The sequence below is a fragment of the Danio rerio genome, chromosome 2, assembly GCF_052040795.2.
Source record: "Danio rerio strain M-AB ecotype USA chromosome 2, GRCz13ab, whole genome shotgun sequence".
NCBI classification, from domain to species: domain Eukaryota; kingdom Metazoa; phylum Chordata; class Actinopteri; order Cypriniformes; family Danionidae; genus Danio; species Danio rerio.
This window is the reverse complement of record NC_141022.1, coordinates 15,864,706-15,936,794: the sequence shown is the minus strand read 5'-3', so window position 1 is coordinate 15,936,794 and position 72,089 is coordinate 15,864,706. Positions and strand designations below refer to the sequence as shown.

General features: G+C 34.9%; 1 long non-coding RNA gene across 1 annotated transcript; it reads left to right on the top strand.

Moving 5' to 3' along the window:
• The first annotated feature begins 34,216 nt into the window (after positions 1-34,216).
• On the top strand, positions 34,217-50,778 carry LOC147846248 (uncharacterized). The gene is made up of 3 exons (XR_015478359.1): positions 34,217-35,168; positions 48,716-49,768; positions 49,956-50,778. It is a non-coding gene; the product is annotated as an uncharacterized LOC147846248 (long non-coding RNA).
• The last annotated feature ends 21,311 nt before the right edge of the window (positions 50,779-72,089 follow it).

Sequence of the window (72,089 nt, the reverse complement as noted above, 5' to 3'; positions counted from 1 at the left end):
TTGCAACTTGCTTTAACATGTTTAACAGTGCATGAAATGTTGTCTAAAACAAAAAAGAATGATGCATTTTATAGCTGGATCTGGTTTTATTACATTCTGAATTGGACGTTGAAAATGAGCTTATCTCAGCCAGCAGAGAGGTCAAATCACAGTAATGCAAACTCAGTCAGAGACATAGATTTTCACTTGCAACTTGCTTTAACATGTTTAACAGTGCATGAAATGTTGTCTAAAACAAGAAAGAATGATGCATTTTATGTCTGGATCTGGTTTATTACATTCTAAACTGGACGTTGAAAATGAGCTTATCTCAGCCAGCAGAGAGGTCAAATCACAGTAATGCAAACTCAGTCAGAGACATAGATTTTCACTTGCAACTTGCTTTAACATGTTTAACAGTGCATGAAATATTGTCTAAAACAAAATAGAATGATGCATTTTATGTCTGGATCTGGTTTTATTACATTCTGAATTGGACGTTGAAAATGAGCTTATCTCAGCCAGCAGAGAGGTCAAATCACAGTAATGCAAACTCAGTCAGAGACATAGATTTTCACTTGCAACTTGCTTTAACATGTTTAACAGTGCATGAAATGTTGTCTAAAACAAAAAAGAATGATGCATTTTATAGCTGGATCTGGTTTTATTACATTCTGAATTGGACGTTGAAAATGAGCTTATCTCAGCCAGCAGAAAGGTCAAATCACAGTAATGCAAACTCAGTCAGAGACATAGATTTTCACTTGCAACTTGCTTTAACATGTTTAACAGTGCATGAAATGATGTCTAAAACAAAAAAGAATGATGCATTTTATGGCTGGATCTGGTTTTATTACATTCTGAATTGGACGTTGAAAATGAGCTTATCTTAGCCAGCAGAGAGGTCAAATCACAGTAATGCAAACTCAGTCAGAGACATAGATTTTTACTTGTAACTTGCTTTAACATGTTTAACAGTGCATGAAATGTTGTCTAAAACAAAAAAGAATGATGCATTTTATGTCTGGATCTGGTTTTATTACATTCTGAATTGGACGTTGAAAATGAGCTTATCTCAGCCAGCAGAGAGGTCAAATCACAGTAATGCAAACTCAGTCAGAGACATAGATTTTCACTTGCAACTTGCTTTAACATGTTTAACAGTGCATGAAATGTTGTCTAAAACAAAAAAGAATGATGCATTTTATAGCTGGATCTGGTTTTATTACATTCTGAATTGGACGTTGAAAATGAGCTTATCTCAGCCAGCAGAGAGGTCAAATCACAGTAATGCAAACTCAGTCAGAGACATAGATTTTCACTTGCAACTTGCTTTAACATGTTTAACAGTGCATGAAATGTTGTCTAAAACAAAAAAGAATGATGCATTTTATAGCTGGATCTGGTTTTATTACATTCTGAATTGGACGTTGAAAATGAGCTTATCTCAGCCAGCAGAGAGGTCAAATCACAGTAATGCAAACTCAGTCAGAGACATAGATTTTCACTTGCAACTTGCTTTAACATGTTTAACAGTGCATGAAATGTTGTCTAAAACAAAAAAGAATGATCCATGTTATGGCTGGATCTGTTTTTATCATTTTCTGAAATGGACGTTGAAAATGAGCTTATCTCAGCCAGCAGAGAAGTCAAATCACAGTAATGCAAACTCAGTCAGGGACATAGATTTTCTCTTGCAACTTGCTTTAACATGTTTAACAGTGCATGAAATGTTGTCTAAAACAAAAATGAATGATGCATTTTATAGCTGGATCTGTTTTTATCACTTTTTGAAATGGACGTTGAAAATGAGCTTATCTCAGCCAGCAGAGAGGTCAAACACAGTAATGCAAACTCAGTCAGAGACATAGATTTTCACTTGCAACTTGCTTTAACATGTTTAACAGTGCATGAAATGTTGTCTAAAACAAAAAAGAATGATGCATTTTATAGCTGGATCTGGTTTTATTACATTCTGAATTGGACGTTGAAAATGAGCTTATCTCAGCCAGCAGAGAGGTCAAATCACAGTAATGCAAACTCAGTCAGAGACATAGATTTTCACTTGCAACTTGCTTTAACATGTTTAACAGTGCATGAAATGTTGTCTAAAACAAAAAAGAATGATGCATTTTATAGCTGGATCTGGTTTTATTACATTCTGAATTGGACGTTGAAAATGAGCTTATCTCAGCCAGCAGAGAGGTCAAATCACAGTAATGCAAACTCAGTCAGAGACATAGATTTTCACTTGCAACTTGCTTTAACATGTTTAACAGTGCATGAAATGTTGTCTAAAACAAAAAAGAATGATCCATGTTATGGCTGGATCTGTTTTTATCATTTTCTGAAATGGACGTTGAAAATGAGCTTATCTCAGCCAGCAGAGAGGTCAAATCACAGTAATGCAAACTCAGTCAGGGACATAGATTTTCTCTTGCAACTTGCTTTAACATGTTTAACAGTGCATGAAATGTTGTCTAAAACAAAAAAGAATGATGCATTTTATAGCTGGATCTGTTTTTATCACTTTTTGAAATGGACGTTGAAAATGAGCTTATCTCAGCCAGCAGAGAGGTCAAATCACAGTAATGCAAACTCAGTCAGAGACATAGATTTTCACTTGCAACTTGCTTTAACATGTTTAACAGTGCATGAAATGTTGTCTAAAACAAAAAAGAATGATGCATTTTATGGCTGGATCTGGTTTTATTACATTCTAAATTGGACGTTGAAAATGAGCTTATCTCAGCCAGCAGAGAGGTCAAATCACAGTAATGCAAACTCAGTCAGAGACATAGATTTTCACTTGCAACTTGCTTTAACATGTTTAACAGTGCATGAAATGTTGTCTAAAACAAAAAAGAATGATGCATTTTATGTCTGGATCTGGTTTTATTACATTCTGAATTGGACGTTGAAAATGAGCTTATCTCAGCCAGCAGAGAGGTCAAATCACAGTAATGCAAACTCAGTCAGGAACATAGATTTTCTCTTGCAACTTGCTTTAACATGTTTAACAGTGCATGAAATGTTGTCTAAAACAAAAAAGAATGATGCAATTTATAGCTGAATCTGGTTTTATTACATTCTGAATTGGACGTTGAAAATGAGCTTATCTCAGCCAGCAGAGAGGTCAAATCACAGTAATGCAAACTCAGTCAGAGACATAGATTTTCACTTGCAACTTGCTTTAACATGTTTAACAGTGCATGAAATGTTGTCTAAAACAAAAAAGAATGATGCATTTTATGGCTGGATCTGTTTTTATCACTTTCTGAACTGGACGTTGAAAATGAGCTTATCTCAGCCAGCAGAGAGGTCAAATCACAGTAATGCAAACTCAGTCAGAGACATATATTTTCACTTGCAACTTGCTTTAACATGTTTAACAGTGCATGAAATGTTGTCTAAAACAAAAAAGAATGATGCATTTTATGGCTGGATCTGGTTTTATTACATTCTGAATTGGACGTTGAAAATGAGCTTATCTCAGCCAGCAGAGAGGTCAAATCACAGTAATGCAAACTCAGTCAGAGACATATGTTTTCTCTTGCAACTTGCTTTAACATGTTTAACAGTGCATGAAATGTTGTCTAAAACAAAAAAGAATGATGCATTTTATGTCCGGATCTTTTTTTATCACTTTCTGAATTGGACGTTGAAAATGAGCTTATCTCAGCCAGCAGAGAGGTCAAATCACAGTAATGCAAACTCAGTCAGAGACATAGATTTTCACTTGCAACTTGCTTTAACATGTTTAACAGTGCATGAAATGTTGTCTAAAACAAAAAAGAATGATGCATTTTATAGCTGGATCTGGTTTTATTACATTCTGAATTGGACGTTGAAAATGAGCTTATCTCAGCCAGCAGAGAGGTCAAATCACAGTAATGCAAACTCAGTCAGAGACATAGATTTTCACTTGCAACTTGCTTTAACATGTTTAACAGTGCATGAAATGTTGTCTAAAACAAAAAAGAATGATGCATTTTATGTCCGGATCTATTTTTATCACTTTCTGAATTGGACGTTGAAAATGAGCTTATCTCAGCCAGCAGAGAGGTCAAATCACAGTAATGCAAACTCAGTCAGAGACATAGATTTTCACTTGCAACTTGCTTTAACATGTTTAACAGTGCATGAAATGTTGTCTAAAACAAAAAAGAATGATGCATTTTATAGCTGGATCTGGTTTTATTACATTCTGAATTGGACGTTGAAAATGAGCTTATCTCAGCCAGCAGAGAGGTCAAATCACAGTAATGCAAACTCAGTCAGAGACATATATTTTCACTTGCAACTTGCTTTAACATGTTTAACAGTGCATGAAATGTTGTCTAAAACAAAAAAGAATGATGCATTTTATGGCTGGATCTGGTTTTATTACATTCTGAATTGGACGTTGAAAATGAGCTTATCTCAGCCAGCAGAGAGGTCAAATCACAGTAATGCAAAGTCAGTCAGAGACAGATTTTCACTTGCAACTTGCTTTAACATGTTTAACAGTGCATGAAATGTTGTCTAAAACAAAAAAGAATGATGCATTTTATAGCTGGATCTGGTTTTATTACATTCTGAATTGGACGTTGAAAATGAGCTTATCTCAGCCAGCAGAGAGGTCAAATCACAGTAATGCAAACTCAGTCAGAGACATAGATTTTCACTTGCAACTTGCTTTAACATGTTTAACAGTGCATGAAATGTTGTCTAAAACAAAAAAGAATGATGCATTTTATAGCTGGATCTGGTTTTATTACATTCTGAATTGGACGTTGAAATTGAGCTTATCTCAGCCAGCAGAGAGGTCAAATCACAGTAATGCAAACTCAGTCAGAGACATAGATTTTCACTTGCAACTTGCTTTAACATGTTTAACATTGCATGAAATGTTGTCTAAAACAAAAAAGAATGATGCATTTTATGTCTGGATCTGGTTTTATTACATTCTGAATTGGACGTTGAAAATGAGCTTATCTCAGCCAGCAGAGAGGTCAAATCACAGTAATGCAAACTCAGTCAGAGACATAGATTTTCACTTGCAACTTGCTTTAACATGTTTAACAGTGCATGAAATGTTGTCTAAAACAAAAAAGAATGATGCATTTTATAGCTGGATCTGGTTTTATTACATTTTGAATTGGACGTTGAAAAGGAGCTTATCTTAGCCAGCAGAGAGGTCAAATCACAGTAATGCAAACTCAGTCAGAGACATAGATTTTCACTTGCAACTTGCTTTAACATGTTTAACAGTGCATGAAATGTTGTCTAAAACAAAAAAGAATGATCCATGTTATGGCTGGATCTGTTTTTATCATTTTCTGAAATGGACGTTGAAAATGAGCTTATCTCAGCCAGCAGAGAGGTCAAATCACAGTAATGCAAACTCAGTCAGGGACATAGATTTTCTCTTGCAACTTGCTTTAACATGTTTAACAGTGCATGAAATGTTGTCTAAAACAAAAAAGAATGATGCATTTTATGGCTGGATCTGTTTTTATCACTTTTGAATTGGACGATGAAAATGAGCTTATCTCAGCCAGCAGAGAGGTCAAATCACAGTAATGCAAACTCAGTCAGAGACATAGATTTTCACTTGCAACTTGCTTTAACATGTTTAACAGTGCATGAAATGTTGTCTAAAACAAAAAAAGAATGATGCATTTTATGGCTGGATCTGGTTTTATTACATTCTGAATTGGACGTTGAAAATGAGCTTATCTTAGCCAGCAGAGAGGTCAAATCACAGTAATGCAAACTCAGTCAGAGACATAGATTTTCACTTGCAACTTGCTTTAACATGTTTAACAGTGCATGAAATGTTGTCTAAAACAAAAAAGAATGATGCATTTTATAGCTGGATCTGGTTTTATTACATTCTGAATTGGACGTTGAAAATGAGCTTATCTCAGCCAGCAGAGAGGTCAAATCACAGTAATGCAAACTCAGTCAGAGACATAGATTTTCACTTGCAACTTGCTTTAACATGTTTAACAGTGCATGAAATGTTGTCTAAAACAAAAAAGAATGATGCATTTTATAGCTGGATCTGGTTTTATTACATTCTGAATTGGACGTTGAAAATGAGCTTATCTCAGCCAGCAGAGAGGTCAAATCACAGTAATGCAAACTCAGTCAGAGACATAGATTTTCACTTGCAACTTGCTTTAACATGTTTAACAGTGCATGAAATGTTGTCTAAAACAAAAAAGAATGATGCATTTTATGGCTGGATCTGGTTTTATTACATTCTGAATTGGACGTTGAAAATGAGCTTTTCTTAGCCAGCAGAGAGGTCAAATCACAGTAATGCAAACTCAGTCAGAGACATAGATTTTCACTTGCAACTTGCTTTAACATGTTTAACAGTGCATGAAATGTTGTCTAAAACAAAAAAGAATGATGCATTTTATAGCTGGATCTGGTTTTATTACCTTCTGAATTGGACGTTGAAAATGAGCTTATCTCAGCCAGCAGAGAGGTCAAATCACAGTAATGCAAACTCAGTCAGAGACATAGATTTTCACTTGCAACTTGCTTTAACATGTTTAACAGTGCATGAAATGTTGTCTAAAACAAAAAAGAATGATGCATTTTATGGCTGGATCTGTTTTTATCACTTTCTGAACTGGACGTTGAAAATGAGCTTATCTCAGCCAGCAGAGAGGTCAAATCACAGTAATGCAAACTCAGTCAGAGACATATAATTTCACTTGCAACTTGCTTTAACATGTTTAACAGTGCATGAAATGTTGTCTAAAACAAAAAAGAATGATGCATTTTATGGCTGGATCTGGTTTTATTACATTCTGAATTGGACGTTGAAAATGAGCTTATCTCAGCCAGCAGAGAGGTCAAATCACAGTAATGCAAACTCAGTCAGAGACATATGTTTTCTCTTGCAACTTGCTTTAACATGTTTAACAGTGCATGAAATGTTGTCTAAAACAAAAAAGAATGATGCATTTTATGTCCGGATCTATTTTCATCATTTTCTGAATTGGACGTTGAAAATGAGCTTATCTCAGCCAGCAGAGAGGTCAAATCATAGTAATGCAAACTCAGTCAGAGACATAGATTTTCACTTGCAACTTGCTTTAACATGTTTAACAGTGCATGAAATGTTGTCTAAAACAAAAAGGAATGATGCATTTTATGTCTGGATCTATTTTTATCACTTTCTGAATTGGACGTTGAAAATGAGCTTATCTCAGCCAGCAGAGAGGTCAAATCACAGTAATGCAAACTCAGTCAGAGACATAGATTTTCACTTGCAACTTGCTTTAACATGTTTAACAGTGCATGAAATGTTGTCTAAAACAAAAAAGAATGATGCATTTTATAGCTGGATCTGGTTTTATTACATTCTGAATTGGACGTTGAAAATGAGCTTATCTCAGCCAGCAGAGAGGTCAAATCACAGTAATGCAAACTCAGTCAGAGACATAGATTTTCACTTGCAACTTGCTTTAACATGTTTAACAGTGCATGAAATGTTGTCTAAAACAAAAAAGAATGATGCATTTTATAGCTGGATCTGGTTTTATTACATTCTGAATTGGACGTTGAAATTGAGCTTATCTCAGCCAGCAGAGAGGTCAAATCACAGTAATGCAAACTCAGTCAGAGACATAGATTTTCACTTGCAACTTGCTTTAACATGTTTAACAGTGCATGAAATGTTGTCTAAAACAAAAAAGAATGATGCATTTTATGTCTGGATCTGGTTTTATTACATTCTGAATTGGACGTTGAAAATGAGCTTATCTCAGCCAGCAGAGAGGTCAAATCACAGTAATGCAAACTCAGTCAGAGACATAGATTTTCACTTGCAACTTGCTTTAACATGTTTAACAGTGCATGAAATGTTGTCTAAAACAAAAAAGAAGGATCCATGTTATGGCTGGATCTGTTTTTATCATTTTCTGAAATGGACGTTGAAAATGAGCTTATCTCAGCCAGCAGAGAGGTCAAATCACAGTAATGCAAACTCAGTCAGGGACATAGATTTTCTCTTGCAACTTGCTTTAACATGTTTAACAGTGCATGAAATGTTGTCTAAAACAAAAAAGAATGATGCATTTTATGGCTGGATCTGTTTTTATCACTTTTGAATTGGACGATGAAAATGAGCTTATCTCAGCCAGCAGAGAGGTCAAATCACAGTAATGCAAACTCAGTCAGAGACATAGATTTTCACTTGCAACTTGCTTTAACATGTTTAACAGTGCATGAAATGTTGTCTAAAACAAAAAAAGAATGATGCATTTTATGGCTGGATCTGGTTTTATTACATTCTGAATTGGACGTTGAAAATGAGCTTATCTCAGCCAGCAGAGAGGTCAAATCACAGTAATGCAAACTCAGTCAGAGACATAGATTTTCACTTGCAACTTGCTTTAACATGTTTAACAGTGCATGAAATGTTGTCTAAAACAAAAAAGAATGATGCATTTTATAGCTGGATCTGGTTTTATTACATTCTGAATTGGACGTTGAAAATGAGCTTATCTCAGCCAGCAGAGAGGTCAAATCACAGTAATGCAAACTCAGTCAGAGACATAGATTTTCACTTGCAACTTGCTTTAACATGTTTAACAGTGCATGAAATGTTGTCTAAAACAAAAAAGAATGATGCATTTTATAGCTGGATCTGGTTTTATTACATTCTGAATTGGACGTTGAAAATGAGCTTATCTCAGCCAGCAGAGAGGTCAAATCACAGTAATGCAAACTCAGTCAGAGACATAGATTTTCACTTGCAACTTGCTTTAACATGTTTAACAGTGCAAGAAATGTTGTCTAAAACAAAAAAAAATGATGCATTTTATGGCTGGATCTGGTTTTATTACATTCTGAATTGGACGTTGAAAATGAGCTTTTCTTAGCCAGCAGAGAGGTCAAATCACAGTAATGCAAACTCAGTCAGAGACATAGATTTTCACTTGCAACTTGCTTTAACATGTTTAACAGTGCATGAAATGTTGTCTAAAACAAAAAAGAATGATGCATTTTATAGCTGGATCTGGTTTTATTACATTCTGAATTGGACGTTGAAAATGAGCTTATCTCAGCCAGCAGAGAGGTCAAATCACAGTAATGCAAACTCAGTCAGAGACATAGATTTTCACTTGCAACTTGCTTTAACATGTTTAACAGTGCATGAAATGTTGTCTAAAACAAAAAAGAATGATGCATTTTATGGCTGGATCTGTTTTTATCACTTTCTGAACTGGACGTTGAAAATGAGCTTATCTCAGCCAGCAGAGAGGTCAAATCACAGTAATGCAAACTCAGTCAGAGACATATATTTTCACTTGCAACTTGCTTTAACATGTTTAACAGTGCATGAAATGTTGTCTAAAACAAAAAAGAATGATGCATTTTATGGCTGGATCTGGTTTTATTACATTCTGAATTGGACGTTGAAAATGAGCTTATCTCAGCCAGCAGAGAGGTCAAATCACAGTAATGCAAACTCAGTCAGAGACATAGATTTTCACTTGCAACTTGCTTTAACATGTTTAACAGTGCATGAAATGTTGTCTAAAACAAAAAAGAATGATCCATTTTATGGCTGGATCTGTTTTTATCACTTTTGAAATGGACGTTGAAAATGAGCTTATCTCAGCCAGCAGAGAGGTCAAATCACAGTAATGCAAACTCAGTCAGAGACATAGATTTTCACTTGCAACTTGCTTTAACATGTTTAACAGTGCATGAAATGTTGTCTAAAACAAAAAAAGAATGATGCATTTTATGGCTGGATCTGTTTTTATCACTTTTGAATTGGACGATGAAAATGAGCTTATCTCAGCCAGCAGAGAGGTCAAATCACAGTAATGCAAACTCAGTCAGAGACATAGATTTTCACTTGCAACTTGCTTTAACATGTTTAACAGTGCATGAAATGTTGTCTAAAACAAAAAAGAATGATGCATTTTATGGCTGGATCTGTTTTTATCACTTTCTGAACTGTACAATGAAAATGAGCTTATCTCAGCCAGCAGAGAGGTCAAATCACAGTAATGCAAACTCAGTCAGAGACATATATTTTCACTTGCAACTTGCTTTAACATGTTTAACAGTGCATGAAATGTTGTCTAAAACAAAAAAGAATGATGCATTTTATGGCTGGATCTGTTTTTATCACTTTCTGAATTGGACGTTGAAAATGAGCTTATCTCAGCCAGCAGAGAGGTCAAATCACAGTAATGCAAACTCAGTCAGAGACATAGATTTTCACTTGCAACTTGCTTTAACATGTTTAACAGTGCATGAAATGTTGTCTAAAACAAAAAAGAATGATGCATTTTATGTCTGGATCTGGTTTTATTACATTCTAAATTGGACGTTGAAAATGAGCTTATCTCAGCCAGCAGAGAGGTCAAATCACAGTAATGCAAACTCAGTCAGAGACATAGATTTTCACTTGCAACTTGCTTTAACATGTTTAACAGTGCATGAAATGTTGTCTAAAACAAAAAAGAATGATGCATTTTATAGCTGGATCTGGTTTTATTACATTCTGAATTGGACGTTGAAAATGAGCTTATCTCAGCCAGCAGAGAGGTCAAATCACAGTAATGCAAACTCAGTCAGAGACATAGATTTTCACTTGCAACTTGCTTTAACATGTTTAACAGTGCATGAAATGTTGTCTAAAACAAAAAAGAATGATGCATTTTATGTCTGGATCTGGTTTTATTACATTCTAAATTGGACGTTGAAAATGAGCTTATCTCAGCCAGCAGAGAGGTCAAATCACAGTAATGCAAACTCAGTCAGAGACATAGATTTTCACTTGCAACTTGCTTTAACATGTTTAACAGTGCATGAAATGTTGTCTAAAACAAAAAAGAATGATGCATTTTATAGCTGGATCTGGTTTTATTACATTCTGAATTGGACGTTGAAAATAAGCTTATCTCAGCCAGCAGAGAGGTCAAATCACAGTAATGCAAACTCAGTCAGAGACAGATTTTCACTTGCAACTTGCTTTAACATGTTTAACAGTGCATGAAATGTTGTCTAAAACAAAAAAGAATGATGCATTTTATAGCTGGATCTGGTTTTATTACATTCTGAATTGGACGTTGAAAATGAGCTTATCTCAGCCAGCAGAGAGGTCAAATCACAGTAATGCAAACTCAGTCAGAGACATAGATTTTCACTTGCAACTTCCTTTAACATGTTTAACAGTGCATGAAATGTTGTCTAAAACAAAAAAAGAATGATCCATTTTATGGCTGGATCTGTTTTTATCACTTTTTAAAATGGACGTTGAAAATGAGCTTATCTCAGCCAGCAGAGAGGTCAAATCACAGTAATGCAAACTCAGTCAGAGACATAGATTTTCACTTGCAACTTGCTTTAACATGTTTAACAGTGCATGAAATGTTGTCTAAAACAAAAAAGAATGATGCATTTTATAGCTGGATCTGGTTTTATTACATTCTGAATTGGACGTTGAAAATGAGCTTATCTCAGCCAGCAGAGAGGTCAAATCACAGTAATGCAAACTCAGTCAGAGACATAGATTTTCACTTGCAACTTGCTTTAACATGTTTAACAGTGCATGAAATGTTGTCTAAAACAAAAAAGAATGATGCATTTTATGTCTGGATCTGGTTTTATTACATTCTAAATTGGACGTTGAAAATGAGCTTATCTCAGCCAGCAGAGAGGTCAAATCACAGTAATGCAAACTCAGTCAGAGACATAGATTTTCACTTGCAACTTGCTTTAACATGTTTAACAGTGCATGAAATGTTGTCTAAAACAAAAAAGAATGATGCATTTTATGTCCGGATCTATTTTTATCACTTTCTGAATTGGACGTTGAAAATGAGCTTATCTCAGCCAGCAGAGAGGTCAAATCACAGTAATGCAAACTCAGTCAGAGACATAGATTTTCACTTGCAACTTGCTTTAACATGTTTAACAGTGCATGAAATGTTGTCTAAAACAAAAAAGAATGATGCATTTTATAGCTGGATCTGGTTTTATTACATTCTGAATTGGACGTTGAAAATGAGCTTATCTCAGCCAGCAGAGAGGTCAAATCACAGTAATGCAAACTCAGTCAGAGACATAGATTTTCACTTGCAACTTGCTTTAACATGTTTAACAGTGCATGAAATGTTGTCTAAAACAAAAAAGAATGATCCATTTTATGGCTGGATCTGTTTTTATCACTTTTTGAAATGGACGTTGAAAATGAGCTTATCTCAGCCAGCAGAGAGGTCAAATCACAGTAATGCAAACTCAGTCAGAGACATAGATTTTCACTTGCAACTTGCTTTAACATGTTTAACAGTGCATGAAATGTTGTCTAAAACAAAAAAGAATGATGCATTTTATAGCTGGATCTGGTTTTATTACATTCTGAATTGGACGTTGAAAATGAGCTTATCTCAGCCAGCAGAGAGGTCAAATCACAGTAATGCAAACTCAGTCAGAGACATAGATTTTCACTTGCAACTTGCTTTAACATGTTTAACAGTGCATGAAATGTTGTCTAAAACAAAAAAGAATGATGCATTTTATAGCTGGATCTGGTTTTATTACATTCTGAATTGGACGTTGAAAATGAGCTTATCTCAGCCAGCAGAGAGGTCAAATCACAGTAATGCAAACTCAGTCAGAGACATAGATTTTCACTTGCAACTTGCTTTAACATGTTTAACAGTGCATGAAATGTTGTCTAAAACAAGAAAGAATGATGCATTTTATGTCTGGATCTGGTTTTATTACATTCTAAATTGGACGTTGAAAATGAGCTTATCTCAGCCAGCAGAGAGGTCAAATCACAGTAATGCAAACTCAGTCAGAGACATAGATTTTCACTTGCAACTTGCTTTAACATGTTTAACAGTGCATGAAATGTTGTCTAAAACAAAAAAGAATTATCCATGTTATGGCTGGATCTGTTTTTATCATTTTCTGAAATCGACGTTGAAAATGAGCTTATCTCAGCCAGCAGAGAGGTCAAATCACAGTAATGCAAACTCAGTCAGGGACATAGATTTTCTCTTGCAACTTGCTTTAACATGTTTAACAGTGCATGAAATGTTGTCTAAAACAAAAAAGAATGATGCATTTTATGGCTGGATCTGTTTTTATCACTTTTGAATTGGACGATGAAAATGAGCTTATCTCAGCCAGCAGAGAGGTCAAATCACAGTAATGCAAACTCAGTCAGAGACATAGATTTTCACTTGCAACTTGCTTTAACATGTTTAACAGTGCATGAAATGTTGTCTAAAACAAAAAAGAATGATGCATTTTATGGCTGGATCTGTTTTTATCACTTTCTGAATTGGACGTTGAAAATGAGCTTATCTCAGCCAGCAGAGAGGTCAAATCACAGTAATGCAAACTCAGTCAGAGACATAGATTTTCACTTGCAACTTGCTTTAACATGTTTAACAGTGCATGAAATGTTGTCTAAAACAAAAAAGAATGATGCATTTTATGGCTGGATCTGGTTTTATTACATTCTGAATTGGACGTTGAAAATGAGCTTATCTCAGCCAGCAGAGACGTCAAATCACAGTAATGCAAACTCAGTCAGAGACACAGATTTTCACTTGCAACTTGCTTTAACATGTTTAACAGTGCATGAAATGTTGTCTAAAACAAAAAAGAATTATCCATGTTATGGCTGGATCTGTTTTTATCATTTTCTGAAATCGACGTTGAAAATGAGCTTATCTCAGCCAGCAGAGAGGTCAAATCACAGTAATGCAAACTCAGTCAGGGACATAGATTTTCTCTTGCAACTTGCTTTAACATGTTTAACAGTGCATGAAATGTTGTCTAAAACAAAAAAGAATGATGCATTTTATGGCTGGATCTGTTTTTATCACTTTTGAATTGGACGATGAAAATGAGCTTATCTCAGCCAGCAGAGAGGTCAAATCACAGTAATGCAAACTCAGTCAGAGACATAGATTTTCACTTGCAACTTGCTTTAACATGTTTAACAGTGCATGAAATGTTGTCTAAAACAAAAAAGAATGATGCATTTTATGGCTGGATCTGGTTTTATTACATTCTGAATTGGACGTTGAAAATGAGCTTATCTTAGCCAGCAGAGAGGTCAAATCACAGTAATGCAAACTCAGTCAGAGACATAGATTTTCACTTGCAACTTGCTTTAACATGTTTAACAGTGCATGAAATGTTGTCTAAAACAAAAAAGAATGATGCATTTTATAGCTGGATCTGGTTTTATTACATTCTGAATTGGACGTTGAAAATGAGCTTATCTCAGCCAGCAGAGAGGTCAAATCACAGTAATGCAAACTCAGTCAGAGACATAGATTTTCACTTGCAACTTGCTTTAACATGTTTAACAGTGCATGAAATGTTGTCTAAAACAAAAAAGAATGATCCATTTTATGGCTGGATCTGTTTTTATCACTTTTTGAAATGGACGTTGAAAATGAGCTTATCTCAGCCAGCAGAGAGGTCAAATCACAGTAATGCAAACTCAGTCAGAGACATAGATTTTCACTTGCAACTTGCTTTAACATGTTTAACAGTGCATGAAATGTTGTCTAAAACAAAAAAGAATGATGCATTTTATGTCTGGATCTGGTTTTATTACATTCTGAATTGGACGTTGAAAATGAGCTTATCTCAGCCAGCAGAGAGGTCAAATCACAGTAATGCAAACTCAGTCAGAGACATAGATTTTCACTTGCAACTTGCTTTAACATGTTTAACAGTGCATGAAATGTTGTCTAAAACAAAAAAGAATGATGCATTTTATAGCTGGATCTGGTTTTATTACATTCTGAATTGGACGTTGAAATTGAGCTTATCTCAGCCAGCAGAGAGGTCAAATCACAGTAATGCAAACTCAGTCAGAGACATAGATTTTCACTTGCAACTTGCTTTAACATGTTTAACAGTGCATGAAATGTTGTCTAAAACAAAAAAGAATGATGCATTTTATGTCTGGATCTGGTTTTATTACATTCTGAATTGGACGTTGAAAATGAGCTTATCTCAGCCAGCAGAGAGGTCAAATCACAGTAATGCAAACTCAGTCAGAGACATAGATTTTCACTTGCAACTTGCTTTAACATGTTTAACAGTGCATGAAATGTTGTCTAAAACAAAAAAGAAGGATCCATGTTATGGCTGGATCTGTTTTTATCATTTTCTGAAATGGACGTTGAAAATGAGCTTATCTCAGCCAGCAGAGAGGTCAAATCACAGTAATGCAAACTCAGTCAGGGACATAGATTTTCTCTTGCAACTTGCTTTAACATGTTTAACAGTGCATGAAATGTTGTCTAAAACAAAAAAGAATGATGCATTTTATGGCTGGATCTGGTTTTATTACATTCTAAATTGGACGTTGAAAATGAGCTTATCTCAGCCAGCAGAGAGGTCAAATCACAGTAATGCAAACTCAGTCAGAGACATAGATTTTCACTTGCAACTTGCTTTAACATGTTTAACAGTGCATGAAATGTTGTCTAAAACAAAAAAAGAATGATGCATTTTATGGCTGGATCTGGTTTTATTACATTCTGAATTGGACGTTGAAAATGAGCTTATCTTAGCCAGCAGAGAGGTCAAATCACAGTAATGCAAACTCAGTCAGAGACATATATTTTCACTTGCAACTTGCTTTAACATGTTTAACAGTGCATGAAATGTTGTCTAAAACAAGAAAGAATGATGCATTTTATAGCTGGATCTGGTTTTATTACATTCTGAATTGGACGTTGAAAATGAGCTTATCTCAGCCAGCAGAGAGGTCAAATCACAGTAATGCAAACTCAGTCAGAGACATAGATTTTCACTTGCAACTTGCTTTAACATGTTTAACAGTGCATGAAATGTTGTCTAAAACAAAAAAGAATGATGCATTTTATAGCTGGATCTGGTTTTATTACATTCTGAATTGGACGTTGAAAATGAGCTTATCTCAGCCAGCAGAGAGGTCAAATCACAGTAATGCAAACTCAGTCAGAGACATAGATTTTCACTTGCAACTTGCTTTAACATGTTTAACAGTGCATGAAATGTTGTCTAAAACAAAAAAGAATGATGCATTTTATGGCTGGATCTGGTTTTATTACATTCTGAATTGGACGTTGAAAATGAGCTTTTCTTAGCCAGCAGAGAGGTCAAATCACAGTAATGCAAACTCAGTCAGAGACATAGATTTTCACTTGCAACTTGCTTTAACATGTTTAACAGTGCATGAAATGTTGTCTAAAACAAAAAAGAATGATGCATTTTATAGCTGGATCTGGTTTTATTACATTCTGAATTGGACGTTGAAAATGAGCTTATCTCAGCCAGCAGAGAGGTCAAATCACAGTAATGCAAACTCAGTCAGAGACATAGATTTTCACTTGCAACTTGCTTTAACATGTTTAACAGTGCATGAAATGTTGTCTAAAACAAAAAAGAATGATGCATTTTATGGCTGGATCTGTTTTTATCACTTTCTGAACTGGACGTTGAAAATGAGCTTATCTCAGCCAGCAGAGAGGTCAAATCACAGTAATGCAAACTCAGTCAGAGACATATATTTTCACTTGCAACTTGCTTTAACATGTTTAACAGTGCATGAAATGTTGTCTAAAACAAAAAAGAATGATGCATTTTATGGCTGGATCTGGTTTTATTACATTCTGAATTGGACGTTGAAAATGAGCTTATCTCAGCCAGCAGAGAGGTCAAATCACAGTAATGCAAACTCAGTCAGAGACATAGATTTTCACTTGCAACTTGCTTTAACATGTTTAACAGTGCATGAAATGTTGTCTAAAACAAAAAAGAATGATCCATTTTATGGCTGGATCTGTTTTTATCACTTTTGAAATGGACGTTGAAAATGAGCTTATCTCAGCCAGCAGAGAGGTCAAATCACAGTAATGCAAACTCAGTCAGAGACATAGATTTTCACTTGCAACTTGCTTTAACATGTTTAACAGTGCATGAAATGTTGTCTAAAACAAAAAAAGAATGATGCATTTTATGGCTGGATCTGTTTTTATCACTTTTGAATTGGACGATGAAAATGAGCTTATCTCAGCCAGCAGAGAGGTCAAATCACAGTAATGCAAACTCAGTCAGAGACATAGATTTTCACTTGCAACTTGCTTTAACATGTTTAACAGTGCATGAAATGTTGTCTAAAACAAAAAAGAATGATGCATTTTATGGCTGGATCTGTTTTTATCACTTTCTGAACTGTACAATGAAAATGAGCTTATCTCAGCCAGCAGAGAGGTCAAATCACAGTAATGCAAACTCAGTCAGAGACATATATTTTCACTTGCAACTTGCTTTAACATGTTTAACAGTGCATGAAATGTTGTCTAAAACAAAAAAGAATGATGCATTTTATGGCTGGATCTGTTTTTATCACTTTCTGAACTGTACAATGAAAATGAGCTTATCTCAGCCAGCAGAGAGGTCAAATCACAGTAATGCAAACTCAGTCAGAGACATATATTTTCACTTGCAACTTGCTTTAACATGTTTAACAGTGCATGAAATGTTGTCTAAAACAAAAAAGAATGATGCATTTTATGGCTGGATCTGTTTTTATCACTTTCTGAATTGGACGTTGAAAATGAGCTTATCTCAGCCAGCAGAGAGGTCAAATCACAGTAATGCAAACTCAGTCAGAGACATAGATTTTCACTTGCAACTTGCTTTAACATGTTTAACAGTGCATGAAATGTTGTCTAAAACAAAAAAGAATGATGCATTTTATAGCTGGATCTGGTTTTATTACATTCTGAATTGGACGTTGAAAATGAGCTTATCTCAGCCAGCAGAGAGGTCAAATCACAGTAATGCAAACTCAGTCAGAGACATAGATTTTCACTTGCAACTTGCTTTAACATGTTTAACAGTGCATGAAATGTTGTCTAAAACAAAAAAGAATGATGCATTTTATGTCTGGATCTGGTTTTATTACATTCTAAATTGGACGTTGAAAATGAGCTTATCTCAGCCAGCAGAGAGGTCAAATCACAGTAATGCAAACTCAGTCAGAGACATAGATTTTCACTTGCAACTTGCTTTAACATGTTTAACAGTGCATGAAATGTTGTCTAAAACAAAAAAGAATGATGCATTTTATAGCTGGATCTGGTTTTATTACATTCTGAATTGGACGTTGAAAATAAGCTTATCTCAGCCAGCAGAGAGGTCAAATCACAGTAATGCAAACTCAGTCAGAGACAGATTTTCACTTGCAACTTGCTTTAACATGTTTAACAGTGCATGAAATGTTGTCTAAAACAAAAAAGAATGATGCATTTTATAGCTGGATCTGGTTTTATTACATTCTGAATTGGACGTTGAAAATGAGCTTATCTCAGCCAGCAGAGAGGTCAAATCACAGTAATGCAAACTCAGTCAGAGACATAGATTTTCACTTGCAACTTCCTTTAACATGTTTAACAGTGCATGAAATGTTGTCTAAAACAAAAAAAGAATGATCCATTTTATGGCTGGATCTGTTTTTATCACTTTTTAAAATGGACGTTGAAAATGAGCTTATCTCAGCCAGCAGAGAGGTCAAATCACAGTAATGCAAACTCAGTCAGAGACATAGATTTTCACTTGCAACTTGCTTTAACATGTTTAACAGTGCATGAAATGTTGTCTAAAACAAAAAAGAATGATGCATTTTATAGCTGGATCTGGTTTTATTACATTCTGAATTGGACGTTGAAAATGAGCTTATCTCAGCCAGCAGAGAGGTCAAATCACAGTAATGCAAACTCAGTCAGAGACATAGATTTTCACTTGCAACTTGCTTTAACATGTTTAACAGTGCATGAAATGTTGTCTAAAACAAAAAAGAATGATGCATTTTATGTCTGGATCTGGTTTTATTACATTCTAAATTGGACGTTGAAAATGAGCTTATCTCAGCCAGCAGAGAGGTCAAATCACAGTAATGCAAACTCAGTCAGAGACATAGATTTTCACTTGCAACTTGCTTTAACATGTTTAACAGTGCATGAAATGTTGTCTAAAACAAAAAAGAATGATGCATTTTATGTCCGGATCTATTTTTATCACTTTCTGAATTGGACGTTGAAAATGAGCTTATCTCAGCCAGCAGAGAGGTCAAATCACAGTAATGCAAACTCAGTCAGAGACATAGATTTTCACTTGCAACTTGCTTTAACATGTTTAACAGTGCATGAAATGTTGTCTAAAACAAAAAAGAATGATGCATTTTATAGCTGGATCTGGTTTTATTACATTCTGAATTGGACGTTGAAAATGAGCTTATCTCAGCCAGCAGAGAGGTCAAATCACAGTAATGCAAACTCAGTCAGAGACATAGATTTTCACTTGCAACTTGCTTTAACATGTTTAACAGTGCATGAAATGTTGTCTAAAACAAAAAAGAATGATCCATTTTATGGCTGGATCTGTTTTTATCACTTTTTGAAATGGACGTTGAAAATGAGCTTATCTCAGCCAGCAGAGAGGTCAAATCACAGTAATGCAAACTCAGTCAGAGACATAGATTTTCACTTGCAACTTGCTTTAACATGTTTAACAGTGCATGAAATGTTGTCTAAAACAAAAAAGAATGATGCATTTTATAGCTGGATCTGGTTTTATTACATTCTGAATTGGACGTTGAAAATGAGCTTATCTCAGCCAGCAGAGAGGTCAAATCACAGTAATGCAAACTCAGTCAGAGACATAGATTTTCACTTGCAACTTGCTTTAACATGTTTAACAGTGCATGAAATGTTGTCTAAAACAAAAAAGAATGATGCATTTTATAGCTGGATCTGGTTTTATTACATTCTGAATTGGACGTTGAAAATGAGCTTATCTCAGCCAGCAGAGAGGTCAAATCACAGTAATGCAAACTCAGTCAGAGACATAGATTTTCACTTGCAACTTGCTTTAACATGTTTAACAGTGCATGAAATGTTGTCTAAAACAAGAAAGAATGATGCATTTTATGTCTGGATCTGGTTTTATTACATTCTAAATTGGACGTTGAAAATGAGCTTATCTCAGCCAGCAGAGAGGTCAAATCACAGTAATGCAAACTCAGTCAGAGACATAGATTTTCACTTGCAACTTGCTTTAACATGTTTAACAGTGCATGAAATGTTGTCTAAAACAAAAAAGAATTATCCATGTTATGGCTGGATCTGTTTTTATCATTTTCTGAAATCGACGTTGAAAATGAGCTTATCTCAGCCAGCAGAGAGGTCAAATCACAGTAATGCAAACTCAGTCAGGGACATAGATTTTCTCTTGCAACTTGCTTTAACATGTTTAACAGTGCATGAAATGTTGTCTAAAACAAAAAAGAATGATGCATTTTATGGCTGGATCTGTTTTTATCACTTTTGAATTGGACGATGAAAATGAGCTTATCTCAGCCAGCAGAGAGGTCAAATCACAGTAATGCAAACTCAGTCAGAGACATAGATTTTCACTTGCAACTTGCTTTAACATGTTTAACAGTGCATGAAATGTTGTCTAAAACAAAAAAGAATGATGCATTTTATGGCTGGATCTGTTTTTATCACTTTCTGAATTGGACGTTGAAAATGAGCTTATCTCAGCCAGCAGAGAGGTCAAATCACAGTAATGCAAACTCAGTCAGAGACATAGATTTTCACTTGCAACTTGCTTTAACATGTTTAACAGTGCATGAAATGTTGTCTAAAACAAAAAAGAATGATGCATTTTATGGCTGGATCTGGTTTTATTACATTCTGAATTGGACGTTGAAAATGAGCTTATCTCAGCCAGCAGAGACGTCAAATCACAGTAATGCAAACTCAGTCAGAGACACAGATTTTCACTTGCAACTTGCTTTAACATGTTTAACAGTGCATGAAATGTTGTCTAAAACAAAAAAGAATTATCCATGTTATGGCTGGATCTGTTTTTATCATTTTCTGAAATCGACGTTGAAAATGAGCTTATCTCAGCCAGCAGAGAGGTCAAATCACAGTAATGCAAACTCAGTCAGGGACATAGATTTTCTCTTGCAACTTGCTTTAACATGTTTAACAGTGCATGAAATGTTGTCTAAAACAAAAAAGAATGATGCATTTTATGGCTGGATCTGTTTTTATCACTTTTGAATTGGACGATGAAAATGAGCTTATCTCAGCCAGCAGAGAGGTCAAATCACAGTAATGCAAACTCAGTCAGAGACATAGATTTTCACTTGCAACTTGCTTTAACATGTTTAACAGTGCATGAAATGTTGTCTAAAACAAAAAAGAATGATGCATTTTATGGCTGGATCTGGTTTTATTACATTCTGAATTGGACGTTGAAAATGAGCTTATCTTAGCCAGCAGAGAGGTCAAATCACAGTAATGCAAACTCAGTCAGAGACATAGATTTTCACTTGCAACTTGCTTTAACATGTTTAACAGTGCATGAAATGTTGTCTAAAACAAAAAAGAATGATGCATTTTATAGCTGGATCTGGTTTTATTACATTCTGAATTGGACGTTGAAAATGAGCTTATCTCAGCCAGCAGAGAGGTCAAATCACAGTAATGCAAACTCAGTCAGAGACATAGATTTTCACTTGCAACTTGCTTTAACATGTTTAACAGTGCATGAAATGTTGTCTAAAACAAAAAAGAATGATCCATTTTATGGCTGGATCTGTTTTTATCACTTTTTGAAATGGACGTTGAAAATGAGCTTATCTCAGCCAGCAGAGAGGTCAAATCACAGTAATGCAAACTCAGTCAGAGACATAGATTTTCACTTGCAACTTGCTTTAACATGTTTAACAGTGCATGAAATGTTGTCTAAAACAAAAAAGAATGATGCATTTTATGTCTGGATCTGGTTTTATTACTTTCTGAATTGGACGTTGAAAATGAGCTTATCTCAGCCAGCAGAGAGGTCAAATCACAGTAATGCAAACTCAGTCAGAGACATAGATTTTCACTTGCAACTTGCTTTAACATGTTTAACAGTGCATGAAATGTTGTCTAAAACAAAAAAGAATGATGCATTTTATAGCTGGATCTGGTTTTATTACATTCTGAATTGGACGTTGAAATTGAGCTTATCTCAGCCAGCAGAGAGGTCAAATCACAGTAATGCAAACTCAGTCAGAGACATAGATTTTCACTTGCAACTTGCTTTAACATGTTTAACAGTGCATGAAATGTTGTCTAAAACAAAAAAGAATGATGCATTTTATGTCTGGATCTGGTTTTATTACATTCTGAATTGGACGTTGAAAATGAGCTTATCTCAGCCAGCAGAGAGGTCAAATCACAGTAATGCAAACTCAGTCAGAGACATAGATTTTCACTTGCAACTTGCTTTAACATGTTTAACAGTGCATGAAATGTTGTCTAAAACAAAAAAGAAGGATCCATGTTATGGCTGGATCTGTTTTTATCATTTTCTGAAATGGACGTTGAAAATGAGCTTATCTCAGCCAGCAGAGAGGTCAAATCACAGTAATGCAAACTCAGTCAGGGACATAGATTTTCTCTTGCAACTTGCTTTAACATGTTTAACAGTGCATGAAATGTTGTCTAAAACAAAAAAGAATGATGCATTTTATGGCTGGATCTGGTTTTATTACATTCTAAATTGGACGTTGAAAATGAGCTTATCTCAGCCAGCAGAGAGGTCAAATCACAGTAATGCAAACTCAGTCAGAGACATAGATTTTCACTTGCAACTTGCTTTAACATGTTTAACAGTGCATGAAATGTTGTCTAAAACAAAAAAAGAATGATGCATTTTATGGCTGGATCTGGTTTTATTACATTCTGAATTGGACGTTGAAAATGAGCTTATCTTAGCCAGCAGAGAGGTCAAATCACAGTAATGCAAACTCAGTCAGAGACATATATTTTCACTTGCAACTTGCTTTAACATGTTTAACAGTGCATGAAATGTTGTCTAAAACAAGAAAGAATGATGCATTTTATAGCTGGATCTGGTTTTATTACATTCTGAATTGGACGTTGAAAATGAGCTTATCTCAGCCAGCAGAGAGGTCAAATCACAGTAATGCAAACTCAGTCAGAGACATAGATTTTCACTTGCAACTTGCTTTAACATGTTTAACAGTGCATGAAATGTTGTCTAAAACAAAAAAGAATGATGCATTTTATAGCTGGATCTGGTTTTATTACATTCTGAATTGGACGTTGAAAATGAGCTTATCTCAGCCAGCAGAGAGGTCAAATCACAGTAATGCAAACTCAGTCAGAGACATAGATTTTCACTTGCAACTTGCTTTAACATGTTTAACAGTGCATGAAATGTTGTCTAAAACAAAAAAGAATGATGCATTTTATGGCTGGATCTGGTTTTATTACATTCTGAATTGGACGTTGAAAATGAGCTTTTCTTAGCCAGCAGAGAGGTCAAATCACAGTAATGCAAACTCAGTCAGAGACATAGATTTTCACTTGCAACTTGCTTTAACATGTTTAACAGTGCATGAAATGTTGTCTAAAACAAAAAAGAATGATGCATTTTATAGCTGGATCTGGTTTTATTACATTCTGAATTGGACGTTGAAAATGAGCTTATCTCAGCCAGCAGAGAGGTCAAATCACAGTAATGCAAACTCAGTCAGAGACATAGATTTTCACTTGCAACTTGCTTTAACATGTTTAACAGTGCATGAAATGTTGTCTAAAACAAAAAAGAATGATGCATTTTATGGCTGGATCTGTTTTTATCACTTTCTGAACTGGACGTTGAAAATGAGCTTATCTCAGCCAGCAGAGAGGTCAAATCACAGTAATGCAAACTCAGTCAGAGACATATATTTTCACTTGCAACTTGCTTTAACATGTTTAACAGTGCATGAAATGTTGTCTAAAACAAAAAAGAATGATGCATTTTATGGCTGGATCTGGTTTTATTACATTCTGAATTGGACGTTGAAAATGAGCTTATCTCAGCCAGCAGAGAGGTCAAATCACAGTAATGCAAACTCAGTCAGAGACATAGATTTTCACTTGCAACTTGCTTTAACATGTTTAACAGTGCATGAAATGTTGTCTAAAACAAAAAAGAATGATCCATTTTATGGCTGGATCTGTTTTTATCACTTTTGAAATGGACGTTGAAAATGAGCTTATCTCAGCCAGCAGAGAGGTCAAATCACAGTAATGCAAACTCAGTCAGAGACATAGATTTTCACTTGCAACTTGCTTTAACATGTTTAACAGTGCATGAAATGTTGTCTAAAACAAAAAAAGAATGATGCATTTTATGGCTGGATCTGTTTTTATCACTTTTGAATTGGACGATGAAAATGAGCTTATCTCAGCCAGCAGAGAGGTCAAATCACAGTAATGCAAACTCAGTCAGAGACATAGATTTTCACTTGCAACTTGCTTTAACATGTTTAACAGTGCATGAAATGTTGTCTAAAACAAAAAAGAATGATGCATTTTATGGCTGGATCTGTTTTTATCACTTTCTGAACTGTACAATGAAAATGAGCTTATCTCAGCCAGCAGAGAGGTCAAATCACAGTAATGCAAACTCAGTCAGAGACATATATTTTCACTTGCAACTTGCTTTAACATGTTTAACAGTGCATGAAATGTTGTCTAAAACAAAAAAGAATGATGCATTTTATGGCTGGATCTGTTTTTATCACTTTCTGAACTGTACAATGAAAATGAGCTTATCTCAGCCAGCAGAGAGGTCAAATCACAGTAATGCAAACTCAGTCAGAGACATATATTTTCACTTGCAACTTGCTTTAACATGTTTAACAGTGCATGAAATGTTGTCTAAAACAAAAAAGAATGATGCATTTTATGGCTGGATCTGTTTTTATCACTTTCTGAATTGGACGTTGAAAATGAGCTTATCTCAGCCAGCAGAGAGGTCAAATCACAGTAATGCAAACTCAGTCAGAGACATAGATTTTTACTTGCAACTTGCTTTAACATGTTTAACAGTGCATGAAATGTTGTCTAAAACAAAAAAGAATGATGCATTTTATGTCTGGATCTGGTTTTATTACATTCTAAATTGGACGTTGAAAATGAGCTTATCTCAGCCAGCAGAGAGGTCAAATCACAGTAATGCAAACTCAGTCAGAGACATAGATTTTCACTTGCAACTTGCTTTAACATGTTTAACAGTGCATGAAATGTTGTCTAAAACAAAAAAGAATGATGCATTTTATAGCTGGATCTGGTTTTATTACATTCTGAATTGGACGTTGAAAATGAGCTTATCTCAGCCAGCAGAGAGGTCAAATCACAGTAATGCAAACTCAGTCAGAGACATAGATTTTCACTTGCAACTTGCTTTAACATGTTTAACAGTGCATGAAATGTTGTCTAAAACAAAAAAGAATGATGCATTTTATGTCTGGATCTGGTTTTATTACATTCTAAATTGGACGTTGAAAATGAGCTTATCTCAGCCAGCAGAGAGGTCAAATCACAGTAATGCAAACTCAGTCAGAGACATAGATTTTCACTTGCAACTTGCTTTAACATGTTTAACAGTGCATGAAATGTTGTCTAAAACAAAAAAGAATGATGCATTTTATAGCTGGATCTGGTTTTATTACATTCTGAATTGGACGTTGAAAATAAGCTTATCTCAGCCAGCAGAGAGGTCAAATCACAGTAATGCAAACTCAGTCAGAGACAGATTTTCACTTGCAACTTGCTTTAACATGTTTAACAGTGCATGAAATGTTGTCTAAAACAAAAAAGAATGATGCATTTTATAGCTGGATCTGGTTTTATTACATTCTGAATTGGACGTTGAAAATGAGCTTATCTCAGCCAGCAGAGAGGTCAAATCACAGTAATGCAAACTCAGTCAGAGACATAGATTTTCACTTGCAACTTCCTTTAACATGTTTAACAGTGCATGAAATGTTGTCTAAAACAAAAAAAGAATGATCCATTTTATGGCTGGATCTGTTTTTATCACTTTTTAAAATGGACGTTGAAAATGAGCTTATCTCAGCCAGCAGAGAGGTCAAATCACAGTAATGCAAACTCAGTCAGAGACATAGATTTTCACTTGCAACTTGCTTTAACATGTTTAACAGTGCATGAAATGTTGTCTAAAACAAAAAAGAATGATGCATTTTATAGCTGGATCTGGTTTTATTACATTCTGAATTGGACGTTGAAAATGAGCTTATCTCAGCCAGCAGAGAGGTCAAATCACAGTAATGCAAACTCAGTCAGAGACATAGATTTTCACTTGCAACTTGCTTTAACATGTTTAACAGTGCATGAAATGTTGTCTAAAACAAAAAAGAATGATGCATTTTATGTCTGGATCTGGTTTTATTACATTCTAAATTGGACGTTGAAAATGAGCTTATCTCAGCCAGCAGAGAGGTCAAATCACAGTAATGCAAACTCAGTCAGAGACATAGATTTTCACTTGCAACTTGCTTTAACATGTTTAACAGTGCATGAAATGTTGTCTAAAACAAAAAAGAATGATGCATTTTATGTCCGGATCTATTTTTATCACTTTCTGAATTGGACGTTGAAAATGAGCTTATCTCAGCCAGCAGAGAGGTCAAATCACAGTAATGCAAACTCAGTCAGAGACATAGATTTTCACTTGCAACTTGCTTTAACATGTTTAACAGTGCATGAAATGTTGTCTAAAACAAAAAAGAATGATGCATTTTATGGCTGGATCTGTTTTTATCACTTTCTGAATTGGACGTTGAAAATGAGCTTATCTCAGCCAGCAGAGAGGTCAAATCACAGTAATGCAAACTCAGTCAGAGACATAGATTTTCACTTGCAACTTGCTTTAACATGTTTAACAGTGCATGAAATGTTGTCTAAAACAAAAAAGAATGATGCATTTTATGGCTGGATCTGGTTTTATTACATTCTGAATTGGACGTTGAAAATGAGCTTATCTCAGCCAGCAGAGACGTCAAATCACAGTAATGCAAACTCAGTCAGAGACACAGATTTTCACTTGCAACTTGCTTTAACATGTTTAACAGTGCATGAAATGTTGTCTAAAACAAAAAAGAATTATCCATGTTATGGCTGGATCTGTTTTTATCATTTTCTGAAATCGACGTTGAAAATGAGCTTATCTCAGCCAGCAGAGAGGTCAAATCACAGTAATGCAAACTCAGTCAGGGACATAGATTTTCTCTTGCAACTTGCTTTAACATGTTTAACAGTGCATGAAATGTTGTCTAAAACAAAAAAGAATGATGCATTTTATGGCTGGATCTGTTTTTATCACTTTTGAATTGGACGATGAAAATGAGCTTATCTCAGCCAGCAGAGAGGTCAAATCACAGTAATGCAAACTCAGTCAGAGACATAGATTTTCACTTGCAACTTGCTTTAACATGTTTAACAGTGCATGAAATGTTGTCTAAAACAAAAAAGAATGATGCATTTTATGGCTGGATCTGGTTTTATTACATTCTGAATTGGACGTTGAAAATGAGCTTATCTTAGCCAGCAGAGAGGTCAAATCACAGTAATGCAAACTCAGTCAGAGACATAGATTTTCACTTGCAACTTGCTTTAACATGTTTAACAGTGCATGAAATGTTGTCTAAAACAAAAAAGAATGATGCATTTTATAGCTGGATCTGGTTTTATTACATTCTGAATTGGACGTTGAAAATGAGCTTATCTCAGCCAGCAGAGAGGTCAAATCACAGTAATGCAAACTCAGTCAGAGACATAGATTTTCACTTGCAACTTGCTTTAACATGTTTAACAGTGCATGAAATGTTGTCTAAAACAAAAAAGAATGATCCATTTTATGGCTGGATCTGTTTTTATCACTTTTTGAAATGGACGTTGAAAATGAGCTTATCTCAGCCAGCAGAGAGGTCAAATCACAGTAATGCAAACTCAGTCAGAGACATAGATTTTCACTTGCAACTTGCTTTAACATGTTTAACAGTGCATGAAATGTTGTCTAAAACAAAAAAGAATGATGCATTTTATGTCTGGATCTGGTTTTATTACATTCTGAATTGGACGTTGAAAATGAGCTTATCTCAGCCAGCAGAGAGGTCAAATCACAGTAATGCAAACTCAGTCAGAGACATAGATTTTCACTTGCAACTTGCTTTAACATGTTTAACAGTGCATGAAATGTTGTCTAAAACAAAAAAGAATGATGCATTTTATAGCTGGATCTGGTTTTATTACATTCTGAATTGGACGTTGAAAATAAGCTTATCTCAGCCAGCAGAGAGGTCAAATCACAGTAATGCAAACTCAGTCAGAGACAGATTTTCACTTGCAACTTGCTTTAACATGTTTAACAGTGCATGAAATGTTGTCTAAAACAAAAAAGAATGATGCATTTTATAGCTGGATCTGGTTTTATTACATTCTGAATTGGACGTTGAAAATGAGCTTATCTCAGCCAGCAGAGAGGTCAAATCACAGTAATGCAAACTCAGTCAGAGACATAGATTTTCACTTGCAACTTCCTTTAACATGTTTAACAGTGCATGAAATGTTGTCTAAAACAAAAAAAGAATGATCCATTTTATGGCTGGATCTGTTTTTATCACTTTTTAAAATGGACGTTGAAAATGAGCTTATCTCAGCCAGCAGAGAGGTCAAATCACAGTAATGCAAACTCAGTCAGAGACATAGATTTTCACTTGCAACTTGCTTTAACATGTTTAACAGTGCATGAAATGTTGTCTAAAACAAAAAAGAATGATGCATTTTATAGCTGGATCTGGTTTTATTACATTCTGAATTGGACGTTGAAAATGAGCTTATCTCAGCCAGCAGAGAGGTCAAATCACAGTAATGCAAACTCAGTCAGAGACATAGATTTTCACTTGCAACTTGCTTTAACATGTTTAACAGTGCATGAAATGTTGTCTAAAACAAAAAAGAATGATGCATTTTATGTCTGGATCTGGTTTTATTACATTCTAAATTGGACGTTGAAAATGAGCTTATCTCAGCCAGCAGAGAGGTCAAATCACAGTAATGCAAACTCAGTCAGAGACATAGATTTTCACTTGCAACTTGCTTTAACATGTTTAACAGTGCATGAAATGTTGTCTAAAACAAAAAAGAATGATGCATTTTATGTCCGGATCTATTTTTATCACTTTCTGAATTGGACGTTGAAAATGAGCTTATCTCAGCCAGCAGAGAGGTCAAATCACAGTAATGCAAACTCAGTCAGAGACATAGATTTTCACTTGCAACTTGCTTTAACATGTTTAACAGTGCATGAAATGTTGTCTAAAACAAAAAAGAATGATGCATTTTATAGCTGGATCTGGTTTTATTACATTCTGAATTGGACGTTGAAAATGAGCTTATCTCAGCCAGCAGAGAGGTCAAATCACAGTAATGCAAACTCAGTCAGAGACATAGATTTTCACTTGCAACTTGCTTTAACATGTTTAACAGTGCATGAAATGTTGTCTAAAACAAAAAAGAATGATCCATTTTATGGCTGGATCTGTTTTTATCACTTTTTGAAATGGACGTTGAAAATGAGCTTATCTCAGCCAGCAGAGAGGTCAAATCACAGTAATGCAAACTCAGTCAGAGACATAGATTTTCACTTGCAACTTGCTTTAACATGTTTAACAGTGCATGAAATGTTGTCTAAAACAAAAAAGAATGATGCATTTTATAGCTGGATCTGGTTTTATTACATTCTGAATTGGACGTTGAAAATGAGCTTATCTCAGCCAGCAGAGAGGTCAAATCACAGTAATGCAAACTCAGTCAGAGACATAGATTTTCACTTGCAACTTGCTTTAACATGTTTAACAGTGCATGAAATGTTGTCTAAAACAAAAAAGAATGATGCATTTTATAGCTGGATCTGGTTTTATTACATTCTGAATTGGACGTTGAAAATGAGCTTATCTCAGCCAGCAGAGAGGTCAAATCACAGTAATGCAAACTCAGTCAGAGACATAGATTTTCACTTGCAACTTGCTTTAACATGTTTAACAGTGCATGAAATGTTGTCTAAAACAAGAAAGAATGATGCATTTTATGTCTGGATCTGGTTTTATTACATTCTAAATTGGACGTTGAAAATGAGCTTATCTCAGCCAGCAGAGAGGTCAAATCACAGTAATGCAAACTCAGTCAGAGACATAGATTTTTACTTGCAACTTGCTTTAACATGTTTAACAGTGCATGAAATGTTGTCTAAAACAAAAAAGAATTATCCATGTTATGGCTGGATCTGTTTTTATCATTTTCTGAAATCGACGTTGAAAATGAGCTTATCTCAGCCAGCAGAGAGGTCAAATCACAGTAATGCAAACTCAGTCAGGGACATAGATTTTCTCTTGCAACTTGCTTTAACATGTTTAACAGTGCATGAAATGTTGTCTAAAACAAAAAAGAATGATGCATTTTATGGCTGGATCTGTTTTTATCACTTTTGAATTGGACGATGAAAATGAGCTTGTCTCAGCCAGCAGAGAGGTCAAATCACAGTAATGCAAACTCAGTCAGAGACATAGATTTTCACTTGCAACTTGCTTTAACATGTTTAACAGTGCATGAAATGTTGTCTAAAACAAAAAAGAATGATGCATTTTATGGCTGGATCTGGTTTTATTACATTCTGAATTGGACGTTGAAAATGAGCTTATCTTAGCCAGCAGAGAGGTCAAATCACAGTAATGCAAACTCAGTCAGAGACATATATTTTCACTTGCAACTTGCTTTAACATGTTTAACAGTGCATGAAATGTTGTCTAAAACAAAAAAGAATGATGCATTTTATAGCTGGATCTGGTTTTATTACATTCTGAATTGGACGTTGAAAATGAGCTTATCTCAGCCAGCAGAGAGGTCAAATCACAGTAATGCAAACTCAGTCAGAGACATAGATTTTCACTTGCAACTTGCTTTAACATGTTTAACAGTGCATGAAATGTTGTCTAAAACAAAAAAGAATGATCCATTTTATGGCTGGATCTGTTTTTATCACTTTTTGAAATGGACGTTGAAAATGAGCTTATCTCAGCCAGCAGAGAGGTCAAATCACAGTAATGCAAACTCAGTCAGAGACATAGATTTTCACTTGCAACTTGCTTTAACATGTTTAACAGTGCATGAAATGTTGTCTAAAACAAAAAAGAATGATGCATTTTATGTCTGGATCTGGTTTTATTACATTCTGAATTGGACGTTGAAAATGAGCTTATCTCAGCCAGCAGAGAGGTCAAATCACAGTAATGCAAACTCAGTCAGAGACATAGATTTTCACTTGCAACTTGCTTTAACATGTTTAACAGTGCATGAAATGTTGTCTAAAACAAAAAAGAATGATGCATTTTATAGCTGGATCTGGTTTTATTACATTCTGAATTGGACGTTGAAAATGAGCTTATCTCAGCCAGCAGAGAGGTCAAATCACAGTAATGCAAACTCAGTCAGAGACATAGATTTTCACTTGCAACTTGCTTTAACATGTTTAACAGTGCATGAAATGTTGTCTAAAACAAAAAAGAATGATGCATTTTATGGCTGGATCTGGTTTTATTACATTCTGAATTGGACGTTGAAAATGAGCTTATCTTAGCCAGCAGAGAGGTCAAATCACAGTAATGCAAACTCAGTCAGAGACATAGATTTTCACTTGTAACTTGCTTTAACATGTTTAACAGTGCATGAAATGTTGTCTTAAACAAAAAAGAATGATGCATTTTATGTCCGGATCTATTTTTATCACTTTCTGAATTCGACGTTGAAAATGAGCTTATCTCAGCCAGCAGAGAGGTCAAATCATAGTAATGCAAACTCAGTCAGAGACATAGATTTTCACTTGCAACTTGCTTTAACATGTTTAACAGTGCATGAAATGTTGTCTAAAACAAAAAGGAATGATGCATTTTATGTCTGGATCTATTTTTATCACTTTCTGAATTGGACGTTGAAAATGAGCTTATCTCAGCCAGCAGAGAGGTCAAATCACAGTAATGCAAACTCAGTCAGAGACATAGATTTTCACTTGCAACTTGCTTTAACATGTTTAACAGTGCATGAAATGTTGTCTAAAACAAAAAAGAATGATGCATTTTATAGCTGGATCTGGTTTTATTACATTCTGAATTGGACGTTGAAAATGAGCTTATCTCAGCCAGCAGAGAGGTCAAATCACAGTAATGCAAACTCAGTCAGAGACATAGATTTTCACTTGCAACTTGCTTTAACATGTTTAACAGTGCATGAAATGTTGTCTAAAACAAAAAAAGAATGATCCATTTTATGGCTGGATCTGTTTTTATCACTTTTTGAAATGGACGTTGAAAATGAGCTTATCTCAGCCAGCAGAGAGGTCAAATCACAGTAATGCAAACTCAGTCAGAGACATAGATTTTCACTTGCAACTTGCTTTAACATGTTTAACAGTGCATGAAATGTTGTCTAAAACAAAAAAGAATGATGCATTTTATAGCTGGATCTGGTTTTATTACATTCTGAATTGGACGTTGAAAATGAGCTTATCTCAGCCAGCAGAGAGGTCAAATCACAGTAATGCAAACTCAGTCAGAGACATAGATTTTCACTTGCAACTTGCTTTAACATGTTTAACAGTGCATGAAATGTTGTCTAAAACAAAAAAGAATGATGCATTTTATGTCTGGATCTGGTTTTATTACATTCTGAATTCGACGTTGAAAATGAGCTTATCTCAGCCAGCAGAGAGGTCAAATCATAGTAATGCAAACTCAGTCAGAGACATAGATTTTCACTTGCAACTTGCTTTAACATGTTTAACAGTGCATGAAATGTTGTCTAAAACAAAAAGGAATGATGCATTTTATGTCTGGATCTATTTTTATCACTTTCTGAATTGGACGTTGAAAATGAGCTTATCTCAGCCAGCAGAGAGGTCAAATCACAGTAATGCAAACTCAGTCAGAGACATAGATTTTCACTTGCAACTTGCTTTAACATGTTTAACAGTGCATGAAATGTTGTCTAAAACAAAAAAGAATGATGCATTTTATAGCTGGATCTGGTTTTATTACATTCTGAATTGGACGTTGAAAATGAGCTTATCTCAGCCAGCAGAGAGGTCAAATCACAGTAATGCAAACTCAGTCAGAGACATAGATTTTCACTTGCAACTTGCTTTAACATGTTTAACAGTGCATGAAATGTTGTCTAAAACAAAAAAAGAATGATCCATTTTATGGCTGGATCTGTTTTTATCACTTTTTGAAATGGACGTTGAAAATGAGCTTATCTCAGCCAGCAGAGAGGTCAAATCACAGTAATGCAAACTCAGTCAGAGACATAGATTTTCACTTGCAACTTGCTTTAACATGTTTAACAGTGCATGAAATGTTGTCTAAAACAAAAAAGAATGATGCATTTTATAGCTGGATCTGGTTTTATTACATTCTGAATTGGACGTTGAAAATGAGCTTATCTCAGCCAGCAGAGAGGTCAAATCACAGTAATGCAAACTCAGTCAGAGACATAGATTTTCACTTGCAACTTGCTTTAACATGTTTAACAGTGCATGAAATGTTGTCTAAAACAAAAAAGAATGATGCATTTTATGTCCGGATCTATTTTTATCACTTTCTGAATTGGACGTTGAAAATGAGCTTATCTCAGCCAGCAGAGAGGTCAAATCACAGTAATGCAAACTCAGTCAGAGACATAGATTTTCACTTGCAACTTGCTTTAACATGTTTAACAGTGCATGAAATGTTGTCTAAAACAAAAAAGAATGATGCATTTTATAGCTGGATCTGGTTTTATTACATTCTGAATTGGACGTTGAAAATGAGCTTATCTCAGCCAGCAGAGAGGTCAAATCACAGTAATGCAAACTCAGTCAGAGACATAGATTTTCACTTGCAACTTGCTTTAACATGTTTAACAGTGCATGAAATGTTGTCTAAAACAAAAAAGAATGATCCATTTTATGGCTGGATCTGTTTTTATCACTTTTTGAAATGGACGTTGAAAATGAGCTTATCTCAGCCAGCAGAGAGGTCAAATCACAGTAATGCAAACTCAGTCAGAGACATAGATTTTCACTTGCAACTTGCTTTAACATGTTTAACAGTGCATGAAATGTTGTCTAAAACAAAAAAGAATGATGCATTTTATAGCTGGATCTGGTTTTATTACATTCTGAATTGGACGTTGAAAATGAGCTTATCTCAGCCAGCAGAGAGGTCAAATCACAGTAATGCAAACTCAGTCAGAGACATAGATTTTCACTTGCAACTTGCTTTAACATGTTTAACAGTGCATGAAATGTTGTCTAAAACAAAAAAGAATGATGCATTTTATAGCTGGATCTGGTTTTATTACATTCTGAATTGGACGTTGAAAATGAGCTTATCTCAGCCAGCAGAGAGGTCAAATCACAGTAATGCAAACTCAGTCAGAGACATAGATTTTCACTTGCAACTTGCTTTAACATGTTTAACAGTGCATGAAATGTTGTCTAAAACAAGAAAGAATGATGCATTTTATGTCTGGATCTGGTTTTATTACATTCTGAATTGGACGTTGAAAATGAGCTTATCTCAGCCAGCAGAGAGGTCAAATCACAGTAATGCAAACTCAGTCAGAGACATAGATTTTCACTTGCAACTTGCTTTAACATGTTTAACAGTGCATGAAATGTTGTCTAAAACAAAAAAGAATGATGCATTTTATGTCTGGATCTGGTTTTATTACATTCTGAATTGGACGTTGAAAATGAGCTTATCTCAGCCAGCAGAGAGGTCAAATCACAGTAATGCAAACTCAGTCAGAGACATAGATTTTCACTTGCAACTTGCTTTAACATGTTTAACAGTGCATGAAATGTTGTCTAAAACAAAAAAGAATGATGCATTTTATAGCTGGATCTGGTTTTATTACATTCTGAATTGGACGTTGAAAATGAGCTTATCTCAGCCAGCAGAGAGGTCAAATCACAGTAATGCAAACTCAGTCAGAGACATAGATTTTCACTTGCAACTTGCTTTAACATGTTTAACAGTGCATGAAATGTTGTCTAAAACAAAAAAGAATGATGCATTTTATGGCTGGATCTGGTTTTATTACATTCTGAATTGGACGTTGAAAATGAGCTTATCTTAGCCAGCAGAGAGGTCAAATCACAGTAATGCAAACTCAGTCAGAGACATAGATTTTCACTTGTAACTTGCTTTAACATGTTTAACAGTGCATGAAATGTTGTCTAAAACAAAAAAGAATGATGCATTTTATGTCCGGATCTATTTTTATCACTTTCTGAATTGGACGTTGAAAATGAGCTTATCTCAGCCAGCAGAGAGGTCAAATCATAGTAATGCAAACTCAGTCAGAGACATAGATTTTCACTTGCAACTTGCTTTAACATGTTTAACAGTACATGAAATGTTGTCTAAAACAAAAAGGAATGATGCATTTTATGTCTGGATCTATTTTTATCACTTTCTGAATTGGACGTTGAAAATGAGCTTATCTCAGCCAGCAGAGAGGTCAAATCACAGTAATGCAAACTCAGTCAGAGACATAGATTTTCACTTGCAACTTGCTTTAACATGTTTAACAGTGCATGAAATGTTGTCTAAAACAAAAAAGAATGATGCATTTTATAGCTGGATCTGGTTTTATTACATTCTGAATTGGACGTTGAAAATGAGCTTATCTCAGCCAGCAGAGAGGTCAAATCACAGTAATGCAAACTCAGTCAGAGACATAGATTTTCACTTGCAACTTCCTTTAACATGTTTAACAGTGCATGAAATGTTGTCTAAAACAAAAAAGAATGATGCATTTTATGGCTGGATCTGTTTTTATCACTTTTGAATTGGACGATGAAAATGAGCTTATCACAGCCAGCAGAGAGGTCAAATCACAGTAATGCAAACTCAGTCAGAGACATAGATTTTAACTTGCAACTTGCTTTAACATGTTTAACAGTGCATGAAATGTTGTCTAAAACAAAAAAGAATGATGCATTTTATAGCTGGATCTGGTTTTATTACATTCTGAATTGGACGTTGAAAATGAGCTTATCTCAGCCAGCAGAGAGGTCAAATCACAGTAATGCAAACTCAGTCAGGGACATAGATTTTCTCTTGCAACTTGCTTTAACATGTTTAACAGTGCATGAAATGTTGTCTAAAACAAAAAAGAATGATGCATTTTATAGCTGGATCTGGTTTTATTACATTCTGAATTGGACGTTGAAAATGAGCTTATCTCAGCCAGCAGAGAGGTCAAATCACAGTAATGCAAACTCAGTCAGAGACATAGATTTTCACTTGCAACTTGCTTTAACATGTTTAACAGTGCATGAAATGTTGTCTAAAACAAAAAAGAATGATGCATTTTATGGCTGGATCTGTTTTTATCACTTTCTGAATTGGACGTTGAAAATGAGCTTATCTCAGCCAGCAGAGAGGTCAAATCACAGTAATGCAAACTCAGTCAGAGCCATAGATTTTCACTTGCAACTTGCTTTAACATGTTTAACAGTGCATGAAATGTTGTCTAAAACAAAAAAGAATGATGCATTTTATGGCTGGATCTGGTTTTATTACATTCTGAATTGGACGTTGAAAATGAGCTTATCTCAGCCAGCAGAGACGTCAAATCACAGTAATGCAAACTCAGTCAGAGACACAGATTTTCACTTGCAACTTGCTTTAACATGTTTAACAGTGCATGAAATGTTGTCTAAAACAAAAAAGAATTATCCATGTTATGGCTGGATCTGTTTTTATCATTTTCTGAAATCGACGTTGAAAATGAGCTTATCTCAGCCAGCAGAGAGGTCAAATCACAGTAATGCAAACTCAGTCAGGGACATAGATTTTCTCTTGCAACTTGCTTTAACATGTTTAACAGTGCATGAAATGTTGTCTAAAACAAAAAAGAATGATGCATTTTATGGCTGGATCTGTTTTTATCACTTTTGAATTGGACGATGAAAATGAGCTTATCTCAGCCAGCAGAGAGGTCAAATCACAGTAATGCAAACTCAGTCAGAGACATAGATTTTCACTTGCAACTTGCTTTAACATGTTTAACAGTGCATGAAATGTTGTCTAAAACAAAAAAGAATGATGCATTTTATGGCTGGATCTGGTTTTATTACATTCTGAATTGGACGTTGAAAATGAGCTTATCTTAGCCAGCAGAGAGGTCAAATCACAGTAATGCAAACTCAGTCAGAGACATAGATTTTCACTTGCAACTTGCTTTAACATGTTTAACAGTGCATGAAATGTTGTCTAAAACAAAAAAGAATGATGCATTTTATAGCTGGATCTGGTTTTATTACATTCTGAATTGGACGTTGAAAATGAGCTTATCTCAGCCAGCAGAGAGGTCAAATCACAGTAATGCAAACTCAGTTAGAGACATAGATTTTCACTTGCAACTTGCTTTAACATGTTTAACAGTGCATGAAATGTTGTCTAAAACAAAAAAGAATGATCCATTTTATGGCTGGATCTGTTTTTATCACTTTTGAAATGGACGTTGAAAATGAGCTTATCTCAGCCAGCAGAGAGGTCAAATCACAGTAATGCAAACTCAGTCAGAGACATAGATTTTCACTTGCAACTTGCTTTAACATGTTTAACAGTGCATGAAATGTTGTCTAAAACAAAAAAAGAATGATGCATTTTATGGCTGGATCTGTTTTTATCACTTTTGAATTGGACGATGAAAATGAGCTTATCTCAGCCAGCAGAGAGGTCAAATCACAGTAATGCAAACTCAGTCAGAGACATAGATTTTCACTTGCAACTTGCTTTAACATGTTTAACAGTGCATGAAATGTTGTCTAAAACAAAAAAGAATGATGCATTTTATGGCTGGATCTGTTTTTATCACTTTCTGAACTGTACGTTGAAAATGAGCTTATCTCAGCCAGCAGAGAGGTCAAATCACAGTAATGCAAACTCAGTCAGAGACATATATTTTCACTTGCAACTTGCTTTAACATGTTTAACAGTGCATGAAATGTTGTCTAAAACAAAAAAGAATGATGCATTTTATGGCTGGATCTGGTTTTATTACATTGTGAATTGGACGTTGAAAATGAGCTTATCTCAGCCAGCAGAGAGGTCAAATCACAGTAATGCAAACTCAGTCAGAGACATATGTTTTCTCTTGCAACTTGCTTTAACATGTTTAACAGTGCATGAAATGTTGTCTAAAACAAAAAAGAATGATGCATTTTATGTCCGGATCTATTTTTATCACTTTCTGAATTGGACGTTGAAAATGAGCTTATCTCAGCCAGCAGAGAGGTCAAATCACAGTAATGCAAACTCAGTCAGAGACATAGATTTTCACTTGCAACTTGCTTTAACATGTTTAACAGTGCATGAAATGTTGTCTAAAACAAAAAAGAATGATGCATTTTATAGCTGGATCTGGTTTTATTACATTCTGAATTGGACGTTGAAAATGAGCTTATCTCAGCCAGCAGAGAGGTCAAATCACAGTAATGCAAACTCAGTCAGAGACATAGATTTTCACTTGCAACTTGCTTTAACATGTTTAACAGTGCATGAAATGTTGTCTAAAACAAAAAAGAATGATGCATTTTATGTCTGGATCTGGTTTTATTACATTCTAAATTGGACGTTGAAAATGAGCTTATCTCAGCCAGCAGAGAGGTCAAATCACAGTAATGCAAACTCAGTCAGAGACATAGATTTTCACTTGCAACTTGCTTTAACATGTTTAACAGTGCATGAAATGTTGTCTAAAACAAAAAAGAATGATGCATTTTATGTCTGGATCTGGTTTTATTACATTCTGAATTGGACGTTGAAAATGAGCTTATCTCAGCCAGCAGAGAGGTCAAATCACGGTAATGCAAACTCAGTCAGAGACAGATTTTCACTTGCAACTTGCTTTAACATGTTTAACAGTGCATGAAATGTTGTCTAAAACAAAAAAAGAATGATGCATTTTATAGCTGGATCTGGTTTTATTACATTCTGAATTGGACGTTGAAAATGAGCTTATCTCAGCCAGCAGAGAGGTCAAATCACAGTAATGCAAACTCAGTCAGAGACATAGATTTTCACTTGCAACTTGCTTTAACATGTTTAACAGTGCATGAAATGTTGTCTAAAACAAAAAAGAATGATGCATTTTATAGCTGGATCTGGTTTTATTACATTCTGAATTGGACGTTGAAAATGAGCTTATCTCAGCCAGCAGAGAGGTCAAATCACAGTAATGCAAACTCAGTCAGAGACATAGATTTTCACTTGCAACTTGCTTTAACATGTTTAACAGTGCATGAAATGTTGTCTAAAACAAAAAAGAATGATGCATTTTATGTCTGGATCTGGTTTTATTACATTCTGAATTGGACGTTGAAAATGAGCTTATCTCAGCCAGCAGAGAGGTCAAATCACAGTAATGCAAACTCAGTCAGAGACAGATTTTCACTTGCAACTTGCTTTAACATGTTTAACAGTGCATGAAATGTTGTCTAAAACAAAAAAGAATGATGCATTTTATAGCTGGATCTGGTTTTATTACATTCTGAATTGGACGTTGAAAATGAGCTTATCTCAGCCAGCAGAGAGGTCAAATCACAGTAATGCAAACTCAGTCAGAGACATAGATTTTCACTTGCAACTTGCTTTAACATGTTTAACAGTGCATGCAATGTTGTCTAAAACAAAAAAGAATGATGCATTTTATAGCTGGATCTGGTTTTATTACATTCTGAATTGGACGTTGAAATTGAGCTTATCTCAGCCAGCAGAGAGGTCAAATCACAGTAATGCAAACTCAGTCAGAGACATAGATTTTCACTTGCAACTTGCTTTAACATGTTTAACAGTGCATGAAATGTTGTCTAAAACAAAAAAGAATGATGCATTTTATAGCTGGATCTGGTTTTATTACATTCTGAATTGGACGTTGAAAATGAGCTTATCTCAGCCAGCAGAGAGGTCAAATCACAGTAATGCAAACTCAGTCAGAGACATAGATTTTCACTTGCAACTTGCTTTAACATGTTTAACAGTGCATGAAATGTTGTCTAAAACAAAAAAGAATGATGCATTTTATAGCTGGATCTGGTTTTATTACATTCTGAATTGGACGTTGAAAATGAGCTTATCTCAGCCAGCAGAGAGGTCAAATCACAGTAATGCAAACTCAGTCAGAGACATAGATTTTCACTTGCAACTTGCTTTAACATGTTTAACAGTGCATGAAATGTTGTCTAAAACAAAAAAGAATGATGCATTTTATGTCTGGATCTGGTTTTATTACATTCTAAATTGGACGTTGAAAATGAGCTTATCTCAGCCAGCAGAGAGGTCAAATCACAGTAATGCAAACTCAGTCAGAGACATAGATTTTCACTTGCAACTTGCTTTAACATGTTTAACAGTGCATGAAATGTTGTCTAAAACAAAAAAGAATGATGCATTTTATGTCTGGATCTGGTTTTATTACATTCTGAATTGGACGTTGAAAATGAGCTTATCTCAGCCAGCAGAGAGGTCAAATCACAGTAATGCAAACTCAGTCAGAGACATAGATTTTCACTTGCAACTTGCTTTAACATGTTTAACAGTGCATGAAATGTTGTCTAAAACAAAAAAGAATGATCCATGTTATGTCCGGATCTATTTTTATCATTTTCTGAAATGGACGTTGAAAATGAGCTTATCTCAGCCAGCAGAGAGGTCAAATCACAGTAATGCAAACTCAGTCAGGGACATAGATTTTCTCTTGCAACTTGCTTTAACATGTTTAACAGTGCATGAAATGTTGTCTAAAACAAAAAAGAATGATGCATTTTATTGCTGGATCTGGTTTTATTAAATTCTGAATTGGACGTTGAAAATGAGCTTATCTTAGCCAGCAGAGAGGTCAAATCACAGTAATGCAAACTCAGTCAGAGACATAGATTTTCACTTGCAACTTGCTTTAACATGTTTAACAGTGCAGGAAATGTTGTCTAAAACAAAAAAGAATGATGCATTTTATAGCTGGATCTGGTTTTATTACATTCTGAATTGCACGTTGAAAATGAGCTTATCTCAGCCAGCAGAGAGGTCAAATCACAGTAATGCAAACTCAGTCAGAGACATAGATTTTCACTTGCAACTTGCTTTAACATGGTTAACAGTGCATGAAATGTTGTCTAAAACAAAAAAGAATGATGCATTTTATAGCTGGATCTGGTTTTATTACATTCTGAATTGGACGTTGAAAATGAGCTTATCTCAGCCAGCAGAGAGGTCAAATCACAGTAATGCAAACTCAGTCAGAGACATAGATTTTCACTGGCAACTTGCTTTAACATGTTTAACAGTGCATGAAATGTTGTCTAAAACAAAAAAGAATGATGCATTTTATAGCTGGATCTGGTTTTATTACATTCTGAATTGGACGTTGAAAATGAGCTTATCTCAGCCAGCAGAGAGGTCAAATCACAGTAATGCAAACTCAGTCAGAGACATAGATTTTCACTTGCAACTTGCTTTAACATGTTTAACAGTGCATGAAATGTTGTCTAAAACAAAAAAGAATGATGCATTTTATGTCTGGATCTGGTTTTATTACATTCTAAATTGGACGTTGAAAATGAGCTTATCTCAGCCAGCAGAGAGGTCAAATCACAGTAATGCAAACTCAGTCAGAGACATAGATTTTCACTTGCAACTTGCTTTAACATGTTTAGCAGTGCATGAAATGTTGTCTAAAACAAAAAAGAATGATGCATTGGTAACACTTTAGAATAACTATCCGTTATAACTAGTTAATAGACCATTAATAAACTGGTAGTTAACAAGTTATAAATGACTTGTTAAATTAAAGTTAAAGGTTTGTTAATTATTTATAACTGTGCCTTATAGATTGCTAATAGATAACTTACAAGCTGTTAGTTAACAAGTTGTAAAAGACTTCTTAACTGTATTTTAATGATTTATAACTATACCTAATACATTAGTAATAGATCATGAACAAGCGGTTAGTAAATAACTTAATAAAGACTTGTTAAGTAGCAGTTAATAGTGTATATATGTTATTGGGATGTTATTCTAAAGTTGTGGCTAGTTTTCATTTATTAACTGTTAGTAAATGAGGAATAGTTGCAACTTTAGAATAACGTCCCAATACCATGCTTAAGCTAATAACTAACGCTTAACTAATATATTTACTCACACTTTACAGATCAGTTGTTCATCGTTTGTTAACCATCTACTAATACCAGTGAAACTTTGTAGAACAGCAAATGGATGGAACAAGTTCAAGCTACAGAAATTTGATGTGATAATTAAAATATAAAATGTTTGTATCTTAACCTTGTTCCACTTATAGGCTTTTCTGTGTGCTGTGTTTTACCAAAGAAACTCCACAGATGAAATGTTGAACATTGTGTTTAATGTATAGAAACACACATACTGAAACATCACATGGCAGTACAGGAGTATACAAGAATACAAACCCATGAAGTGCTAAACATGAAAACAAAATAAATAAATAAAAATTTTCTTAAAGTTCTACAAAGTTTCACTAATGTTATTATATGGTGAACAACTGATCTGTAAAGTGTGAGTAAATACATTAGTTAAGCGTTTGTTATTAGCTTACGTATGTTATGGGGATGTTATTCTAAAGTTGCAACTATTCCTCATTTACTAACAGTTAATAAATTAAAAACAGCTGCAACTTTAGAATAACGTCCCAATAACATATATACACTATTAACTGATACTTAACAAGTCTTATTAAGTTATTTACTAAGCGCTTGTTTATGATCTATTACTAATTTATTAGGTATAGTTATAAATCATTAAAATACAGTTAAGAAGTCATTTACGACTTGTTAACTAACAGCTTGTAAGTTATCTATTAGCCATCTATAAGGCACAGTTATAAATAGTTAACAAACCTTTAACTTTTATTTAATAAGTCATTTATAACTTCTTAACTACCAGTTTATTAATGGTCTACTAACTAGTTATAACGGATAGTTATTCTAAAGTGTTACCGATGCATTTTATAGCTGGATCTGGTTTTATTACATTCTGAATTGGACGTTGAAAATGAGCTTATCTCAGCCAGCAGAGAGGTCAAATCACAGTAATGCAAACTCAGTCAGAGACATAGATTTTCACTTGCAACTTGCTTTAACATGTTTAACAGTGCATGAAATGTTGTCTAAAACAAAAAAGAATGATGCATTTTATAGCTGGATCTGGTTTTATTACATTCTGAATTGGACGTTGAAAATGAGCTTATCTCAGCCAGCAGAGAGGTCAAATCACAGTAATGCAAACTCAGTCAGAGACATAGATTTTCACTTGCAACTTGCTTTAACATGTTTAACAGTGCATGAAATGTTGTCTAAAACAAAAAAGAATGATGCATTTTATGTCTGGATCTGGTTTTATTACATTCTAAATTGGACGTTGAAAATGAGCTTATCTCAGCCAGCAGAGAGGTCAAATCACAGTAATGCAAACTCAGTCAGAGACATAGATTTTCACTTGCAACTTGCTTTAACATGTTTAACAGTGCATGAAATGTTGTCTAAAACAAAAAAGAATGATGCATTTTATAGCTGGATCTGGTTTTATTACATTCTGAATTGGACGTTGAAAATGAGCTTATCTCAGCCAGCAGAGAGGTCAAATCACAGTAATGCAAACTCAGTCAGAGACATAGATTTTCACTTGCAACTTGCTTTAACATGTTTAACAGTGCATGAAATGTTGTCTAAAACAAAAAAGAATGATGCATTTTATGTCTGGATCTGGTTTTATTACATTCTAAATTGGACGTTGAAAATGAGCTTATCTCAGCCAGCAGAGAGGTCAAATCACAGTAATGCAAACTCAGTCAGAGACATAGATTTTCACTTGCAACTTGCTTTAACATGTTTAACAGTGCATGAAATGTTGTCTAAAACAAAAAAGAATGATGCATTTTATAGCTGGATCTGGTTTTATTACATTCTGAATTGGACGTTGAAAATGAGCTTATCTCAGCCAGCAGAGAGGTCAAATCACAGTAATGCAAACTCAGTCAGAGACAGATTTTCACTTGCAACTTGCTTTAACATGTTTAACAGTGCATGAAATGTTGTCTAAAACAAAAAAGAATGATGCATTTTATAGCTGGATCTGGTTTTATTACATTCTGAATTGGACGTTGAAAATGAGCTTATCTCAGCCAGCAGAGAGGTCAAATCACAGTAATGCAAACTCAGTCAGAGACATAGATTTTCACTTGCAACTTGCTTTAACATGTTTAACAGTGCATGAAATGTTGTCTAAAACAAAAAAGAATGATCCATTTTATGGCTGGATCTGTTTTTATCACTTTTTGAAATGGACGTTGAAAATGAGCTTATCTCAGCCAGCAGAGAGGTCAAATCACAGTAATGCAAACTCAGTCAGAGACATATATTTTCACTTGCAACTTGCTTTAACATGTTTAACAGTGCATGAAATGTTGTCTAAAACAAAAAAGAATGATGCATTTTATAGCTGGATCTGGTTTTATTACATTCTGAATTGGACGTTGAAAATGAGCTTATCTCAGCCAGCAGAGAGGTCAAATCACAGTAATGCAAACTCAGTCAGAGACATAGATTTTCACTTGCAACTTGCTTTAACATGTTTAACAGTGCATGAAATGTTGTCTAAAACAAAAAAGAATGATGCATTTTATGTCTGGATCTGGTTTTATTACATTCTAAATTGGACGTTGAAAATGAGCTTATCTCAGCCAGCAGAGAGGTCAAATCACAGTAATGCAAACTCAGTCAGAGACATAGATTTTCACTTGCAACTTGCTTTAACATGTTTAACAGTGCATGAAATGTTGTCTAAAACAAAAAAGAATGATGCATTTTATGTCCGGATCTATTTTTATCACTTTCTGAATTGGACGTTGAAAATGAGCTTATCTCAGCCAGCAGAGAGGTCAAATCACAGTAATGCAAACTCAGTCAGAGACATAGATTTTCACTTGCAACTTGCTTTAACATGTTTAACAGTGCATGAAATGTTGTCTAAAACAAAAAAGAATGATGCATTTTATGTCTGGATCTGGTTTTATTACATTCTAAATTGGACGTTGAAAATGAGCTTATCTCAGCCAGCAGAGAGGTCAAATCACAGTAATGCAAACTCAGTCAGAGACATAGATTTTCACTTGCAACTTGCTTTAACATGTTTAACAGTGCATGAAATGTTGTCTAAAACAAAAAAGAATGATGCATTTTATAGCTGGATCTGGTTTTATTACATTCTGAATTGGACGTTGAAAATGAGCTTATCTCAGCCAGCAGAGAGGTCAAATCACAGTAATGCAAACTCAGTCAGAGACATAGATTTTCACTTGCAACTTGCTTTAACATGTTTAACAGTGCATGAAATGTTGTCTAAAACAAAAAAGAATGATGCATTTTATGTCTGGATCTGGTTTTATTACATTCTAAATTGGACGTTGAAAATGAGCTTATCTCAGCCAGCAGAGAGGTCAAATCACAGTAATGCAAACTCAGTCAGAGACATAGATTTTCACTTGCAACTTGCTTTAACATGTTTAACAGTGCATGAAATGTTGTCTAAAACAAAAAAGAATGATGCATTTTATAGCTGGATCTGGTTTTATTACATTCTGAATTGGACGTTGAAAATGAGCTTATCTCAGCCAGCAGAGAGGTCAAATCACAGTAATGCAAACTCAGTCAGAGACAGATTTTCACTTGCAACTTGCTTTAACATGTTTAACAGTGCATGAAATGTTGTCTAAAACAAAAAAGAATGATGCATTTTATAGCTGGATCTGGTTTTATTACATTCTGAATTGGACGTTGAAAATGAGCTTATCTCAGCCAGCAGAGAGGTCAAATCACAGTAATGCAAACTCAGTCAGAGACATAGATTTTCACTTGCAACTTGCTTTAACATGTTTAACAGTGCATGAAATGTTGTCTAAAACAAAAAAGAATGATCCATTTTATGGCTGGATCTGTTTTTATCACTTTTTGAAATGGACGTTGAAAATGAGCTTATCTCAGCCAGCAGAGAGGTCAAATCACAGTAATGCAAACTCAGTCAGAGACATATATTTTCACTTGCAACTTGCTTTAACATGTTTAACAGTGCATGAAATGTTGTCTAAAACAAAAAAGAATGATGCATTTTATAGCTGGATCTGGTTTTATTACATTCTGAATTGGACGTTGAAAATGAGCTTATCTCAGCCAGCAGAGAGGTCAAATCACAGTAATGCAAACTCAGTCAGAGACATAGATTTTCACTTGCAACTTGCTTTAACATGTTTAACAGTGCATGAAATGTTGTCTAAAACAAAAAAGAATGATGCATTTTATGTCTGGATCTGGTTTTATTACATTCTAAATTGGACGTTGAAAATGAGCTTATCTCAGCCAGCAGAGAGGTCAAATCACAGTAATGCAAACTCAGTCAGAGACATAGATTTTCACTTGCAACTTGCTTTAACATGTTTAACAGTGCATGAAATGTTGTCTAAAACAAAAAAGAATGATGCATTTTATGTCCGGATCTATTTTTATCACTTTCTGAATTGGACGTTGAAAATGAGCTTATCTCAGCCAGCAGAGAGGTCAAATCACAGTAATGCAAACTCAGTCAGAGACATAGATTTTCACTTGCAACTTGCTTTAACATGTTTAACAGTGCATGAAATGTTGTCTAAAACAAAAAAGAATGATGCATTTTATAGCTGGATCTGGTTTTATTACATTCTGAATTGGACGTTGAAAATGAGCTTATCTCAGCCAGCAGAGAGGTCAAATCACAGTAATGCAAACTCAGTCAGAGACATAGATTTTCACTTGCAACTTGCTTTAACATGTTTAACAGTGCATGAAATGTTGTCTAAAACAAAAAAGAATGATCCATTTTATGGCTGGATCTGTTTTTATCACTTTTTGAAATGGACGTTGAAAATGAGCTTATCTCAGCCAGCAGAGAGGTCAAATCACAGTAATGCAAACTCAGTCAGAGACATATATTTTCACTTGCAACTTGCTTTAACATGTTTAACAGTGCATGAAATGTTGTCTAAAACAAAAAAGAATGATGCATTTTATAGCTGGATCTGGTTTTATTACATTCTGAATTGGACGTTGAAAATGAGCTTATCTCAGCCAGCAGAGAGGTCAAATCACAGTAATGCAAACTCAGTCAGAGACATAGATTTTCACTTGCAACTTGCTTTAACATGTTTAACAGTGCATGAAATGTTGTCTAAAACAAAAAAGAATGATGCATTTTATGTCTGGATCTGGTTTTATTACATTCTAAATTGGACGTTGAAAATGAGCTTATCTCAGCCAGCAGAGAGGTCAAATCACAGTAATGCAAACTCAGTCAGAGACATAGATTTTCACTTGCAACTTGCTTTAACATGTTTAACAGTGCATGAAATGTTGTCTAAAACAAAAAAGAATGATGCATTTTATAGCTGGATCTGGTTTTATTACATTCTGAATTGGACGTTGAAAATGAGCTTATCTCAGCCAGCAGAGAGGTCAAATCACAGTAATGCAAACTCAGTCAGAGACATAGATTTTCACTTGCAACTTGCTTTAACATGTTTAACAGTGCATGAAATGTTGTCTAAAACAAAAAAGAATGATCCATTTTATGGCTGGATCTGTTTTTATCACTTTTTGAAATGGACGTTGAAAATGAGCTTATCTCAGCCAGCAGAGAGGTCAAATCACAGTAATGCAAACTCAGTCAGAGACATAGATTTTCACTTGCAACTTGCTTTAACATGTTTAACAGTGCATGAAATGTTGTCTAAAACAAAAAAGAATGATGCATTTTATAGCTGGATCTGGTTTAATTACATTCTGAATTGGACGTTGAAAATGAGCTTATCTCAGCCAGCAGAGAGGTCAAATCACAGTAATGCAAACTCAGTCATAGACATAGATTTTCACTTGCAACTTGCTTTAACATGTTTAACAGTGCATGAAATGTTGTCTAAAACAAAAAAGAATGATGCATTTTATAGCTGGATCTGGTTTTATTACATTCTGAATTGGACGTTGAAAATGAGCTTATCTCAGCCAGCAGAGAGGTCAAATCACAGTAATGCAAACTCAGTCAGAGACATAGATTTTCACTTGCAACTTGCTTTAACATGTTTAACAGTGCATGAAATGTTGTCTAAAACAAGAAAGAATGATGCATTTTATGTCTGGATCTGGTTTTATTACATTCTAAATTGGACGTTGAAAATGAGCTTATCTCAGCCAGCAGAGAGGTCAAATCACAGTAATGCAAACTCAGTCAGAGACATAGATTTTCACTTGCAACTTGCTTTAACATGTTTAACAGTGCATGAAATGTTGTCTAAAACAAAAAAGAATGATGCATTTTATGTCTGGATCTGGTTTTATTACATTCTGAATTGGACGTTGAAAATGAGCTTATCTCAGCCAGCAGAGAGGTCAAATCACAGTAATGCAAACTCAGTCAGAGACATAGATTTTCACTTGCAACTTGCTTTAACATGTTTAACAGTGCATGAAATGTTGTCTAAAACAAAAAAGAATGATGCATTTTATAGCTGGATCTGGTTTTATTACATTCTGAATTGGACGTTGAAAATGAGCTTATCTCAGCCAGCAGAGAGGTCAAATCACAGTAATGCAAACTCAGTCAGAGACATAGATTTTCACTTGTAACTTGCTTTAACATGTTTAACAGTGCATGAAATGTTGTCTAAAACAAAAAAGAATGATGCATTTTATATCTGGATCTGGTTTTATTACATTCTGAATTGGACGTTGAAAATGAGCTTATCTCAGCCAGCAGAGAGGTCAAATCACAGTAATGCAAACTCAGTCAGAGACATAGATTTTCACTTGCAACTTGCTTTAACATGTTTAACAGTGCATGAAATGTTGTCTAAAACAAAAAAGAATGATGCATTTTATAGCTGGATCTGGTTTTATTACATTCTGAATTGGACGTTGAAAATGAGCTTATCTCAGCCAGCAGAGAGGTCAAATCACAGTAATGCAAACTCAGTCAGAGACATAGATTTTCACTTGCAACTTGCTTTAACATGTTTAACAGTGCATGAAATGTTGTCTAAAACAAAAAAGAATGATGCATTTTATAGCTGGATCTGGTTTTATTACATTCTGAATTGGACGTTGAAAATGAGCTTATCTCAGCCAGCAGAGAGGTCAAATCACAGTAATGCAAACTCAGTCAGAGACATAGATTTTCACTTGCAACTTGCTTTAACATGTTTAACAGTGCATGAAATGTTGTCTAAAACAAAAAAGAATGATCCATGTTATGGCTGGATCTGTTTTTATCATTTTCTGAAATGGACGTTGAAAATGAGCTTATCTCAGCCAGCAGAGAGGTCAAATCACAGTAATGCAAACTCAGTCAGGGACATAGATTTTCTCTTGCAACTTGCTTTAACATGTTTAACAGTGCATGAAATGTTGTCTAAAACAAAAAAGAATGATGCATTTTATAGCTGGATCTGTTTTTATCACTTTTTGAAATGGACGTTGAAAATGAGCTTATCTCAGCCAGCAGAGAGGTCAAATCACAGTAATGCAAACTCAGTCAGAGACATAGATTTTCACTTGCAACTTGCTTTAACATGTTTAACAGTGCATGAAATGTTGTCTAAAACAAAAAAGAATGATGCATTTTATAGCTGGTTCTGGTTTTATTACATTCTGAATTGGACGTTGAAAATGAGCTTATCTCAGCCAGCAGAGAGGTCAAATCACAGTAATGCAAACTCAGTCAGAGACATAGATTTTCACTTGCAACTTGCTTTAACATGTTTAACAGTGCATGAAATGTTGTCTAAAACAAAAAAGAATGATCCATGTTATGGCTGGATCTGTTTTTATCATTTTCTGAAATGGACGTTGAAAATGAGCTTATCTCAGCCAGCAGAGAGGTCAAATCACAGTAATGCAAACTCAGTCAGGGACATAGATTTTCTCTTGCAACTTGCTTTAACATGTTTAACAGTGCATGAAATGTTGTCTAAAACAAAAAAGAATGATGCATTTTATAGCTGGATCTGTTTTTATCACTTTTTGAAATGGACGTTGAAAATGAGCTTATCTCAGCCAGCAGAGAGGTCAAATCACAGTAATGCAAACTCAGTCAGAGACATAGATTTTCACTTGCAACTTGCTTTAACATGTTTAACAGTGCATGAAATGTTGTCTAAAACAAAAAAGAATGATGCATTTTATGGCTGGATCTGGTTTTATTACATTCTAAATTGGACGTTGAAAATGAGCTTATCTCAGCCAGCAGAGAGGTCAAATCACAGTAATGCAAACTCAGTCAGAGACATAGATTTTCACTTGCAACTTGCTTTAACATGTTTAACAGTGCATGAAATGTTGTCTAAAACAAAAAAGAATGATGCATTTTATGTCTGGATCTGGTTTTATTACATTCTGAATTGGACGTTGAAAATGAGCTTATCTCAGCCAGCAGAGAGGTCAAATCACAGTAATGCAAACTCAGTCAGGAACATAGATTTTCTCTTGCAACTTGCTTTAACATGTTTAACAGTGCATGAAATGTTGTCTAAAACAAAAAAGAATGATGCATTTTATAGCTGGATCTGGTTTTATTACATTCTGAATTGGACGTTGAAAATGAGCTTATCTCAGCCAGCAGAGAGGTCAAATCACAGTAATGCAAACTCAGTCAGAGACATATGTTTTCTCTTGCAACTTGCTTTAACATGTTTAACAGTGCATGAAATGTTGTCTAAAACAAAAAAGAATGATGCATTTTATGTCCGAATCTATTTTTATCACTTTCTGAATTGGACGTTGAAAATGAGCTTATCTCAGCCAGCAGAGAGGTCAAAACACAGTAATGCAAACTCAGTCAGAGACATAGATTTTCACTTGCAACTTGCTTTAACATGTTTAACAGTGCATGAAATGTTGTCTAAAACAAAAAAGAATGATGCATTTTATAGCTGGATCTGGTTTTATTACATTCTGAATTGGACGTTGAAAATGAGCTTATCTCAGCCAGCAGAGAGGTCAAATCACAGTAATGCAAACTCAGTCAGAGACATAGATTTTCACTTGCAACTTGCTTTAACATGTTTAACAGTGCATGAAATGTTGTCTAAAACAAAAAAGAATGATCCATTTTATGGCTGGATCTGTTTTTATCACTTTTTGAAATGGACGTTGAAAATGAGCTTATCTCAGCCAGCAGAGAGGTCAAATCACAGTAATGCAAACTCAGTCAGAGACATAGATTTTCACTTGCAACTTGCTTTAACATGTTTAACAGTGCATGAAATGTTGTCTAAAACAAAAAAGAATGATGCATTTTATAGCTGGATCTGGTTTTATTACATTCTGAATTGGACGTTGAAAATGAGCTTATCTCAGCCAGCAGAGAGGTCAAATCACAGTAATGCAAACTCAGTCAGAGACATAGATTTTCACTTGCAACTTGCTTTAACATGTTTAACAGTGCATGAAATGTTGTCTAAAACAAAAAAGAATGATGCATTTTATAGCTGGATCTGGTTTTATTACATTCTGAATTGGACGTTGAAAATGAGCTTATCTCAGCCAGCAGAGAGGTCAAATCACAGTAATGCAAACTCAGTCAGAGACATAGATTTTCACTTGCAACTTGCTTTAACATGTTTAACAGTGCATGAAATGTTGTCTAAAACAAAAAAGAATGATGCATTTTATGTCCGAATCTATTTTTATCACTTTCTGAATTGGACGTTGAAAATGAGCTTATCTCAGCCAGCAGAGAGGTCAAAACACAGTAATGCAAACTCAGTCAGAGACATAGATTTTCACTTGCAACTTGCTTTAACATGTTTAACAGTGCATGAAATGTTGTCTAAAACAAAAAAGAATGATGCATTTTATAGCTGGATCTGGTTTTATTACATTCTGAATTGGACGTTGAAAATGAGCTTATCTCAGCCAGCAGAGAGGTCAAATCACAGTAATGCAAACTCAGTCAGAGACATAGATTTTCACTTGCAACTTGCTTTAACATGTTTAACAGTGCATGAAATGTTGTCTAAAACAAAAAAGAATGATCCATTTTATGGCTGGATCTGTTTTTATCACTTTTTGAAATGGACGTTGAAAATGAGCTTATCTCAGCCAGCAGAGAGGTCAAATCACAGTAATGCAAACTCAGTCAGAGACATAGATTTTCACTTGCAACTTGCTTTAACATGTTTAACAGTGCATGAAATGTTGTCTAAAACAAAAAAGAATGATGCATTTTATAGCTGGATCTGGTTTTATTACATTCTGAATTGGACGTTGAAAATGAGCTTATCTCAGCCAGCAGAGAGGTCAAATCACAGTAATGCAAACTCAGTCAGAGACATAGATTTTCACTTGCAACTTGCTTTAACATGTTTAACAGTGCATGAAATGTTGTCTAAAACAAAAAAGAATGATGCATTTTATAGCTGGATCTGGTTTTATTACATTCTGAATTGGACGTTGAAAATGAGCTTATCTCAGCCAGCAGAGAGGTCAAATCACAGTAATGCAAACTCAGTCAGAGACATAGATTTTCACTTGCAACTTGCTTTAACATGTTTAACAGTGCATGAAATGTTGTCTAAAACAAGAAAGAATGATGCATTTTATGTCTGGATCTGGTTTTATTACATTCTAAATTGGACGTTGAAAATGAGCTTATCTCAGCCAGCAGAGAGGTCAAATCACAGTAATGCAAACTCAGTCAGAGACATAGATTTTCACTTGCAACTTGCTTTAACATGTTTAACAGTGCATGAAATGTTGTCTAAAACAAAAAAGAATGATGCATTTTATGTCTGGATCTGGTTTTATTACATTCTGAATTGGACGTTGAAAATGAGCTTATCTCAGCCAGCAGAGAGGTCAAATCACAGTAATGCAAACTCAGTCAGAGACATAGATTTTCACTTGCAACTTGCTTTAACATGTTTAACAGTGCATGAAATGTTGTCTAAAACAAAAAAGAATGATGCATTTTATAGCTGGATCTGGTTTTATTACATTCTGAATTGGACGTTGAAAATGAGCTTATCTCAGCCAGCAGAGAGGTCAAATCACAGTAATGCAAACTCAGTCAGAGACATAGATTTTCCTTTGCAACTTGCTTTAACATGTTTAACAGTGCATGAAATGTTGTCTAAAACAAAAAAGAATGATGCATTTTATGGCTGGATCTGGTTTTATTACATTCTGAATTGGACGTTGAAAATGAGCTTATCTCAGCCAGCAGAGAGGTCAAATCACAGTAATGCAAACTCAGTCAGAGACATAGATTTTCCTTTGCAACTTGCTTTAACATGTTTAACAGTGCATGAAATGTTGTCTAAAACAAAAAAGAATGATGCATTTTATGGCTGGATCTGGTTTTATTACATTCTGAATTGGACGTTGAAAATGAGCTTATCTTAGCCAGCAGAGAGGTCAAATCACAGTAATGCAAACTCAGTCAGAGACATAGATTTTCACTTGCAACTTGCTTTAACATGTTTAACAGTGCATGAAATGTTGTCTAAAACAAAAAAGAATGATGCATTTTATAGCTGGATCTGGTTTTATTACATTCTGAATTGGACGTTGAAAATGAGCTTATCTCAGCCAGCAGAGAGGTCAAATCACAGTAATGCAAACTCAGTCAGAGACATAGATTTTCACTTGCAACTTGCTTTAACATGTTTAACAGTGCATGAAATGTTGTCTAAAACAAAAAAGAATGATGCATTTTATGTCCGGATCTATTTTTATCACTTTCTGAATTGGACGTTGAAAATGAGCTTATCTCAGCCAGCAGAGAGGTCAAATCACAGTAATGCAAACTCAGTCAGAGACATAGATTTTCACTTGCAACTTGCTTTAACATGTTTAACAGTGCATGAAATGTTGTCTAAAACAAAAAAGAATGATGCATTTTATAGCTGGATCTGGTTTTATTACATTCTGAATTGGACGTTGAAAATGAGCTTATCTCAGCCAGCAGAGAGGTCAAATCACAGTAATGCAAACTCAGTCAGAGACATAGATTTTCACTTGCAACTTGCTTTAACATGTTTAACAGTGCATGAAATGTTGTCTAAAACAAAAAAGAATGATCCATTTTATGGCTGGATCTGTTTTTATCACTTTTTGAAATGGACGTTGAAAATGAGCTTATCTCAGCCAGCAGAGAGGTCAAATCACAGTAATGCAAACTCAGTCAGAGACATAGATTTTCACTTGCAACTTGCTTTAACATGTTTAACAGTGCATGAAATGTTGTCTAAAACAAAAAAGAATGATGCATTTTATAGCTGGATCTGGTTTTATTACATTCTGAATTGGACGTTGAAAATGAGCTTATCTCAGCCAGCAGAGAGGTCAAATCACAGTAATGCAAACTCAGTCAGAGACATAGATTTTCACTTGCAACTTGCTTTAACATGTTTAACAGTGCATGAAATGTTGTCTAAAACAAAAAAGAATGATGCATTTTATGTCTGGATCTGGTTTTATTACATTCTAAATTGGACGTTGAAAATGAGCTTATCTCAGCCAGCAGAGAGGTCAAATCACAGTAATGCAAACTCAGTCAGAGACATAGATTTTCACTTGCAACTTGCTTTAACATGTTTAACAGTGCATGAAATGTTGTCTAAAACAAAAAAGAATGATGCATTTTATAGCTGGATCTGGTTTTATTACATTCTGAATTGGACGTTGAAAATGAGCTTATCTCAGCCAGCAGAGAGGTCAAATCACAGTAATGCAAACTCAGTCAGAGACATAGATTTTCACTTGCAACTTGCTTTAACATGTTTAACAGTGCATGAAATGTTGTCTAAAACAAAAAAGAATGATGCATTTTATAGCTGGATCTGGTTTTATTACATTCTGAATTGGACGTTGAAAATGAGCTTATCTCAGCCAGCAGAGAGGTCAAATCACAGTAATGCAAACTCAGTCAGAGACATAGATTTTCACTTGCAACTTGCTTTAACATGTTTAACAGTGCATGAAATGTTGTCTAAAACAAAAAAGAATGATGCATTTTATGTCTGGATCTGGTTTTATTACATTCTGAATTGGACGTTGAAAATGAGCTTATCTCAGCCAGCAGAGAGGTCAAATCACAGTAATGCAAACTCAGTCAGAGACATAGATTTTCACTTGCAACTTGCTTTAACATGTTTAACAGTGCATGAAATGTTGTCTAAAACAAAAAAGAATGATGCATTTTATAGCTGGATCTGGTTTTATTACATTTTGAATTGGACGTTGAAAATGAGCTTATCTTAGCCAGCAGAGAGGTCAAATCACAGTAATGCAAACTCAGTCAGAGACATAGATTTTCACTTGCAACTTGCTTTAACATGTTTAACAGTGCATGAAATGTTGTCTAAAACAAAAAAGAATGATCCATGTTATGGCTGGATCTGTTTTTATCATTTTCTGAAATGGACGTTGAAAATGAGCTTATCTCAGCCAGCAGAGAGGTCAAATCACAGTAATGCAAACTCAGTCAGGAACATAGATTTTCTCTTGCAACTTGCTTTAACATGTTTAACAGTGCATGAAATGTTGTCTAAAACAAAAAAGAATGATGCATTTTATAGCTGGATCTGGTTTTATTACATTCTGAATTGGACGTTGAAAATGAGCTTATCTCAGCCAGCAGAGAGGTCAAATCACAGTAATGCAAACTCAGTCAGAGACATAGATTTTCACTTGCAACTTGCTTTAACATGTTTAACAGTGCATGAAATGTTGTCTAAAACAAAAAAGAATGATGCATTTTATGGCTGGATCTGTTTTTATCACTTTCTGAACTGGACGTTGAAAATGAGCTTATCTCAGCCAGCAGAGAGGTCAAATCACAGTAATGCAAACTCAGTCAGAGACATATATTTTAACTTGCAACTTGCTTTAACATGTTTAACAGTGCATGAAATGTTGTCTAAAACAAAAAAGAATGATGCATTTTATGGCTGGATCTGGTTTTATTACATTCTGAATTGGACGTTGAAAATGAGCTTATCTCAGCCAGCAGAGAGGTCAAATCACAGTAATGCAAACTCAGTCAGAGACATAGATTTTCACTTGCAACTTGCTTTAACATGTTTAACAGTGCATGAAATGTTGTCTAAAACAAAAAAGAATGATGCATTTTATGTCTGGATCTGGTTTTATTACATTCTGAATTGGACGTTGAAAATGAGCTTATCTCAGCCAGCAGAGAGGTCAAATCACAGTAATGCAAACTCAGTCAGAGACATAGATTTTCACTTGCAACTTGCTTTAACATGTTTAACAGTGCATGAAATGTTGTCTAAAACAAAAAAGAATGATGCATTTTATAGCTGGATCTGGTTTTATTACATTCTGAATTGGACGTTGAAAATGAGCTTATCTCAGCCAGCAGAGAGGTCAAATCACAGTAATGCAAACTCAGTCAGAGACATAGATTTTCACTTGCAACTTGCTTTAACATGTTTAACAGTGCATGAAATGTTGTCTAAAACAAAAAAGAATGATGCATTTTATGGCTGGATCTGGTTTTATTACATTCCGAATTGGACGTTGAAAATGAGCTTATCTTAGCCAGCAGAGAGGTCAAATCACAGTAATGCAAACTCAGTCAGAGACATAGATTTTCACTTGCAACTTGCTTTAACATGTTTAACAGTGCATGAAATGTTGTCTAAAACAAAAAAGAATGATGCATTTTATAGCTGGATCTGGTTTTATTACATTCTGAATTGAACGTTGAAAATGAGCTTATCTCAGCCAGCAGAGAGGTCAAATCACAGTAATGCAAACTCAGTCAGAGACATAGATTTTCACTTGCAACTTGCTTTAACATGTTTAACAGTGCATGAAATGTTGTCTAAAACAAAAAAGAATGATGCATTTTATGTCTGGATCTGGTTTTATTACATTCTGAATTGGACGTTGAAAATGAGCTTATCTCAGCCAGCAGAGAGGTCAAATCACAGTAATGCAAACTCAGTCAGAGACATAGATTTTCACTTGCAACTTGCTTTAACATGTTTAACAGTGCATGAAATGTTGTCTAAAACAAAAAAGAATGATGCATTTTATAGCTGGATCTGGTTTTATTACATTTTGAATTGGACGTTGAAAAGGAGCTTATCTTAGCCAGCAGAGAGGTCAAATCACAGTAATGCAAACTCAGTCAGAGACATAGATTTTCACTTGCAACTTGCTTTAACATGTTTAACAGTGCATGAAATGTTGTCTAAAACAAAAAAGAATGATGCATTTTATGGCTGGATCTGGTTTTATTACATTCTAAATTGGACGTTGAAAATGAGCTTATCTCAGCCAGCAGAGAGGTCAAATCACAGTAATGCAAACTCAGTCAGAGACATAGATTTTCACTTGCAACTTGCTTTAACATGTTTAACAGTGCATGAAATGTTGTCTAAAACAAAAAAGAATGATGCATTTTATGTCTGGATCTGGTTTTATTACATTCTGAATTGGACGTTGAAAATGAGCTTATCTCAGCCAGCAGAGAGGTCAAATCACAGTAATGCAAACTCAGTCAGGAACATAGATTTTCTCTTGCAACTTGCTTTAACATGTTTAACAGTGCATGAAATGTTGTCTAAAACAAAAAAGAATGATGCATTTTATAGCTGGATCTGGTTTTATTACATTCTGAATTGGACGTTGAAAATGAGCTTATCTCAGCCAGCAGAGAGGTCAAATCACAGTAATGCAAACTCAGTCAGAGACATATGTTTTCTCTTGCAACTTGCTTTAACATGTTTAACAGTGCATGAAATGTTGTCTAAAACAAAAAAGAATGATGCATTTTATGTCCGAATCTATTTTTATCACTTTCTGAATTGGACGTTGAAAATGAGCTTATCTCAGCCAGCAGAGAGGTCAAAACACAGTAATGCAAACTCAGTCAGAGACATAGATTTTCACTTGCAACTTGCTTTAACATGTTTAACAGTGCATGAAATGTTGTCTAAAACAAAAAAGAATGATGCATTTTATAGCTGGATCTGGTTTTATTACATTCTGAATTGGACGTTGAAAATGAGCTTATCTCAGCCAGCAGAGAGGTCAAATCACAGTAATGCAAACTCAGTCAGAGACATAGATTTTCACTTGCAACTTGCTTTAACATGTTTAACAGTGCATGAAATGTTGTCTAAAACAAAAAAGAATGATCCATTTTATGGCTGGATCTGTTTTTATCACTTTTTGAAATGGACGTTGAAAATGAGCTTATCTCAGCCAGCAGAGAGGTCAAATCACAGTAATGCAAACTCAGTCAGAGACATAGATTTTCACTTGCAACTTGCTTTAACATGTTTAACAGTGCATGAAATGTTGTCTAAAACAAAAAAGAATGATGCATTTTATAGCTGGATCTGGTTTTATTACATTCTGAATTGGACGTTGAAAATGAGCTTATCTCAGCCAGCAGAGAGGTCAAATCACAGTAATGCAAACTCAGTCAGAGACATAGATTTTCACTTGCAACTTGCTTTAACATGTTTAACAGTGCATGAAATGTTGTCTAAAACAAAAAAGAATGATGCATTTTATAGCTGGATCTGGTTTTATTACATTCTGAATTGGACGTTGAAAATGAGCTTATCTCAGCCAGCAGAGAGGTCAAATCACAGTAATGCAAACTCAGTCAGAGACATAGATTTTCACTTGCAACTTGCTTTAACATGTTTAACAGTGCATGAAATGTTGTCTAAAACAAAAAAGAATGATGCATTTTATGTCCGAATCTATTTTTATCACTTTCTGAATTGGACGTTGAAAATGAGCTTATCTCAGCCAGCAGAGAGGTCAAAACACAGTAATGCAAACTCAGTCAGAGACATAGATTTTCACTTGCAACTTGCTTTAACATGTTTAACAGTGCATGAAATGTTGTCTAAAACAAAAAAGAATGATGCATTTTATAGCTGGATCTGGTTTTATTACATTCTGAATTGGACGTTGAAAATGAGCTTATCTCAGCCAGCAGAGAGGTCAAATCACAGTAATGCAAACTCAGTCAGAGACATAGATTTTCACTTGCAACTTGCTTTAACATGTTTAACAGTGCATGAAATGTTGTCTAAAACAAAAAAGAATGATCCATTTTATGGCTGGATCTGTTTTTATCACTTTTTGAAATGGACGTTGAAAATGAGCTTATCTCAGCCAGCAGAGAGGTCAAATCACAGTAATGCAAACTCAGTCAGAGACATAGATTTTCACTTGCAACTTGCTTTAACATGTTTAACAGTGCATGAAATGTTGTCTAAAACAAAAAAGAATGATGCATTTTATAGCTGGATCTGGTTTTATTACATTCTGAATTGGACGTTGAAAATGAGCTTATCTCAGCCAGCAGAGAGGTCAAATCACAGTAATGCAAACTCAGTCAGAGACATAGATTTTCACTTGCAACTTGCTTTAACATGTTTAACAGTGCATGAAATGTTGTCTAAAACAAAAAAGAATGATGCATTTTATAGCTGGATCTGGTTTTATTACATTCTGAATTGGACGTTGAAAATGAGCTTATCTCAGCCAGCAGAGAGGTCAAATCACAGTAATGCAAACTCAGTCAGAGACATAGATTTTCACTTGCAACTTGCTTTAACATGTTTAACAGTGCATGAAATGTTGTCTAAAACAAGAAAGAATGATGCATTTTATGTCTGGATCTGGTTTTATTACATTCTAAATTGGACGTTGAAAATGAGCTTATCTCAGCCAGCAGAGAGGTCAAATCACAGTAATGCAAACTCAGTCAGAGACATAGATTTTCACTTGCAACTTGCTTTAACATGTTTAACAGTGCATGAAATGTTGTCTAAAACAAAAAAGAATGATGCATTTTATGTCTGGATCTGGTTTTATTACATTCTGAATTGGACGTTGAAAATGAGCTTATCTCAGCCAGCAGAGAGGTCAAATCACAGTAATGCAAACTCAGTCAGAGACATAGATTTTCACTTGCAACTTGCTTTAACATGTTTAACAGTGCATGAAATGTTGTCTAAAACAAAAAAGAATGATGCATTTTATAGCTGGATCTGGTTTTATTACATTCTGAATTGGACGTTGAAAATGAGCTTATCTCAGCCAGCAGAGAGGTCAAATCACAGTAATGCAAACTCAGTCAGAGACATAGATTTTCCTTTGCAACTTGCTTTAACATGTTTAACAGTGCATGAAATGTTGTCTAAAACAAAAAAGAATGATGCATTTTATGGCTGGATCTGGTTTTATTACATTCTGAATTGGACGTTGAAAATGAGCTTATCTCAGCCAGCAGAGAGGTCAAATCACAGTAATGCAAACTCAGTCAGAGACATAGATTTTCCTTTGCAACTTGCTTTAACATGTTTAACAGTGCATGAAATGTTGTCTAAAACAAAAAAGAATGATGCATTTTATGGCTGGATCTGGTTTTATTACATTCTGAATTGGACGTTGAAAATGAGCTTATCTTAGCCAGCAGAGAGGTCAAATCACAGTAATGCAAACTCAGTCAGAGACATAGATTTTCACTTGCAACTTGCTTTAACATGTTTAACAGTGCATGAAATGTTGTCTAAAACAAAAAAGAATGATGCATTTTATAGCTGGATCTGGTTTTATTACATTCTGAATTGGACGTTGAAAATGAGCTTATCTCAGCCAGCAGAGAGGTCAAATCACAGTAATGCAAACTCAGTCAGAGACATAGATTTTCACTTGCAACTTGCTTTAACATGTTTAACAGTGCATGAAATGTTGTCTAAAACAAAAAAGAATGATGCATTTTATAGCTGGATCTGGTTTTATCACTTTCTGAACTGGACGTTGAAAATGAGCTTATCTCAGCCAGCAGAGAGGTCAAATCACAGTAATGCAAACTCAGTCAGAGACATATATTTTCACTTGCAACTTGCTTTAACATGTTTAACAGTGCATGAAATGTTGTCTAAAACAAAAAAGAATGATGCATTTTATGGCTGGATCTGGTTTTATTACATTCTGAATTGGACGTTGAAAATGAGCTTATCTCAGCCAGCAGAGAGGTCAAATCACAGTAATGCAAACTCAGTCAGAGACATATGTTTTCTCTTGCAACTTGCTTTAACATGTTTAACAGTGCATGAAATGTTGTCTAAAACAAAAAAGAATGATGCATTTTATAGCTGGATCTGGTTTTATTACATTCTGAATTGGACGTTGAAAATGAGCTTATCTCAGCCAGCAGAGAGGTCAAATCACAGTAATGCAAACTCAGTCAGAGACATAGATTTTCACTTGCAACTTGCTTTAACATGTTTAACAGTGCATGAAATGTTGTCTAAAACAAAAAAGAATGATCCATTTTATGGCTGGATCTGTTTTTATCACTTTTTGAAATGGACGTTGAAAATGAGCTTATCTCAGCCAGCAGAGAGGTCAAATCACAGTAATGCAAACTCAGTCAGAGACATAGATTTTCACTTGCAACTTGCTTTAACATGTTTAACAGTGCATGAAATGTTGTCTAAAACAAAAAAGAATGATGCATTTTATGTCTGGATCTGGTTTTATTACATTCTGAATTGGACGTTGAAAATGAGCTTATCTCAGCCAGCAGAGAGGTCAAATCACAGTAATGCAAACTCAGTCAGAGACATAGATTTTCACTTGCAACTTGCTTTAACATGTTTAACAGTGCATGAAATGTTGTCTAAAACAAAAAAGAATGATGCATTTTATGTCTGGATCTGGTTTTATTACATTCTAAATTGGACGTTGAAAATGAGCTTATCTCAGCCAGCAGAGAGGTCAAATCACAGTAATGCAAACTCAGTCAGAGACATAGATTTTCACTTGCAACTTGCTTTAACATGTTTAACAGTGCATGAAATGTTGTCTAAAACAAAAAAGAATGATGCATTTTATAGCTGGATCTGGTTTTATTACATTCTGAATTGGACGTTGAAAATGAGCTTATCTCAGCCAGCAGAGAGGTCAAATCACAGTAATGCAAACTCAGTCAGAGACATAGATTTTCACTTGCAACTTGCTTTAACATGTTTAACAGTGCATGAAATGTTGTCTAAAACAAAAAAGAATGATGCATTTTATAGCTGGATCTGGTTTTATTACATTCTGAATTGGACGTTGAAAATGAGCTTATCTCAGCCAGCAGAGAGGTCAAATCACAGTAATGCAAACTCAGTCAGAGACATAGATTTTCACTTGCAACTTGCTTTAACATGTTTAACAGTGCATGAAATGTTGTCTAAAACAAAAAAGAATGATGCATTTTATGTCTGGATCTGGTTTTATTACATTCTGAATTGGACGTTGAAAATGAGCTTATCTCAGCCAGCAGAGAGGTCAAATCACAGTAATGCAAACTCAGTCAGAGACATAGATTTTCACTTGCAACTTGCTTTAACATGTTTAACAGTGCATGAAATGTTGTCTAAAACAAAAAAGAATGATGCATTTTATAGCTGGATCTGGTTTTATTACATTTTGAATTGGACGTTGAAAATGAGCTTATCTTAGCCAGCAGAGAGGTCAAATCACAGTAATGCAAACTCAGTCAGAGACATAGATTTTCACTTGCAACTTGCTTTAACATGTTTAACAGTGCATGAAATGTTGTCTAAAACAAAAAAGAATGATCCATGTTATGGCTGGATCTGTTTTTATCATTTTCTGAAATGGACGTTGAAAATGAGCTTATCTCAGCCAGCAGAGAGGTCTAATCACAGTAATGCAAACTCAGTCAGGAACATAGATTTTCTCTTGCAACTTGCTTTAACATGTTTAACAGTGCATGAAATGTTGTCTAAAACAAAAAAGAATGATGCATTTTATAGCTGGATCTGGTTTTATTACATTCTGAATTGGACGTTGAAAATGAGCTTATCTCAGCCAGCAGAGAGGTCAAATCACAGTAATGCAAACTCAGTCAGAGACATAGATTTTCACTTGCAACTTGCTTTAACATGTTTAACAGTGCATGAAATGTTGTCTAAAACAAAAAAGAATGATGCATTTTATGGCTGGATCTGTTTTTATCACTTTCTGAACTGGACGTTGAAAATGAGCTTATCTCAGCCAGCAGAGAGGTCAAATCACAGTAATGCAAACTCAGTCAGAGACATATATTTTAACTTGCAACTTGCTTTAACATGTTTAACAGTGCATGAAATGTTGTCTAAAACAAAAAAGAATGATGCATTTTATGGCTGGATCTGGTTTTATTACATTCTGAATTGGACGTTGAAAATGAGCTTATCTCAGCCAGCAGAGAGGTCAAATCACAGTAATGCAAACTCAGTCAGAGACATAGATTTTCACTTGCAACTTGCTTTAACATGTTTAACAGTGCATGAAATGTTGTCTAAAACAAAAAAGAATGATGCATTTTATGTCTGGATCTGGTTTTATTACATTCTGAATTGGACGTTGAAAATGAGCTTATCTCAGCCAGCAGAGAGGTCAAATCACAGTAATGCAAACTCAGTCAGAGACATAGATTTTCACTTGCAACTTGCTTTAACATGTTTAACAGTGCATGAAATGTTGTCTAAAACAAAAAAGAATGATGCATTTTATAGCTGGATCTGGTTTTATTACATTCTGAATTGGACGTTGAAAATGAGCTTATCTCAGCCAGCAGAGAGGTCAAATCACAGTAATGCAAACTCAGTCAGAGACATAGATTTTCACTTGCAACTTGCTTTAACATGTTTAACAGTGCATGAAATGTTGTCTAAAGCAAAAAAGAATGATGCATTTTATGGCTGGATCTGGTTTTATTACATTCCGAATTGGACGTTGAAAATGAGCTTATCTTAGCCAGCAGAGAGGTCAAATCACAGTAATGCAAACTCAGTCAGAGACATAGATTTTCACTTGCAACTTGCTTTAACATGTTTAACAGTGCATGAAATGTTGTCTAAAACAAAAAAGAATGATGCATTTTATAGCTGGATCTGGTTTTATTACATTCTAAATTGAACGTTGAAAATGAGCTTATCTCAGCCAGCAGAGAGGTCAAATCACAGTAATGCAAACTCAGTCAGAGGCATAGATTTTCACTTGCAACTTGCTTTAACATGTTTAACAGTGCATGAAATGTTGTCTAAAACAAAAAAGAATGATCCATTTTATGGCTGGATCTGTTTTTATCACTTTTTGAAATGGACGTTGAAAATGAGCTTATCTCAGCCAGCAGAGAGGTCAAATCACAGTAATGCAAACTCAGTCAGAGACATAGATTTTCACTTGCAACTTGCTTTAACATGTTTAACAGTGCATGAAATGTTGTCTAAAACAAAAAAGAATGATGCATTTTATGGCTGGATCTGGTTTTATTACATTCTAAATTGGACGTTGAAAATGAGCTTATCTCAGCCAGCAGAGAGGTCAAATCACAGTAATGCAAACTCAGTCAGAGACATAGATTTTCACTTGCAACTTGCTTTAACATGTTTAACAGTGCATGAAATGTTGTCTAAAACAAAAAAGAATGATGCATTTTATGTCTGGATCTGGTTTTATTACATTCTGAATTGGACGTTGAAAATGAGCTTATCTCAGCCAGCAGAGAGGTCAAATCACAGTAATGCAAACTCAGTCAGAGACATAGATTTTCACTTGCAACTTGCTTTAACATGTTTAACAGTGCATGAAATGTTGTCTAAAACAAAAAAGAATGATGCATTTTATAGCTGGATCTGGTTTTATTACATTTTGAATTGGACATTGAAAAGGAGCTTATCTTAGCCAGCAGAGAGGTCAAATCACAGTAATGCAAACTCAGTCAGAGACATAGATTTTCACTTGCAACTTGCTTTAACATGTTTAACAGTGCATGAAATGTTGTCTAAAACAAAAAAGAATGATCCATGTTATGGCTGGATCTGTTTTTATCATTTTCTGAAATGGACGTTGAAAATGAGCTTATCTCAGCCAGCAGAGAGGTCAAATCACAGTAATGCAAACTCAGTCAGGGACATAGATTTTCTCTTGCAACTTGCTTTAACATGTTTAACAGTGCATGAAATGTTGTCTAAAACAAAAAAGAATGATGCATTTTATGGCTGGATCTGTTTTTATCACTTTTGAATTGGACGATGAAAATGAGCTTATCTCAGCCAGCAGAGAGGTCAAATCACAGTAATGCAAACTCAGTCAGAGACATAGATTTTCACTTGCAACTTGCTTTAACATGTTTAACAGTGCATGAAATGTTGTCTAAAACAAAAAAAGAATGATGCATTTTATGGCTGGATCTGGTTTTATTACATTCTGAATTGGACGTTGAAAATGAGCTTATCTTAGCCAGCAGAGAGGTCAAATCACAGTAATGCAAACTCAGTCAGAGACATAGATTTTCACTTGCAACTTGCTTTAACATGTTTAACAGTGCATGAAATGTTGTCTAAAACAAAAAAGAATGATGCATTTTATAGCTGGATCTGGTTTTATTACATTCTGAATTGGACGTTGAAAATGAGCTTATCTCAGCCAGCAGAGAGGTCAAATCACAGTAATGCAAACTCAGTCAGAGACATAGATTTTCACTTGCAACTTGCTTTAACATGTTTAACAGTGCATGAAATGTTGTCTAAAACAAAAAAGAATGATGCATTTTATAGCTGGATCTGGTTTTATCACTTTCTGAACTGGACGTTGAAAATGAGCTTATCTCAGCCAGCAGAGAGGTCAAATCACAGTAATGCAAACTCAGTCAGAGACATATATTTTCACTTGCAACTTGCTTTAACATGTTTAACAGTGCATGAAATGTTGTCTAAAACAAAAAAGAATGATGCATTTTATGGCTGGATCTGGTTTTATTACATTCTGAATTGGACGTTGAAAATGAGCTTATCTCAGCCAGCAGAGAGGTCAAATCACAGTAATGCAAACTCAGTCAGAGACATATGTTTTCTCTTGCAACTTGCTTTAACATGTTTAACAGTGCATGAAATGTTGTCTAAAACAAAAAAGAATGATGCATTTTATGTCCGGATCTATTTTTATCACTTTCTGAATTGGACGTTGAAAATGAGCTTATCTCAGCCAGCAGAGAGGTCAAATCATAGTAATGCAAACTCAGTCAGAGACATAGATTTTCACTTGCAACTTGCTTTAACATGTTTAACAGTGCATGAAATGTTGTCTAAAACAACAAGGAATGATGCATTTTATGTCTGGATCTATTTTTATCACTTTCTGAATTGGAAGTTGAAAATGAGCTTATCTCAGCCAGCAGAGAGGTCAAATCACAGTAATGCAAACTCAGTCAGAGACATAGATTTTCACTTGCAACTTGCTTTAACATGTTTAACAGTGCATGAAATGTTGTCTAAAACAAAAAAGAATGATGCATTTTATGGCTGGATCTGGTTTTATTACATTCTGAATTGGACGTTGAAAATGAGCTTATCTCAGCCAGCAGAGAGGTCAAATCACAGTAATGCAAACTCAGTCAGAGACATAGATTTTCACTTGCAACTTCCTTTAACATGTTTAACAGTGCATGAAATGTTGTCTAAAACAAAAAAGAATGATGCATTTTATGGCTGGATCTGTTTTTATCACTTTTGAATTGGACGATGAAAATGAGCTTATCACAGCCAGCAGAGAGGTCAAATCACAGTAATGCAAACTCAGTCAGAGACATAGATTTTAACTTGCAACTTGCTTTAACATGTTTAACAGTGCATGAAATGTTGTCTAAAACAAAAAAGAATGATGCATTTTATAGCTGGATCTGGTTTTATTACATTCTGAATTGGACGTTGAAAATGAGCTTATCTCAGCCAGCAGAGAGGTCAAATCACAGTAATGCAAACTCAGTCAGGGACATAGATTTTCTCTTGCAACTTGCTTTAACATGTTTAACAGTGCATGAAATGTTGTCTAAAACAAAAAAGAATGATGCATTTTATAGCTGGATCTGGTTTTATTACATTCTGAATTGGACGTTGAAAATGAGCTTATCTCAGCCAGCAGAGAGGTCAAATCACAGTAATGCAAACTCAGTCAGAGACATAGATTTTCACTTGCAACTTGCTTTAACATGTTTAACAGTGCATGAAATGTTGTCTAAAACAAAAAAGAATGATGCATTTTATGGCTGGATCTGTTTTTATCACTTTCTGAATTGGACGTTAAAAATGAGCTTATCTCAGCCAGCAGAGAGGTCAAATCACAGTAATGCAAACTCAGTCAGAGACATAGATTTTCACTTGCAACTTGCTTTAACATGTTTAACAGTGCATGAAATGTTGTCTAAAACAAAAAAGAATGATGCATTTTATGGCTGGATCTGGTTTTATTACATTCTGAATTGGACGTTGAAAATGAGCTTATCTCAGCCAGCAGAGAGGTCAAATCACAGTAATGCAAACTCAGTCAGAGACACAGATTTTCACTTGCAACTTGCTTTAACATGTTTAACAGTGCATGAAATGTTGTCTAAAACAAAAAAGAATTATCCATGTTATGGCTGGATCTGTTTTTATCATTTTCTGAAATCGACGTTGAAAATGAGCTTATCTCAGCCAGCAGAGAGGTCAAATCACAGTAATGCAAACTCAGTCAGGGACATAGATTTTCTCTTGCAACTTGCTTTAACATGTTTAACAGTGCATGAAATGTTGTCTAAAACAAAAAAGAATGATGCATTTTATGGCTGGATCTGTTTTTATCACTTTTGAATTGGACGATGAAAATGAGCTTATCTCAGCCAGCAGAGAGGTCAAATCACAGTAATGCAAACTCAGTCAGAGACATAGATTTTCACTTGCAACTTGCTTTAACATGTTTAACAGTGCAGGAAATGTTGTCTAAAACAAAAAAGAATGATGCATTTTATGGCTGGATCTGGTTTTATTACATTCTGAATTGGACGTTGAAAATGAGCTTATCATAGCCAGCAGAGAGGTCAAATCACAGTAATGCAAACTCAGTCAGAGACATAGATTTTCACTTGCAACTTGCTTTAACATGTTTAACAGTGCAGGAAATGTTGTCTAAAACAAAAAAGAATGATCCATGTTATGGCTGGATCTGTTTTTATCATTTTCTGAAATGGACGTTGAAAATGAGCTTATCTCAGCCAGCAGAGAGGTCTAATCACAGTAATGCAAACTCAGTCAGGAACATAGATTTTCTCTTGCAACTTGCTTTAACATGTTTAACAGTGCATGAAATGTTGTCTAAAACAAAAAAGAATGATGCATTTTATAGCTGGATCTGGTTTTATTACATTCTGAATTGGACGTTGAAAATGAGCTTATCTCAGCCAGCAGAGAGGTCAAATCACAGTAATGCAAACTCAGTCAGAGACATAGATTTTCACTTGCAACTTGCTTTAGCATGTTTAACAGTGCATGAAATGTTGTCTAAAACAAAAAAGAATGATGCATTTTATGGCTGGATCTGTTTTTATCACTTTCTGAACTGGACGTTGAAAATGAGCTTATCTCAGCCAGCAGAGAGGTCAAATCACAGTAATGCAAACTCAGTCAGAGACATATATTTTAACTTGCAACTTGCTTTAACATGTTTAACAGTGCATGAAATGTTGTCTAAAACAAAAAAGAATGATGCATTTTATGGCTGGATCTGGTTTTATTACATTCTGAATTGGACGTTGAAAATGAGCTTATCTCAGCCAGCAGAGAGGTCAAATCACAGTAATGCAAACTCAGTCAGAGACATAGATTTTCACTTGCAACTTGCTTTAACATGTTTAACAGTGCATGAAATGTTGTCTAAAACAAAAAAGAATGATGCATTTTATGTCTGGATCTGGTTTTATTACATTCTGAATTGGACGTTGAAAATGAGCTTATCTCAGCCAGCAGAGAGGTCAAATCACAGTAATGCAAACTCAGTCAGAGACATAGATTTTCACTTGCAACTTGCTTTAACATGTTTAACAGTGCATGAAATGTTGTCTAAAACAAAAAAGAATGATGCATTTTATAGCTGGATCTGGTTTTATTACATTCCGAATTGGACGTTGAAAATGAGCTTATCTCAGCCAGCAGAGAGGTCAAATCACAGTAATGCAAACTCAGTCAGAGACATAGATTTTCACTTGCAACTTGCTTTAACATGTTTAACAGTGCATGAAATGTTGTCTAAAACAAAAAAGAATGATGCATTTTATGGCTGGATCTGGTTTTATTACATTCCGAATTGGACGTTGAAAATGAGCTTATCTTAGCCAGCAGAGAGGTCAAATCACAGTAATGCAAACTCAGTCAGAGACATAGATTTTCACTTGCAACTTGCTTTAACATGTTTAACAGTGCATGAAATGTTGTCTAAAACAAAAAAGAATGATGCATTTTATAGCTGGATCTGGTTTTATTACATTCTAAATTGAACGTTGAAAATGAGCTTATCTCAGCCAGCAGAGAGGTCAAATCACAGTAATGCAAACTCAGTCAGAGGCATAGATTTTCACTTGCAACTTGCTTTAACATGTTTAACAGTGCATGAAATGTTGTCTAAAACAAAAAAGAATGATCCATTTTATGGCTGGATCTGTTTTTATCACTTTTTGAAATGGACGTTGAAAATGAGCTTATCTCAGCCAGCAGAGAGGTCAAATCACAGTAATGCAAACTCAGTCAGAGACATAGATTTTCACTTGCAACTTGCTTTAACATGTTTAACAGTGCATGAAATGTTGTCTAAAACAAAAAAGAATGATGCATTTTATGGCTGGATCTGGTTTTATTACATTCTAAATTGGACGTTGAAAATGAGCTTATCTCAGCCAGCAGAGAGGTCAAATCACAGTAATGCAAACTCAGTCAGAGACATAGATTTTCACTTGCAACTTGCTTTAACATGTTTAACAGTGCATGAAATGTTGTCTAAAACAAAAAAGAATGATGCATTTTATGTCTGGATCTGGTTTTATTACATTCTGAATTGGACGTTGAAAATGAGCTTATCTCAGCCAGCAGAGAGGTCAAATCACAGTAATGCAAACTCAGTCAGAGACATAGATTTTCACTTGCAACTTGCTTTAACATGTTTAACAGTGCATGAAATGTTGTCTAAAACAAAAAAGAATGATGCATTTTATAGCTGGATCTGGTTTTATTACATTTTGAATTGGACGTTGAAAAGGAGCTTATCTTAGCCAGCAGAGAGGTCAAATCACAGTAATGCAAACTCAGTCAGAGACATAGATTTTCACTTGCAACTTGCTTTAACATGTTTAACAGTGCATGAAATGTTGTCTAAAACAAAAAAGAATGATCCATGTTATGGCTGGATCTGTTTTTATCATTTTCTGAAATGGACGTTGAAAATGAGCTTATCTCAGCCAGCAGAGAGGTCAAATCACAGTAATGCAAACTCAGTCAGGGACATAGATTTTCTCTTGCAACTTGCTTTAACATGTTTAACAGTGCATGAAATGTTGTCTAAAACAAAAAAGAATGATGCATTTTATGGCTGGATCTGTTTTTATCACTTTTGAATTGGACGATGAAAATGAGCTTATCTCAGCCAGCAGAGAGGTCAAATCACAGTAATGCAAACTCAGTCAGAGACATAGATTTTCACTTGCAACTTGCTTTAACATGTTTAACAGTGCATGAAATGTTGTCTAAAACAAAAAAAGAATGATGCATTTTATGGCTGGATCTGGTTTTATTACATTCTGAATTGGACGTTGAAAATGAGCTTATCTTAGCCAGCAGAGAGGTCAAATCACAGTAATGCAAACTCAGTCAGAGACATAGATTTTCACTTGCAACTTGCTTTAACATGTTTAACAGTGCATGAAATGTTGTCTAAAACAAAAAAGAATGATGCATTTTATAGCTGGATCTGGTTTTATTACATTCTGAATTGGACGTTGAAAATGAGCTTATCTCAGCCAGCAGAGAGGTCAAATCACAGTAATGCAAACTCAGTCAGAGACATAGATTTTCACTTGCAACTTGCTTTAACATGTTTAACAGTGCATGAAATGTTGTCTAAAACAAAAAAGAATGATGCATTTTATAGCTGGATCTGGTTTTATCACTTTCTGAACTGGACGTTGAAAATGAGCTTATCTCAGCCAGCAGAGAGGTCAAATCACAGTAATGCAAACTCAGTCAGAGACATATATTTTCACTTGCAACTTGCTTTAACATGTTTAACAGTGCATGAAATGTTGTCTAAAACAAAAAAGAATGATGCATTTTATGGCTGGATCTGGTTTTATTACATTCTGAATTGGACGTTGAAAATGAGCTTATCTCAGCCAGCAGAGAGGTCAAATCACAGTAATGCAAACTCAGTCAGAGACATATGTTTTCTCTTGCAACTTGCTTTAACATGTTTAACAGTGCATGAAATGTTGTCTAAAACAAAAAAGAATGATGCATTTTATGTCCGGATCTATTTTTATCACTTTCTGAATTGGACGTTGAAAATGAGCTTATCTCAGCCAGCAGAGAGGTCAAATCATAGTAATGCAAACTCAGTCAGAGACATAGATTTTCACTTGCAACTTGCTTTAACATGTTTAACAGTGCATGAAATGTTGTCTAAAACAACAAGGAATGATGCATTTTATGTCTGGATCTATTTTTATCACTTTCTGAATTGGAAGTTGAAAATGAGCTTATCTCAGCCAGCAGAGAGGTCAAATCACAGTAATGCAAACTCAGTCAGAGACATAGATTTTCACTTGCAACTTGCTTTAACATGTTTAACAGTGCATGAAATGTTGTCTAAAACAAAAAAGAATGATGCATTTTATGGCTGGATCTGGTTTTATTACATTCTGAATTGGACGTTGAAAATGAGCTTATCTCAGCCAGCAGAGAGGTCAAATCACAGTAATGCAAACTCAGTCAGAGACATAGATTTTCACTTGCAACTTCCTTTAACATGTTTAACAGTGCATGAAATGTTGTCTAAAACAAAAAAGAATGATGCATTTTATGGCTGGATCTGTTTTTATCACTTTTGAATTGGACGATGAAAATGAGCTTATCACAGCCAGCAGAGAGGTCAAATCACAGTAA